Here is a 70,361-nt window from a genome sequence, read left to right on the forward strand (position 1 = left end):
CCTCCTCCTGTACCTGCTATAGAAGATTAAGGCAAGGGGGCATAACATGAACACTCCTGAACAACCTTGGTCAAATGATGTCAGGAAACATTGCTTCACACAACAGGCAGTGTAAATCTGGAATTCTCTCCCTCAAAATGCTGTTGAGGCTGGGGTTGGCGAGGGTCAATTGCAACTGAAATTGACAGATTTTTGTTGGGTAAATGTATTAACAGTTATGGAAACAAGGCAGGTAAATGGAGTTAAGTTACATAACAGCCACGATCTAATTGAATGGCGGAACAGGCTCGAGGGACTGAGTTGCCTCCGACTGTTCTTTTGCCAATGATCTTAAATCTGCATCGTCAGGTGACCGACCCTCCTGCCAATGGAGTTTGTCCTTTGATCGGATATGGATCAAACCCACACTGTCTGCCCACTCCACATCCCATCGCTGCTTATCATTCAAGTCAAGCACATGTGCTGGGTGATCACGCCAGAGGCACTGCACACACAAAAACATCAATTTTGTTGTTTGAACAAGTTTAGTTTGTTGCTGAAATACAAATGGCCATTCACACGAGGAACGTTCTGTTGATAAATGCTGAATTCCCCAAAACGCAAGCCAAAAGTCCGACTAATCCCCGACACAAACAGAATGGCTGGCCGGTTTGCAGGAAAACAGCACAAGCTCTTTCATTCACAACAACCGACCGGTTCAATAACTAGATCCGGGTATCTGTTTAAACATCTCACTACATTCCTCCACCTGGTGACCAAGCAGCTTGTTACTGAAAACAATCCATAATTACCACAGCAACAAATCCAAATGCATCAATGGGGTGGGGAACAACTTGTATTTATATAGCACCTTTAACGTGGTACAGCGTCCCAAGGTGCTTCACAGGAGTGCAAAACAGACAAAGGTTTGACACTAGCCGCATAAGGAGATATTAGGGCAGGTGACAAGAGCTTGGTCAAACAGGGAGGTTTCAAGCAGCGTCTTAAAAAGGAGAGGCGGAGAGGTTTAGGGCCCTGGCAGCTGAAGGCACGGCCAACAATGGTGGAGCGATGGGAGTGGTGCTTGGACAAGAGGCGTGAGGTCGGGGGGGTTCAGCGTGAGGTCGGGGGGGGGGGTTCAGCGTGAGGTCGGGGGGGGGGGGTTCAGCGTGAGGTCGGGGGGGGGGTTCAGCGTGAGGTGGGGGGGGGGGTTCAGCGTGAGGTCGGGGGGGGGGGGGGGTTCAGCGTGAGGTCGGGGGGGGGGGTTCAGCGTGAGGTCGGGGGGGGGGGTTCAGCGTGAGGTCGGGGTTCAGCGGGAGGTATGGGGGGTTCAGCGTGAGGTCGGGGGGGGGGGGGGTTCAACGCGAGGTCGGGGGGGTTCAGCGTGAGGTCGGGGGGGTTCAGTGTGAGGTCGGGGGGGGTTCAGTGTGAGGTCGGGGGGGGGTTCAGTGTGAGGTCGGGGGGGGTTCAGTGTGAGTTCAGTGTGAGGTTGGGGGGGGGGGGGGGGTTCAGTGTGAGGCCAAGGGGGGTTCAGTGTGAAGCGGTTCAGTGTGGGGCCAGGGGGGTTCAGTGTGGGGCCAGTGTGAGGCGGTTCAGTGTGGGGCCAGGGGGGTTCAGTGTGGGGCCAGTGTGAGGCGGTTCAGTGTGGGGCCGGGGGGGGGGGGTTCAGTGTGGGGCCAAGGGGGGGGGTTCAGTGTGGGGTCAGGGGGTTCAGTGTGGGGACAGGGGGGGTTCAGTGTGGGGTCAGAGGGGGTTCAGTGTGGGGTCACGGGGGGGGTTCAGTGTGGGGTCGGGGGAGGCGGGTTCAGTGTGGGGTCGGGGGGCGGGTTCAGTGTGGGGTCGGGTTCAGTGTGGGGTCAGGGGGGCTCAGTGTGGGGTCGGAGTTCAGTGTGGGGTCGGGGGGGTTCAGTGTGGGGTCAGGGGGGGTTTCAGTGTGGGGTCAGAGGGGGTTCAATGTGGGGTCAGGGGGGTTCAGTGTGGGGTCAGGGGGGGGATCAGTGTGGGGTCAGGGGGGGGATCAGTGTGGGGTCAGGGGGGGATCAGTGTGGGTTCAGTGTGGGGTCAGGGGGGTTCAGTGTGGGGCCAGAGGGGGTTCAGTGTGGGATCGGGAGGGGGGGGGGGGAGTTCAGTGTGGGGTCGGGAGGGGGGTTCAGTGTGGGGTCGGGGGAGGGGGGGTTCAGTGTGGGGTCGGGGGAGGGGGGGGTTCAGTGTGGGGTCGGGGGGGTCCAGTGTGGGGTCAGGGGGTGCCTCGACTGTGATGCCCTCTACAGTTGAATAGGCCGGGGCCGGCGACGGGCTTTCCTGGAATTGCCCGCGGCGGGTCAGCCCCTTCAGACGGGCACAAACCGCCGGTCCACCGCCGCCTGCCGAGCATCGCCCACGGACACTGCGCCGGGTCTCCGCCGCTCCGCTCATCCCGCGGCCTAGGCCCCGCTCCCGGCCACCGACTCACCCTGGCCGCCCGGGTGATGCTCAGGTCCTTCATCACCTCCTCGAAGGCCGCCGTCTCCTCCGCCTGTTTCTGGGTGTGGAGCGCGATCTTCTCGCTGAATTTCCGCGGGTTGTTCGAAGCCGCCATTTTCCTGAATCGCCTCCTTCACCCCACGTCAGCACGCACGCACGCAGCGTCAGCACGCACGGAGAGACCAGCTGGAGAGGCTTCACTCCCCAAACCCTCAATAAACCTCAAACCCCCCAAAAACTCAACCCATCAAGAAACCCCAAAACCACAATAAACCCCCCCCCCAAAAAACCCAAAACCTCAACCCATCAAGAAATCCCAAAACCTCAATAAACCCCCCCCCCAAAAAACCCAAAATCTCAACCCTCAATAACCCTCCAAACCTTCAATAAACCCCAAACCCTCAATAAACCCCCCCCCAAAAAACCAAAACCTCAACAAACCCTCAACAACCCTCCAAAAAACCCCAAACCCTCAATAAACCCCAAGCCTCAACAAACCCCAATCCCCTCAATAACCTCCCAAACCCTCAATAAACCTCAAACCCCCAAAACCTCAACCCATCAAGAAACCCCAAAACCTCAATAAACGCCCCCCCCAAAAAACCCAAAACCTCAACCCATCAAGAAACCCCAAAACCTCAATAAACCCCCCCCAAAAAACCCAAAACCTCAACCCATCAAGAAACCCCAAAACCTCAATAAACCCCCCCCCCAAAAAAAACCAAAACCTCAACCCATCAAGAAACCCCAAAACCTCAATAAACCCCCCCCCAAAAAAAACTCAACAAACCCTCAATAACCCTCCAAACCTTCAATAAACCCCAAACCCTCAATAAACCCCAAGCCTCAACAAACCCCAATCCCCTCAATAACCTCCCAAACCCTCAGTAAACCCCAAACCCCCAAAACCTCAATAAACCCCCAAACATCAATAAACTCCCCAACCCCCCCCTCAAAAAACCCAACCCTCCAAAAACCCAACACCAAAATCTCAATAAACCTCCAAACCCTCAATAAACCTCAAACCCCCAAAACCTCAATAAACCCCCAAACCCTCACTAATGCGCCCAAACCCTTATTAAACACCACTTATGCAACACCACTTTTTAAGAAAGGAGAAAGAAAACGGGAAATTATAGACCGGTTATCCTGACATCAGTAGTGGGGAAAATGTTGGAATCAATTATTAAAGATGTCATAGCAGCGCATTTGGAAAGCAGTGACAGGATCGGTCCAAATCAGCATGGATTTATGAAGGGGAAATTATGCTTGGCAAATCTTCTAGAATTTTTTTGAGGATGTAACTAGCAGAATGGACAGGGGAGAACCAGTGGATGTGATGTATTTGGACTTTCAAAAGGCTTTTGACAAGGTCCCACCCAAGTGATTGGTGTGCAAAATTAAAGCACATGGTATTGGGGGTAATGCACTGGCGTGGATAGAGAACTGGTTGGAAGCAGAGAGTCGGGATAAACGGGTCCTTTTCAAAATGGCAGGCAGTGACTAGTGGGGTGCCGCAGGGCTCAGTGCTGGGATCCCAGCTATTTACAATATACATTAATGATTTAGATGAAAGAATTGAGTGTAATATCTCCAAGTTTGCAGATGACACTAAGCTGGGTGGCGGTGTGAGCTGTGAGGAGGATGCTAAGAGGCTGCAGGGTGATTTGGACAGGTTAGGTGAGTGGGCAAATGCATGGCAGATGCAGTATAATGTGGATAAATGAGAGGTTATCCACTTTGGTGGCAAAGACACGAAGGCAGAATATTATCTGAATGGTGGCAGATTAGGAAAAGGGGAGGTGCAATGAGACCTGGGTGTCATGGTACATCAGTCATTGAAAGCTGGCATGCAGGTACAGCAGGCGGTGAAGAAGGCAAATGGTATGTAGTCCTTCATAGCTAGGGGATTTGAGTATGGGAGCAGGGAGGTCTTACTGCAGGGCCTTGGTGAGGCCTCACCTGGAATATTGTGTTCAGTTTTGGTCTCCTAATCTGAGGAAGGACGTTCTTGCTATTGAGGGAGTGCAGCGAAGTTTCACCAGACTGATTCCCGGGATGGCAGGACTGACATATGAAGATAGACTGGACTGTCTGGGTCTGTATTCACTGGAGTTTAGAAGAATGAGAGGGGATCTCATAGAAACATATAAAATACTGACGGGACTGGACAGGTTAGATGCAGGAAGAATGTTCCCGATGTTGGGGAAGTCCAGAACCAGGGGACACAGTCTAAGGATAAGGGTAAGCCATTTAGGACTGAGATGAGGAGAAACTTCTTCACTCAGAGAGTTGTTAACCTGTGGAATTCTCTACTGCAGAGAGTTGTTGATGCCAGTCCGTTGGATATATTCAAAAGGGAGTTAGATGTGGCCCTTACGGCTAAAGGGATCAAGGGGTATGGAGAGAAAGCAGGAAAGGGGTACTGAGGTGATGATCAGCCATGATCTTATTGAATGGTGGTGCAGGCTCAAAGGGCCGAATGGCCTACTCCTGCACCTATTTTCTATGTTTCTAAACCCCCAACCCTCCCAAAAAACTTCAATAAACCCCCAAAGCCCCAACCCCCCAAAAAAACCCACAACCAACCCCTCAGAAAAACACCCCCCCAAAAACCCCAACCCCCCAAAAAATCCAAACCCCCACCCCAATAAAGTCCAAAACCTCAAACCCCCAAACCTCAATAAACCCCCAATAAACCCCAAACACCATCCCAAACCTCAATAAACCCACAATCTCCCAAAACATCAATAAATCCCAAACCTCAATAAACCCCCCAAAAAAACCAACCCCCCTGCACAAACCATAAATCCCACCCCCCCAAAAACATTCCACAAACCTCAATAAACCCGAAAAGCCTCAATAAACCCGAAAAACCTCAATAAACCCCCCAAACCCAAATAAACCACCCAAATCCCTAAATCTCAATAAACCCCAAAATCCCCAACCCCCCAAAAACACACCCTAACCCCCCTCTCACACCCTCCATCCCATTCCCCCAACTCCCCACTCCAACCTCCCCCCATTCCACAAACCCGTCCATGCTCTTCCCCTGCAGTCAACCCCATTCTCCAAACCTCTCAACGCCCCATTTCTCCCCAACCACCACCCCCCCCAACACACACACATGCCCACACACTCCATCCCATTCCCCAAACCCCATCCCACTCCAAACCCCCATTGCCCATCCTTCACACCCCACACCCATCCCACAAACTCCAAAGCCATCCCCCATCCCCTCACAACTCCCTCCCCCAAACCTCCCCTCCCCACACGTACAACCCACTCCCCAAACCCACCCCATCACCACTCTTCTCCTCCACACCCCCACCCACTCTCTTCCCCCATACACCCATTCTCTCCTTCCTCACCCCATTTCTCCCCCACACAGCCACCCCACTCTCCTCCACACAGTCGCTCCTCCCCCCAACACACCCACCCCTCTCCCCCACACACCCACCCCACTCTCCCCCACACACCAACCCCACTCTCCCCATTGCGCCCAGTCCAGGGCCTCTCTCCGATGTTCATTTGAGAAATGGACAAGACGACTTAGAGGAGATAGGTCTTCACAACCAAGAAATTATTTTGAAGTGTTGTAATGTAGGAAATATGTCAGCCAATATACACACAGCAAGATCCCACAAATTACAATGTGATAGCAACCAGATAATGTTTATTGTTTAATATTTAGTGATGTGATTGCGAGATAAATATTGGTCCCAGGACACCAGGGAGAACGCCCCTGCTCGTCTTCGAATATTGTTATGCGATCTTTTGCATCCATCCGAGAGGGCAGATGGGGTTGATCATGCAATTTCAGTACCCCATTCCTGCTTTCTCTCCATACCCCTTGATCCCTTTAGCTGTAAGGGCCACATCTAAATCCCTTTTGAATATATCTAACGAACTGGCCTCAACAACTTTCTATGGTAGAGAATTCCACCGGTTCACAATTCTGAGTGACAAACATTTCTCCTTCCACATTCAAAGGCCGATAATATTCAGGTCCTCAGGAATCGAGTGACTCCGTCAGATCTTGACGTGATGTTTAGTTTGAGTTCCCCGTCTGAAAATCCTCCCTTTCTAATACCTGACAGGCCGACTCAGGATCCATCCCTCAAGCACCACGGCTGGTTGCAGAACATGCTGATCCCTGGGGCCCACCAGCCTCTGAGCTCTCTTCCTATTGGTTCCCAGGGCAATCAATCACCACTCGCCAACATTACGCTACCGATGAAGTTGAGGGGCTCAGTGGGAGAAATAAAAGGAGGCAGTGAATCCGCTGTGGCTCTCCGACCATCCGGGCCGCGAGCGGAACCCGCCGGCAAACTGACAAGGTTGAGGTGCCGTGCAGCAGCAGGAAGCCGGCTCCAGCCTCACCAATCACTTGCACCCGAAGTTTGGGCGGCTGTGTGCTACTTCCTGCAACTGCAAGAGTTTTATTTATTTATTTCAAGGTTCTTTGGTATCAGGGAGTGTTGTGGCAAGTGCAACATTCCATAACTATTTCTGAAATGCTTCAACCTACAACACTTGCTCAAAGTCATGGGGGCTGTCCTGACATTGGGACCTCGCCCTCCAGGATCTACGGTGGAGGGAACGAGACAATCGGCCTTCCGGGCAGGCTGTCTGTGACGGGCTTATCAGACTCCGATTCGCGTGAATGAAACCCCAGATTGCCACAGCTCACCACATCCCCATCGTACCATCCCTGCCTCACGCCACAGCGCTGTATCCTCCTGGGCACAAAGGTGAAAGGAGAGGGACCACAAAATATTCCAATTCAATTAATAAATGTATTTATAAACACACCACGCATAACACATGAATTTTAGTACAGGGTGACCCTCCCTTATCCGGCCCCCTCAGGACCGGGTCTGTGCCGGATTAGAGGATTTGCCGGACGACAGGTGGTCAGCATTTAGGGGCCCAGCTTTGGTCGGCCGGACGCGGCGGGGCGGGGAGATAAGGAGCAGCCGGTCCCAGGACACAGTGCGGGTCACGACCCCCTGCCAGGAACGATGCCGGACAAGGAAGGTAGCCGGATAAAAGAGGTTCAAACTGTAACTAGTGACACTTGTGCCTGTTGAACAGCTGTCATTGTGAGCCAAGGTGTGAGATGTGGGTGCAACTGTTGCTAGGTAGATTGTTGGTGGGTGAGTGCTGGGGGTGTGGTACATTGAGCAGTGTGTGGCACAGATGGTGGTATATAACATTTCACTGACCCTAACCACCCATCCTGCACTGGGTGTGGGTCCTGGGGAGCACAGTGTGGCCTGTGACATGGTGTGCCTCCCCCCCCCCCCCCATGGTGCGGCCCGTGACATGGTGTGGCCCCCCCCCCCCCCACCATGGTGCGGCCCATGACATGGTGTGGCACCGCCCCTCCCCCCATGGTGCAGCCCGTGACGCGGTGTGCCACCCCTCCCCCACCCCCCCCCATGGTGCGGCAGACCTGTGGCAAGGGCCTCCTATCAGTTGCCGGGTACAGGACCGCCCGCCTTCTCTCCACTGCTAAAACCAACGCCTCCAAATCTTCCTCAGAAAACCCCCGTGCTCTCTCCCTGGGGCAGCGATCTGCCCTGGGGATTTGTAAATAAGTGCTCCTTCTCCTTGTCCTTCTGATGGACGTTGGGGCAGCTGCTCAGCCAGCAATGCTGGGGCTGGGAGTGAGGGGCCGCAGCATTAATCAACCTCCCCCATCAGTAGTGACGCAAGCCAGTGGCAATCATTACTTGCGTTCAGACTATCCCCGAATTAGAAACATAGAAAATAGGAGCAGTAGTCGGCCATTCGGCCCTTCGAGTCTGCACCGCCATTCAATATGATCATGGCTGATCCTCTATCTCAGCACCATATTCCCACTTTCTCCCCATACCCCTTGATGCCTTTTGTTTCTAGAAATCTATCTATCTCCCTCTTAAATATATTCAGTGACTTGGCCTCCACATTTCATACATTTCAATGAGATCCCCTCTCATTCTTCTAAACTCTGGTGAATACAGGCCTAGTCGACCCAATCTCTCCTCATACGACAGTCCTGCCATCCCATGAACCTTCGCTGCACTCCCTCTCTGGTAAGTACATCCTTTCTTAGGTAAGGAGACCAAAACTGCACACAATTCTCCAGATGCGGTCTCACCAAGGCCCTGTAAAACATCCTTGCTCCTGTACTCAAATCCTCTTGCAATGAAGGCCAACATACCATTTGCCTTCCTAACTGCTTGCTGCACCGGCACGTTTGCTTTCAATGACTGGTGTACAAGGACACCCAGGTCCCTCTGTACATCGACATTTCCCAAGCCATCACTATCTAAATAATACTTTGTCCTTATGTTTTTCCGACCAAAGTGGATAACTTCACATTTATCCACGTTATACTGCATCTGCCATGTGTTTGTCCACTCACTCAACCTATCTAAATCGCCTTGCAGCATCTTTGCATCCTCCTCACAACTCACAATCCCACCTAGTTTTGTGTCATCATCATACTTGGAAATATTACATTTGGTTCCCTCATCCAAATCATTTATATATATTGTGAATAGCTGGGACCCAAGCCCTGATCCCTGTGGTACCCCACTAGTCACTGCCCACCACCCGAAAAAAACCCATTTATTCCTACTCTGTTTCCTGTCAGTTAACCAATTTTCAATCCATGCCAATACATTACCCCCAATCCTATGTGCTTGAATTTTGCACACTAACCTCTTATGTGGGACTTTATCAAAGGCCTTCTGAAAATCCAAATACACTACATCCACTGGTTCTCCCTTATCTATTCTATCAGTTACATCCTCAAAAAACTCCAGTAGGGTTGTCAAACATGATTTTCCTTTCATAAATCCATGTTGACTTTGTTTAATCCCGTTGATATTATCCAAGTGTGCCGTTATCACATCCTTTATAATAGACTAACATTTTCCCTACTACTGATGTCAGGCTAACCGGTTTGTAGTTCCCCATTTTCTCTCTCCCTGCTTTTTTAAATAGTGGGGTTACATTTGCCACCCTCCAATCTGCAGGAACTGTTCCATAATCTATAGAATTTTGGAAGATGACAACCAATGCATTCACTATTTCCATGGCTACCTCTTTTAGTACTGTGGGATGCAGATCATCAGGCCCTGGGGATTTATCGGCCTTCAATTCCATTAGTTTCTCTATCACTATTTTCTTACTAATAATCATTTCCTTTAGTTCCCCTTGCTCACTAGACCCTTGGTTCCCTAGCATTTCTGGGACATTATTTGTGTCCTCATTCCTGAAGACAGAACCAAAGTATTTATTTAATTGTTCTGCCAGTTCCTTGTTCCCCATTACAAGTTCTCCCCTTTCTGTCTGTAAAGGACCTTCATTTGTTTTCACTAATCTTTTTCTTTTTACGTACTTGTAGAAACTTTTGTAGTCGGTTTTTCTGTTCTTTGCAAGTTTACTCTCATACTCTATTTTTCCCCTCTTATTCAATCTCTTGGTCCTTTTTTGCTGAATTCTAAACTGCTCCCAATCCTCAGGCTTGCTACTTTTTCTGGCAACTTTGTATAACTCCTCTTTGAATCTAATACTATCCTTCATTTCTTTTGTTAGCCATGGTTGTGCCACTATTCCTTGTGTGTTTTTACGCCAGAAAGGAATGTATAACTGTTGTAATTCATGCATTCATTCCTTAAATAGCCATTTCCTATCCACCGTCATGCCTTTTAATGAATCTTCCCAATCTATCATAGCCAATTTATTCCTCATACCTTTGTAGTTTTCTTTGTTTAGATTTAGGACCCTAGTTTCTGATTGGACTACTTCACTTTCCATCTTAATAAAGAATTCTATTCTGCTATGGTCACTCTTCCCTAAAGGACCCCGCACAACAAGATTGTTAATTGACCCCTTCTCATTACACAATACCCAATCTAGGATAGCCTGTTCCCTAGTAGGCTCCTCAACATACTGGTCTAAAAAAACATCTCGTACACACTCTAGGAATTCATATGTCACAGTATTATTACTAATTTGGTTTGGCCAGTCTATGTAGATTAAAGTCACCTATGATTACTGTAGTACCCTTATTACATGCATCTCTAATTTCCCGTTTCATGCCGTCCCCTATACTACCACTACTGTTTGGAGGCCTATGGACAACTCCCACCAATATTTTCTGCCCCTTGGTGCTCCTTAGCTCCACCCAGACTGATTGTACACCTTGATTTTCTGAGCCAATATCCTTTCTCACTATTGCTCTGATTTCATCCTTTACTAACAACGCCACACCACTCCCTCTTCCTTTTTGCCTGTCCTTCCTAACTATCGAATATCCTTGGATATTCAGTTCCCAACCCTGGTCACCCTGCAACTATGTCTCTAATTGCAACAATATCGTATCCGTTTACATCTATTTGCGCTGTTAATTCGTCTACCTTATTACAGATGCTTCGTGCATTCAGATACAATGCTTTTAGATTTGTCTTTTTAACATTGTTAGACATCTTAACATTATTTTGTGCTATAACCCTATTTGTCTTATCGCTATTTTTTCTTACCTGGACTCAATTTGTTAGTGCACTCTTTTGTTTGTATGCTCTGTCCCTTCCTGACATAATCTGGTTATCCTTATCACAATCACTTTCCTGCATTGCTTCCTTTTATTTTCTCTTTAGCATTCTAGATTTCTCTCCACTGGGACCGTCCTCCCCCCCACCCCCCACCCCCCACCCCTCCTTATTTAGTTTCAAGCCCTGTCTACCTCCCTAGTTATTTGATTCACTAGAACTCTGGTCCCAGCATAGTTCAGGTGTAGTCTGTCCCCACGGAACAGCTCTCCCTTTCCCCGAGTATTGGTCCAGTGCCCCACGAATCGAAACCCACTTCTCCCACACCAGCCTCTGAGCCACGCATTCATCTCCCTGATTCTACTGACCCTATGCCAATTTGCTCGTGACTCAGGTAATAATGCAGAGATTATTTATTACCTTTGTGGTTCTGCTTTTCAAGTTAGTCCCTAGCTGTTCAAACTCTCTCAGCAGAACCTCTTTCTTAGTCCTGCCTATGTCATTGGTACCTAGGTGTACCATGACAACTGGATCCTACCCCTTCCCCCACTCCAAGTTCTTCTCCAGCCCGGCGATATCCTTTACCCTGGCATCGGGTAGGCAACACAGCCTTCAGGACGCACTCTCTCGGCTGCAGAGAACCCTATCTATCCCCCTAACTATACTGTCCCCTAATACAAACACCTGCCCCTTTACTCGCCCCACTTGAATGGCTTTCTGCACCATGGTGCCTTGGTCAGTCTGCTCGTCCACCCCGCAGTCTGCACACTTGTCCACAAGGATTGTAAGAACCTCAAATCTATTGGACAAGTGCAGGGACTGAGGCACCAGCAACACTACCTCCTGGATCCCCTTACCTGCTTCACTCGCAGTCACACCCTCCTGTCCCTGACCACGTGTCAATTCTAAAGTATTTAAGCGAGAGGGTGTGGTTGCCTCCTGGGGCAAAAGTTCCAGGTAACTTTCTCCCTCCCTGATGTCTCGCAATGTCTGCAGCTCGGACTCCAGCTCCTCAACGCCAGATCGGGGATGGGTGACCAACAGGAAGAGCAGTGCAAGGAAGGTAGTGCAGGGGTCCCCTGCGGTCATCCCCCTGCAAAACAGATACACCGCTTTGGGTACTGTTGAGGGGGATGACTCATCAGGGGAGAGCAGCAGCAGCCAAGTTCATGGCACCGTGGGTGGCTCTGCTGCACAGGAGGGCAGGAAAAAGAGTGGGAGAGCGATAGTGGTAGGGGATTCTATTGTAAGGGGAATACATAGACGTTTCTGCAGCCGCAATCGAGACTCCAGGATGGTATGTTGCCTCCCTGGTGCAAGGGTGAAGGATGTCTCGGAGCGGCTGCAAGACATTTTGAAGGGGGAGGGTGAACAGCCAGTTGTCGTGGTGCATACAGGTACCAACGATATAGGTAAAAAAATGGGATGAGGTCCGACAAGACGAATTTAGGGAGCTAGGAGCTAAATTTAAAAGTAGGACCTCAAAAGGTAGTAATCTCAGGATTGCTACCAGTGCCACGTGCTAGTCAGAGTAGGAATAGCAGGATAGTTCAGATCAATATGTGGCTTGAGGAGTGGTGCAGAAGGGAGGGATTCAAATTCCTGGGACATTGGAACTGGTTCTGGGGGAGGTGGGACCAGTACAAACCGGACGGTCTGCACCTGGGCAGGACCGGAACCAATGTCCTAGGGGGAGTGTTTGCTAGTGCTGTTGGGGAGGGTTAAACTAGTATGGCAGGGGGATGAGAACCTATGCAGGGAGACAGAGGGAAGTAAAATGGGGGCAGAAGCAAAAGATAGAAAGAAGAAAAGTAAAAGTGGAGGGCAGAGAAACCCAAGGCAAAAAGCAAAAAGGGCCACATTACAGCAAAATTCTAAAGGAGCAAAGTGTGTTAAAAAGACAAACCTGAAGGCTCTGTGCCTCAATGCGAGGAGTATTCGTAATAAGATGGACGAATTAACTGCGCAGGCAGCAAGTAACGAATGTGATATAATTGGCATCACGGAGACATGGCTCCAGGGTGACCAAGGCTGGGAACTCAACATCCAGGGGTATTCAACATTCAGGAAGGATAGACAGAAAGGAAAAGAAGGCGGGGTGGCGTTAAAGAGGAAATTAACGCCAATAGTAAGGAAGGACATTAGCCTGGATGATGTGGAATCGGTATGGATGGAGTTACAGAATACCAAAGGGCAGAAAACGCTAGTGGGAGTTGTGTACAGACCACCAAACAGTAGTAGTGAGGTTGGGGACAGCATCAAACAAGAAATTAGGGATGCATGCAATAAAGGTACAGCAGTTATCATGGACGACTTTAATCTACATATTGATAGGGCTAACCAAACTGGTAGTAATGCGGTGGAGGAGGATTTCCTGGAGTGTATTAGGGATGGTTTTCTAGACCAATATGTCGAGGAACCAACTAGAGGGCTGGCCATCCTAGACTGGGTGATGTGTAATGAGAAAGGACTAATTAGCAATCTTGTTGTGCGAGGCCCCTTGGGGAAGACTGACCATAATATGGTAGAATTATTTATTAAGATGGAGAGTGACACAGTTAATTCAGAGACTAGGGTCCTGAACTTAAGGAAAGGTAACTTCGATGGTATGCGACGTGAATTGGCTAGAATAGACTGGCGAGTGATACTTAAAGAGTTGACGGTGAATAGGCAATGGCAAACATTTAATGATCACATGGATGAACTTCAACAATTGTAGATCCCTGTCTGGAGTATAAATAAAATGGGGAAGGTGGCTCCACCGTGACTAACAAGGGAAATTAAGGATAGTGTTAAATCCAAGGAAGAGGCATATAAATTAGCCAGAAAAAGCAGCAAACCTGAGGACTGGGAGAATTTTATAATTCAGCAGAGGAGGACAAAGGGTTTAATTAGGAGGGGGAAAATAGAGTATGAGAGGACGCTTACTGGGAACATAAAAACTGACTGCAAAAGCTTCTATAGATATGTGAAGAGAAAAAGATTAGTGAAGACAAACGTAGGTCCCTTGCAGTCAGATTCAGGTGAATTTATAATGGGGAACAAAGAAATGGCAGACCAGTTGAACAAATACTTTGGTTCTGTCTTCACAAAGAAAGACACAAATAACCTTCCGAAAATACTAGGGAACCGAGGGTCTAGTGAGAAGGAGGAATTGAAGGAAATCCTTATTAGGCGGGAAATTGTGTTAGGGAAATTGATGGGATTGAAGGCTGATAAATCCCCAGGGCCTGATAGACTGCATCCCAGAGTACTTAAGGAAGTGGCCCTAGAAATAGTGGATGCATTGGTGATCATTTTCCAACAGTCTATCGACTCTGGATCAGTTCCTATGGACTTGAGGGTAGCTAATGTAACACCACTTTTTAAGAAAGGAGGGAGAGAGAAAATGGGTAATTATAGACCGGTTAGCCTGACGTCACTAGTGGGGAAAATGTTGGAATGAATTATTAAAGATGAAATAGCAGCACATTTGGAAAGCAGTGACAGGATCGGTCCAAGTCAGCATGGATTTATGAAAGGGAAATCATGCTTGACAAATCTTCTAGAATTTTTTGAGGATGTAACTGGTAGAATGTACAAGGGAGAACCAGTGGATGTGGTGTATTTGGACTTTCAAAAGGCTTTTGACATGGTCCCACACAAGAGATTGGTGTGCAAAATTAAAGCACATGGTATTGGGGGTAATGTACTGACATGGATAGAGAACTGGTTGGCAGACAGGAAGCAGAGAGTCGGGATAAACGGGTCCTTTTCAGAATGGCAGGCAGTGACTAGTGGGGTGCCGCAGGGCTCAGTGCTGGGACCCTAGCTATTTACAATATACATCAATGATTTGGATGATGGAATTGAGTGTAATATCTCCAAGTTTGCAGATGACACTAAGCTGGGTGGTGGTGTGAGCTGTGAGGAGGACGCTAAGAGGCTGCAGGGTGACTTGCACAGGTTAGGTGAGTGGGCAAACACATGGCAGATGCAGTATAATGTGGATAAATGTGAGGTTATCCACTTTGGGGGCAAAAGCACGAAGGCAGAATATTATCTGAATGGCGGCAGATTAGGAAAAGAGGTGGTACAACGCGATCTGGCAAATGGTATGTTGGCCTTCATAGCTAGGGGATTTGAGTAAAGGAGCAGGGAGGTCTTACTACAGTTGTCCAGGGACTTGGTGAGGCCTCACCTGGAATATTGTGTTCAGTTTTGGTCTCCTAATCTGAGGAAGGACATTCTTGCTATTGAGGGAGTGCAGCGAAGGTTCACCAGACTGATTCCCTTATGGCAGGACTGACATATGAGGAGAGACTGGATCGACTGGGCCGTTATTCACTGGAGTTTAGAAGGATGAGAGGGGATCTCATAGAAACATATAAAATTCTGACGGGATTGAACAGGTTAGGTGCAGGAAGAATGTTCCCGATGTTGGGTAAGTCCAGAACCAGGTGCATAGTCTAAGGGTAAGGGGTAAGCCATTTAGGACTGAGATGAGGAGAAACTTCTTCACTCAGAGAGTTGTTAACCTGTGGAATTCCCCACCGCAGAGAGTTGTTGAGGCCAGTTCATTGGATATATTCAAGAGGGAGTTAGATATGGCCCTTATTGCTAAAGGGATCAAGGGGTATGGAGAGAAAGTAGGAAAGGGGTACTGAGGGAATGATCAGCCATGATCTTATTGAATGGTGGTGCAGGCTCAAAGGGCCGAATGGCCTACTCCTGCACCTATTTTCTGTGTTTCTATGTTTCAACTCTGAGCCGAAGTTCGTTGAGCCGCAGACACTTACCGCAGATGTAGTTGCCCTGGACCAAATCGTCCAGAAGCTCTCACATATTGCAGCAGCAACACACCTCCTGTTTTCCCATTATTTTATTTAATTAGTTTAGCGTTAATCAAGTGTTTACCCTATATAGTTTAAATTAGTTAAACAAATAAAGGTTAGTTTTTAGTATTTAGTTATATGCGATACGGTAATTTAAAAGAAAAACTTAGCCCACAATCATTACCAATCACTTACCTGTCTGTCACACAGCAGAGTTCTCCTCATCCGGAGCCATGCGATCTCCTGGGAGAGGCAAAAAAACAAGATAAAAACCCAGGCCAATTGGAGGAAAATTCCTCTCCAACCCAACCAGGCGATCGAAACTAGTCCAGGAGATTACACTGGTTGTATGCTGTGGCCTGCTGTGGCTTTCATCCCCACTCTCGGGCCTCAGTCTGCTCCCGCTCAGGTACACCACCGCTCTGCAGAAAAAGTTAGGAAAAACAAGGCAAAGCAACACCTCCTGCTCCCACTTGCCCAAACTCTCCCACTTGCCCAAACTCCCCCACTTGCCCAAACTCTGTTTTCCCACTCTGAGCTGCTGCACTCCAGCTTTTCAGTGTAATGACAATGAACTTGGGTTTTTAGATGAGAATCATGACTGTAATCATTTTAGTGAGGAGTGAGGACAAATTTTGTGTGCAGCGAAGACGATTTTCAATTAGAATCATAGAAAGTTACGGCATGGAAGGAGGCCATTTCGACCCATTGTGTCCCTGACAGCCAACCAAGAGGCTATCCAGCCTAATCCCATTTTCTAGCTCTCGGTCCGTAGCCCTGCAGGTTACGGCACTTCAGGTACACATCGAAGTACTTTTTAAATGTGGTGAGGGTTTCTGCCTCTACCACTCTTTCAGGCAGAGTTCCAGACCCCCACCACCCCCAGGTGAAGAAATTTCCCTTCAAATCCCCTCTAAACCTCCTACCAATTACTTTAAATCTATGCCCCCCTGGTTGTTGACCCCTTTGCTAAGGGAAATAGGTCCTTCCTATCCACTCCATCCAGGCCCCTCAGAATTTTATACACCTCAATAAAGTACCTCCTCAGCCGCTTTTGTTCCAAGGAAAACAACTCCAGTCTATCCAATCTTTCATGGCTAAAATTCTCCAGTCCAGGCAACAACCTCGTAAATCTCCTCTGTACCCTCTCTAGTGCAATCACATCTTTCCTGTAATGTGTTCGACCAGAACTGCACGCAGTACTCCAGCTGTGGTCTAACTAGTTGTTTTTTTTTTTTAAAAAACAGTCCAATAATAAACTCCCTGCTCTCGGCTAATAAAGGCAAGTATTCCGTATGTCGTCTTAACCACCTTATCTACCTGGCCTGCTACCTTCAGGGATCTGTGGACCTGCACTCCCAGGTCCCTTTGTTCCTCTACACTTCTGTGTCTGTCCTACCATTTAATGTGTAGTCCCTTGCCTTGTTGGCCCTCCCCAAATACCTCCCACTTCTCCAGATTGAATTCCATTTGCCGCTGTTCTGCCAAGTTCATTGATATCTACAGCTTTCTTCTTCTTCATTATCATTTACAGGTTGGAAAACTGTAGCTAGTGGGGTGCCACAGGGATCAGTGCTGGGGCTTCAACTATTTACAATCAATATTAATGACTTGGATGAAGGGACTGAGTGTAATGTAGCCAAGTTTGCTGAGGATACAAAGATGGGTGGGAAATCAAGCTGTGAGGAGGACACAGAAATTCAGCAAAGGATGTAGACAGGCTAAGTGGGTGGCCAAAAATTTGGCAGATGGAATATAATGTGGGAAAATGTGAGATTATCCACTTTGGTATGAAAAATAAAAAAGCAAATTATTTAAATGGGGAGAGATTACAAAATGCTATGGTACAGAGGGATCTGTGGGTCCTTGTGCATGAAACACAAAAAGTTAGCATGTAGGAACAGCAAGTAATTAGGAAGGCAAATGAAATGTTGGCCTTTCTTGCAAGGGGGATGGAGTATAAAAGTAGGGATGTCCTGCTACAACTGTACAACCGCAAATGTAACTCCCCTATTTCAAAAAGGAGGCAGACAGAAAGCAGGAAACTATAGACCAGTTAGCCTAACATCGGTCATTGGGAAAATGCTGGGGTCCATTATTAAAGAAGCAGTAGTGGGACATTTGGAAAAGCATGATTCAATCAAGCAGAGTCAGCATTGTTTTATGAAAGGGAAATCATGTTTGACAAATTTGCTGGAGTTCTTTGAGGATGTAACGAGCAGGGTGGATAAGGGGGAACCAGTGGATGTGGTGTATTTGGATTTCCAGAAGGCACTTGATAAGGTGCCACATAAAAGGTTACTGCACAAGATAAAAGTTCATGGGATTGGGGGTCATATATTAGCATGGATAGAGGATTGGCTAGCTAACAGAAAAGAGAGTCGAGATAAATGGGTAATTTTCCGGTTGGCAAACAGTAACTAGTGGGCTGCCGCAGGGATCAGTGCTGGGGCCTCAACTATTTACAATAAATCTATATTAATGACTTGGATGAAGGGACCGAGTGTAATGTAGCCAAATTTGCTGATGATACAAAGATGGGTGGGAAAGCCAGCTGTGAGGAGGACACAAAAAATCTGCAAAGGGATATAGTCAGGCTGTGAGTGGGCAAAAATTTGGCATAATGTGGGAAAGTGTGAGGTTATCCACTTTGGCAGAAGAAATAGAACAGCAAATTATAATTTAAATGGAGAAAAATTGAAAAGTGCTGCAGTACTGAGGGACCTGGTGTGCTTGTGCATGAAACACAAAAAGTTAGTATGCAGGTAGAGCAAGTAATCAGGAAGGCAAGGGGGATGGAGTATAAAAGCAGAGAAGTCCTGCTACAACTGTACAGGGTATTGGTGAGGCCACACCTAGAGTACTGCGTACAGTTTTGGTCTCCGTATTTAAGGATGGATATACTTGCATTGGAGGCTGTTCAGAGAAGGTTCACTAGGTTGATTCCGGAGATGAGGGGGTTGACTTATGAAGATAGGTTGAGCCTATACTCATTGGAGTTCAGAAGAATGAGAGGTGATCGTATCGAAACATATAAGATAATGAGGGGGCTCAACAAGGTGGATGCAAAGGGGATATTTCCACTCATAGGGGAAACTAAAACTAGGAGACATAGTGTTATGTATATAATGACTCAAAAGACTTGTTACTGTAAACTCACTCAGGTGTAAACCTGGTCCACTTTATTCGCGCCCAAAGTGACTCCAAGACATGGTACCAGCACTTATATACCAGGGCCCGTGCACATACGCTTACAGCCCGATGACCTCCGACAGTGGCGCCCCCTGGTGTCTAGTGACCCCAAGCATCAATACATGACAACATCCCCCTTCAAGACCTTAGTATCAGTGTCTTTACAAATTAAGACGGTCTGGGGCTTTCCGCTCACGACTTGATCATCTCAGTTCAACTCCAGTTCTGGGCGAGCGTTCTGAGGCAGTTATGACTGGAGGCTGAATAGCCGATCTGATGGGAGTGGTAATGATCATGTCAAAGACTGAAAGTCCAGGTTCGGTAATGACAGCAAAGTCCTCTGATGAATGAACATTGGTCGGTTGCTCACTGACGACATCTTTCCTCAAGCGGTTCCAGTTCATCCGTGTGCCGCAGTTTCACTTGATCAATATGTTTCCTGCATGTTTGCCCATTCTTGAGCACGACAATAAACACTCCGTTACCCTCCTTGGCTGTGACAGTACTGGCGATCCATTTTGGACCTTGACCATAGTTCAATACATAAACTGGATCATTGACAGAAATATCACGTGACACAGCAGGACGATCATGACACCATTGCTGACTCTGACGTCTGTTTTCATCACGATCATTCAAATCGGGAAGGAGAGAGAGCCTGGTCCCTAGACTTCTCTTCATCAGTAGTTCAGCAGGGGAGACCCCGGTAAGCATGTGAGGTCTTGTCCTGTAACTAAGCAATATGCGTGATAAACGAGTCCGCAGTGACCCGAGTCACACGTTTCATGCTCTGCTTGATCGTTTGAACGGCACGCTCTGCTTGACCATTAGAAGCAGGTTTGAATGGGGCTGACCTCACATGTTTAATACCATTGAGTTTCATGAACCCTTGAAACTCCAGACTTGTGAAGCAACAACAATGTCAGGCAAACTGTGAGTAGCAAACATGACACGAAGGCTCTCAATGGTAGCTGTGGACGTACTGGATGACATAATAATACACTCTATCCATTTTGAATATGCATCCACAACAAAAAACATCTTTCCCAGGAAAGGGCCCGCAAAATGGATGTGTATCCTCGACCATGGGTTGGATGGCCACGACCAAAGACTCAGCGGAGATTCCGCTGGTACTTTACTTAGCTGCATGCACTGATGCACACATGATTCCAGATCAGAGTCAATTCCAGGCCACCAAACATAAGCCCTGGCAATGGCTTTCATCATGACAATGCCAGGATGAATGCTATGTAGCTCACGTACAAATTTTTCTCTGCCTTTCTTGGGCATAACAACACGATTGCCCCACAGTAGACAATCTGACTGAATGGACAGTTCATCTTTGCGACAGTTGTAAGGTTTGGTCTCATCACGCATCTCCATAGGTATGGTAGACTAATCACCACAGAGGACATGTTTTACAACCGATAAAATAGGGTCATGGCTGATCCAGATCCTAAATTGTTGAGCAGTGACAGGAGTTCCTTCACTCTCAAAAGCCTCCATTACTAACAGTAGATCTGCAGTTTGAGGCGTCTCCATATCTGGTGTGGACAAAGGCAGACAGCTCAGTGTATCGGCACAATTCTCAGTGCCCGGTCTGTGACAAATAACATAATTATAGGCATACTGTGTCAACGCCCACCTCTGGATACAGGATGATGCATTAGTATTAATACCTTTGTTTTCCGAAAACAACGAAATGAGTGGCTTGTGATCCGTTTCAAGTTCAAAGCGAAGGCCAAACAGGTAGTGATGCATTTTTTAAAATCCCATACACACAGGCCAAAGCTTCTTTTTCTACCATGCTGTAAGCTCGTTCCGCTTTTGACAAACTTCTCGAAGCATACGCAACAGGTTGTAGTTTACCCAACTTATTTGCTTGTTGGAGTACACAGCCAACCCCATATGATGAAGCATCACCGACCAATACAAGACTCTTACACGGTTCATAGTGAACCAGCAGCTTGTTTGAACAGAGCAGATTCTTAGCTTTCTCAAAAGCTCTATCTTGAGATACACCCCAGGCCCAGTTGTTGCCTTTTTTGAGCAGCACGTACAGTGGCTCTAGTAAAGTGCTCAATCCAGGTAAAAAATTACCGAAGTAGTTGAGTAGCCCAAGGAATGAATGCAGCTCTGTCACATTCTGAGGCCTGGGTGCATTTTTTGATGGCCTTGGTTTTCGAATCCGTAGGCCTGATGCCATCAGCAGTAGTCTCCCTCCCCAGGAATTCAACTTCAGGTGCCATGAAGACACACTTTGAACGTTTCAGCCTGAGTCCCACTTTGTCCAGTCGATGTAGAACTTCAAGGTTGTCGAGATGTTTAGCGGTGTCGCGACCTGTGACCAGAATGTCATCTTGAAACACAACAGTTCTAGGGACAAACTTTAGTAGACTTTCCATGTTCCTCTGGAATATGGCTGCAGCCGAACGAATTCCAAAAGGACATCTGTTGTAGACAAACAGTCCTTTATGGGTGTTGATGCAGGTGAGTTTCTTCGAAGTGCTGACAAGCTTCTGTGTCATATAGGCCAACGTCAGATCCAGTTTATTGAACGACTTTCCACCAGCTAGCATGGCGAACAGCTCATCAGCCTTTGGTAACGGGTACTAATCCTGTTTCGAAAATCGGTTAATCGTAACCTTGTAGTCTCCACAAATCCTGGCAGTCCCATCACTCTTCAACACAGGAACAATAGGACTGGCCCACTCGTTAAACTCGACCGGTGATATGACCCCTTCACGTTGGAGTCTGTCAAGCTCAATTTCAACCTTCTCCCTCATCATATAGGGAACAGACCGAGCCTTATGATAGACAGTTCTTGCATCAGAATCCAGATGAATCTGCACTTTGGCTCCCGTAAAATTTCCAATGCCCGGTTCAAACAAAGAAGGAAACTTCTTCAACACTTGAGCACACGAAGTGTCATCCACCGAGGACAACGCTTTGATATCATTCCAATTCCACTTGATTTTCTTGAGCCAATTCCTGCTGAACAGCGTTGGACCATTACCTGGGACGATCCATAATGGTTGATCATGAACCCCACCGTCATATGACACCTTTACGACTGCACTGCCAATCACCAGTATGAGTTCCTTAGAGTAAATACACAACTTGGCATTGACTGGACTCAGCTTACCACCTCAGTGTACCACAGCTTGTCGAATATCCTTTGGCTCATTATTGATTGACTTGCACCCGTGTCCAGCTCCATCGATCACGCCATTCAGTTTCACGTTAACCATTATCGGCTGACTCTTTCCCAAGAACGAATACAGACCATACACTTCCTCCTCGGGTTGTGCATCCGGGCCAGCACTAGACTGGTCATCATCACTAATGGATGAACGGCAGCATGCTTGCTCAATTGTGGGCACATTCTCTGAAGGTGCCCCACTTTGGAACAGCCTTTACAGAAGTTCTGTTTAAACCGACACTGATGAGGCCAATGATTGCCCCCACAACGCCAACAGGGTGAAATAGGATTCGTACCAGTTGGCGGACTTTGAGCAGCTACAGGTTTCACCCAAGCAGTCAAGTAGGCCCTGCCATAAGCAGCTCTGCCAAACGACACAATCTTGTTTGCAGTACTTGCCGTGGAGCTCCGACTTTTCGATGATATCTGCCTCAAATTATCATCAGTTGTCATGCCCGGGCAGTCGCGATGGCCTTGCTCAAATCCAGCATCTCTGCAGCCATTAACTTCCGGAGAATCACATCATGGTTGATGACTATCACGAGGAAATCTCACCGCATGTCTTCCAACAGGGTCCCGAACTTACACGGCTCAGCAAGACGTCGCAGGTTGGCAATGAATTCCAACACATCCTGGCCCTCAACACGAACATGTGTGTAGAAGCGATAGCCTGATGTGATGATCCCCTCATTTGGCTTGAAATGGTCACGTACCAAATTCTTGTATTCTTTGTCCGTTGGACGTGCAGACGAGAGCAGATTCTTCATGAGGCTATATATTCTTGAACCACAAACAGTGAGGAAAACCGCCCGGCGCCTAACTGCGTCATCGTCTCCCGCCATGTTCTGGCCACAAAATACTGATCCAGGCGGTCGATAAAATCCGCCCAATCCTCGCCATCCACGAATCTCTCCAGAATTCCAATAGTGCCCATTGTGCATGCGAAGCTTCTTAAGTGACCTCGTCACCAAATGTTATGTATATAATGACTCAAAAGAATTGTTACTGTAAACTCACTAAGGTCCACTTTATTCACGCCCAAAGTGACTACAAGATATGGTACCAGCACTTATATACCAGGGCCCGCACACACGCACGTACAGCCCAATGACCTCCGACAGTGGCGCCCCCTGGTTGTCTAGTGACCCCAAGCATCAATGCATGACACATAGTTTCAGAATAAGGGACCGCCCATTTAAAACTGAAAGGAGGAGGAATTTCATCTCTCAGAGGGTTGTAAATCTGGAATTCTCTGCCCCAGGGGCTGGGTTATTGAATATATTTAAGGCGGATATAGATTTTTGAGTGATAAGGGAATAAAGGGTTATGGGGAGCTGGCAGGGAAGTGGAGCTGAGTCCATGATCAGATCAGCCATGATCTTATTGAATGGCGGAGCAGGCTCAAGGAGCCAGATGGCCGACTCCTGCTCCTATTTCTTATGTTCTTATGGTGAGACCACATCTGGAGTACTGCGTACAGTTTTGGTCTCCTTATTTAAGGAAGGTTATACTTGCATTGGAGGCTGTTCAGAGGTTCACTAGGTTGATTCCGGAGATGAGGGGGTTGACTTAAGAAAGGTTGAGCAGGTTGGGTCTGTACTCACTGGAGTTTAGCAGAGCTGCGAACACCAAAGGGCAGAAAACGCTAGTGGGAGTTGTGTACAGACCACCAAACAGTAGTCATCATCATAGGCGGTCCCTCGCAATCGAGGAAGACTTGCTTCCACTCCTGAAGGGAGTTCTTTGGTGGCTGAACAGTCCAATATGAGAGCCACAGACTCTGTCACAGGTGGGACAGATAGTCGTTGTGGGAAGGGGTGAGTGGGACTGGTTTGCCACACGCTCTTTCCGCTGTCTGCGCTTGATTTCTGCATGCTCTCGGCGATGAGACTCGAGGTGCTCAGCGCCCTCCCGGATGCACTTCCTCCACTTAAGGCGAGCTTGGGCCAGGGACTCCCAGGTGTCAGTGGGGATGTCGCACTTTACCAGGGAGGCTTTGAGGGTGTCCTTGTAGTGTTTCCGCTGCCCACTTTTGGCTCGTTTGCCGTGAGGACGTTCCGAGTAGAACATTTGCTTTGGGAGTCTCATGTCTGGCACGCGGACTATGTGGCCCGCCCGGCGGAGCTGATCGAGTGTGGTCAGTGCTTCAATGCTGGGGATGTTAGCCTGAATGAGGACGCTGATGTTGGTGCGCCTGTCCTCCCAGGGGATTTGTAGGATCTTGTGGAGACATCGTTGGTGGTATTTCTCCAGCAGGTGTCTAGTGTACATGGCCCATGTCTCTGAGCCATACAGGAAGACAAGTATTACTACAGCCCTGTAGACCATGAGCTTGGTGGCAGTTTTGAGGGCCTGGTCTTCAAACACTTCCTCAGGTGACCGAAGGCTGCACTGGAGGCGGTGTTGGATCTCGTCGTCGATGCCTGCTCTTGTTGATAAGAGGCTCCCGAGATACGGGAAATGGTCCACGGTGTCCAGGGCCGCGCCGTGGATCTTGATGACTGGGGGGCAGTGCTGTGCGGTGAGGACAGGCTGGTGAAGGACCTTTGTCTTACGGATGTTTAGCGTAAGGCCTATGCTTTCATACGTCTCAGTAAATACGTCGACTATGTCCTGGAGTGCAGCCACTATGTGTGCAGACGCAGGCGTCGTCCGTGTACTGTAGCTCGACGACAGAGGTTGGGGTGGTCTTGGACCTGGCCTGGAGACGGTGCAGGTTGAACAGGTTCCCACTGGCTCTGTAGTTTAATTCCACTCCAGCTTAAACAGTAGCAGTGAAGTTGGGGATGGCATCAAACAGGAAATTAGGGATGTGTGCACTAAAGGTACAGCAGTTATCATGGGTGACTTTAATCTACATATAGATTGGGCTAACCTAACTGGAAGCAATATGGTGGAGGAGGATTTCCTGGAGTGTATGAGGGATGGTTTTCTAGACCAATATGTCGAGGAACCAACTAGAGAGCCGGCCATCCGAGACTGGGTGTTGTGTAACGAGAGAGGATTAATTAGCAATCTTGTTGGGGAAGACTGACCATAATATGGTAGAATTCTTCATTAAGATGGAGAGTGACACAGTTAATTCAGAGACTAGGGTCCTGAACTTAAAGAAAGGTAACTTCGATGGTATGAGACGTGAATTGGCTAGGATAGACTGGCGAATGATACTTAAAGGGTTGACGGTGGATAGGCAATTGCAAACATTTAAAGATCACATGGATGGACATCAGCAATTGTACATCCCTGCCTGGCATAAAAATAAAACGGGAAGGTGGCTCAACCGTGGCTAACAAGGGAAATTAAGAATAGTGTTAAATCCACGGAAGAGGCATATAAATTGGCCAGAAAAGGCAGCAAACCTGAGTACTGGGAGAAATTTAGAATTCAGCAGAGGAGGACAAAGGGTTTAATTAGGAGGGGGAAAATATAGTATGAGAGTAAGCTTGCAGGGAACATAAAAACTGACTGCAAAAGCTTCTTTAGATACGTGAAGAGAAAAAGATTAGTGAAGACAAATGTAGGTCCCTTGCAATCAGAATCAGGTGAATTTATAATGGGGAACAAAGAAATGGCAGACCAATTGAACAAATACTGTGGTTCTGTCTTCACTAAGGGAGACACAAATAACCTTCTGGAAATTCTAGAGGACCGAATGACTAGCGAGGAGGAGGAACTGAAGGAAATCCTTATTAGTCAGGAAATTGTGTTAGGGAAATTGATGGGATTGAAGGCCGATAAATCCCCAGGGCCTGATAGTCTGCATCCCAGAGTACTTAAGGAAGTGGCCCTAGAAATAGTGGATGCATTGGTGGTCATTTTCCAACATTCTATAGACTCTGGATCAGTTCCTGTGGATTGGAGGGTAGCTAATGTAACACCACTTTTTTTAAAAAGGGAGAGAAAACAGGGAATTTTGACCGGTTAGCCGGACATCGGTAGTGGGGAAAATGTTGGAGTCAATTATTAAAGATGTAATAGCAGCACATTTGGAAAGCAGTGACAGGATCAGTCCAAGTCAGCATAGATTTATGAAAGGGAAATCATGCTTGACAAATCTTCTAGAATTTTTTTTGAGGATGTAACTAGTCAAGTGGACAAGGGAGAACCAGTGGATGTGGTGTATTTGGAGTTTCAAAAGGCTTTTGACAAGGTCCCACACAAGAGACTCGTGTGCAAAATGAAAGCACATGGTATTGGGGTTAATGTATTGACGTGGATAGAGAACTGGTTGGCAGACAGGAAGCAAAGAGTAGGAATAAACAGGTCCTTTTCAGAATGGCAGGCAGTGACTAGTGGGGTACCGCAAGGTTCACTGCTGGGACCCCAGCTATTTACAATATACATCAATGATTTAGACGAAGAAATTGAATGTAATATCTCCAAGTTTGCAGATGACACTAAGCTGGGTGGCAGTGTGAGCTTTGAGGAGGATGCTAAGAGGCTGCAGGGTGACTTGGATAGGTTAGGTGAGTGGGCAAATGCATGGCAGATGCAGTATAATGTGGATAAATGTGAGGTTATTCACTTTGGTGGCAAAAACAGGAAGGAAGATTATCTGAATGGTGACAGATTAGGAAAGGGGAGGTGCAACGAGATCTGGGTGTCATGGTACATCAGTCAATGAAAGTTGGCATGCAGGTGCAGCAGGCAGTGAAGAAGGCAAATAGCATGTTGGCCTTCATAGCGAGGGGATTTGAGTATAGGAGCAGGGAGATCTTACTGCAGTTGTACAGAGCCTTGGTGAGGCCACACCTTGAATATTGTGTACAGTTTTGGTCTCCTAATCTGAGGAAGGACATTCTTGCTATTGATGGAGTGCAGCAAAGGTTCACCAGACTGATTCCTGGGATGGCAGGACTGACATAGGAAGAAAGACTTGATCATCTAGGCTTATATTCATTGGAATTTAGAAGAATGAGAGGGGATCTCATAGAAACATATAACATTCTGACGGGATTGGACAGGTTAGATGCAGGAAGAATGTTCCCGATGTTGGGGAAGTCCAGAACCAGGGGTCAGAGTGTAAGGATAATGGGTAAGCCATTTAGGACCGAGCTGAGGAGAAACTTCTTCACTCAGAGAACTGTGGAATTCTCAACAGAAAGTTGTTGAGGCCAGTTCGTTAAATATATTCAAAAGGGGGTTAGGTGTGGCCCTTATGGCTAAAAGGATCAAGGGGTATGGAGAGAAAGCAAGAATGGGGTATTGAAGTTGCATGATCAGCCATGATCATCTTGAATGGTGGTGCAGGCTCGAAGGGCCGAATGGCCTGCTCCTGCACCTATTTTCTATGTTTCTAATGCACATGTGCTGAAAACCGGCAATTCCGATCTGTCAAGTTTCTGGCCTCACAGATCCTCCGTATCTCGGGGACACTTCCGATATTTACGAATATCTTGCCCTGTAAATGTCCTTTAAGATCTTGTGCCTGAAAAAGCAGGTGCATAGTCTACTTTTACAGGCGTAAGAATTTAAAAACATAGAAAAAACATTAAAATTATTTTTTTTAAAAAACATGTTAAAACCCTGCCCCCCCCCCCCCTCATTATTTTAAACCCTAACCCTAACTTTTTTTAAAATTCGGGAATTTTTTTTAATTTAAAAAAACGTCACATTTTTAATTTCTATTAGTTTATTGTGTGAGGTGTTTTTTTTATTTAAAATGTTTTGTATAATGTTTGTGCATTTTGGGGTTTTTCTCATTCATAGTACTAGGAGATTTGTAACTTACGAATCTCCTATTACTATGAATGAGAAAATACTTACCTGTGATTGGGTCTCCAGACCCACGTGACTCCTGCGGCCCTCCCGAGGTGCACGCGCTGCGCGTCGTGGGGAGAGGAGGCCCGTGATTGGGTCTCCAGACCCACGTGACTCCTGCGGCCCTCCCGAGGTGCACGCGCTGCGCGTCGTGGGGAGAGGAGGCCCGTGATTGGGTCTCCAGACCCACGTGACTCCTGCGGCCCTCCCGAGGTGCACGCGCTGCGCGTCGTGGGGAGAGGAGGCCCGTGATTGGGTCTCCAGACCCACGTGACTCCTGCGGCCCTCCCGAGGTGCACGCGCTGCGCGTCGTGGGGAGAGGAGGCCCGTGATTGGGTCTCCAGACCCACGTGACTCCTGCGGCCCTCCCGAGGTGCACGCGCTGCGCGTCGTGGGGAGAGGAGGCCCGTGATTGGGTCTCCAGACCCACGTGACTCCTGCGGCCCTCCCGAGGTGCACGCGCTGCGCGTCGTGGGGAGAGGAGGCCCGTGAATCGGAAGTCCCAACATGTGCAGCAGCTCCAATTAAGTGCACAGTTTGATTTCTATTTGTTCAGGATTTACCCGTGGGAAGCCCTCCTCGGAATTTCAGGGCCTACTACTTTAATTTAAATGAATCTTAAATATGTAGTGTATATTTTCTATTTTTTATTGGTGTTTTGGGTGTTGGGGGGTCCTCATTCATTGTAATAGGAGTTTCGGACTTACGAAACTTCTATTACTATGAATGAGAATATACTATACCTGATTGGCTGCCCAGAGCCATGTGACTCCAGCTCCAGGCCTGCGCACGTCCCGACGAGCATGCGCAGGAGAAGAGGCGCAGCCCGCTTCAGGTAGGTGTGCAATTTTTCTTTAAAATCTAGTCGAACGCCGGTGGGAAGGAGAAAGCGGAATTTCTACGCCAGACAGTGGTTGAGGGAAGGGGAGGGTGGGGAGTGTGGTTTGCCGCACGCTCCTTCCTCTGCCTGCGCTTGATTTCTGCACGCTCTCGGCGACGAGACTCGAGGTGCTCAGCGCCCTCCCGGATGCACTCCCTCCATTTAGAACATCAGCCCCAGGAAGTGCATTACTCCCAGTCCCCACCCCAGGGTGAGTTTAATCCGTTTTACATCGATGTTTCCGGAATGGATCCGATGCCTACCCAGTTACAGCAGAGACTTTATTCTGAGATCAAATCCCCACCCACAGTCGGTCCCAAGTCACAAGTCGCAACCAAAATAAACCAAATGGATTGAAAGTTTAGCCTATCCCAGAGGGATAGTTCAAAATCAGTGGCCGGGGGAGGGGGACTTATATTTTGTGCAGAGAGTGTCTGTAACCAATAGCAGAGAATTGAGCAACATTTAGTTTCCACAGAAATTACCGTGGTAAATATTATTTTATTGTTTCACATTCGATGCATTTTCAAATTAATTCCACAAAAGGTTTGAATCAGCGCCTGATTTCTGGAGTCTGCGGTGAGCTCATCGTCAACGTTCCAGATCAGTTCCTATTGCACACTTGGATTAGTCTTTGGAAACTGGTCTCCGTTGGAGGTGAATTCCTTGTGCATCTTGAGAAGCTTTCAGATTTCCAAAGAATTCCAATTGTTCGCTGGTCTGGACAATTTCTGTTTCCAGCCGAGTGAATCGAAGAGATTTACATCAAAACCTGACAATCGTTCAGTGATTTCAATACCAGTCGGCGACACGCGGGACCACGCGGGCTGGAGCGTGCGACACGCGGGACCACGCGGGCTGGAGCGTGCGACACGCGGGACCACGCGGGCTGGAGCGTGCGACACGCGGGACCACGCGGGCTGGAGCGTGCGACACGCGGGCTGGAGCGTGTGACACGCGGGGCCACGCGGGCTGGAGCGTGCGACACGCGGGACCACGCGGGCTGGAGCGTGCGACACGCGGGCTGGAGCGTGCGACACGCGGGACCACGCGGGCTGGAGCGTGCGACACGCGGGACCACACGGGCTGGAGCGTGTGACACGCGGGCTGGAGCGTGTGACACGCGGGTTAGTACAGTGGGCAGCGAAGGGTCCCTCGACCTCTTTCCCTTCCCTGCGAGGGTCCTGGTTGGCTGCCGTTGCCAAGCAGTGTGGGCTCCTGGGTAAAACTCACTCTTTACGGTGTTGGCCGAGTGGATGTGAAGATGCCAGCAGGTTCTCTCTGCTCCTCAGTCCCGTCCCGTCCCGTGGCCATTGTCGCCACTACCTCTGTGCCGTGACCTGTGGGAGCACAAGAAGAGCACAGCCGATTCCTGCGAAGGATTCGGGGTAATGCAGGTCCCTCTCCCACTCATCGGTCCCAATGTTGTAAACCTGCACAAGGCTGCTCACGTTGTTCAGGTGCCAGTTATAACCTCCCACCACGTAAATCTTTCTCTGTAACACGCAGCAGCCGGCCTCCGACTGGCCAGTCCTCATTGGACTCACACTGGTCCATTGGTCAGTCTCGGGGATGTAATACTCAACAGCCAGCACATCGAAGCAATGGTCAACGTGGTCCATGCGGCCACCCAGTGCGTAAATCCTCCCGTACGCCCCCACCATCGAGTGAAGGACCCGTGGCTCATGCATTGGCGCTTTGAACTCCCACAGGTCAGTTTCGGGGCTGTAGCAGTGAAGAGATTTCTTATCCTCGACGGTGATGCCGTAGCCCCCAGAAATGTAGAGCTTGCCCCCGCTGGCTACGCCCGCGTGCCCCCAGGTCCGGCGCTTCAGGCCACACACGTTGGTCCACTCGTTCCTCCGCGGCGAGTAACGCTCCACCGTGGACAGGCTCCCAGACCGGTTGCGCCCTCCAGTGGCGAACAGCATCCCCTGCAGCACGCCCAGCTGGAACTGAATTCGAGCCTCCTGCATGGCCCTGATGCGCAGCCAGTGATTGAGGTGGGGGTCATAGCGGAAACACCAGCTGACTGCCCCCTCGCCGCTCCTGTACTGCAGGTGCTGACCGCCCGCCACGTACACAAAGTTGTCCAACACAGCGACGCAGGCGTGACTGCAGCCCACTTCCATCTCCGTCCGCTCCGCGAACTGACGCACGCTGCCGTCCGCGAGGACAAACACCTTGCGGCTGACTGTCCGGTCGTTGTCGGTGTACGGCGTGCCGCCAAAGGCGACGAGGGAGAGGGCGTCCGAGCGGATTGTGGTGCGGGCGGACTGCATCTCGTGCTGGCGGAACGGCAGGATCTGGTAGTTGAAGGCTTCCAGCAGGTAGTGACGGCACATGGCGTCTTCCACCATCACGGCCTGGGTCTGGACGCTGTCCACCAGCTCGGTGGATTTCATCAGGGGGAAGCGGATGTGGCAGAGCACCAGGCTGGCACTAACTCGGCGAGCCTCGTCGTGCTGCAACCACCTGATGGCAGAGCGGAACAGGTCGACCTCGCTGCAGTTCTTCAGCTTGTTGCTTTTCAGGAAGAAGACCAGCCGCTCCAGGGGAAGGTGCAGGAAATCGTCCTCCTCCGCGATTTGCAGGAAATGGGCAAAGGTGAAGGCGTCCACCGACTCTTTCAGGGAAATGAGGCTGAAGGTGGCGGCCATCTGCCCGATGTTGAGGCAGGTCTCCACGCTCATGGCCGACTTCAGAAACTGCTCGCACAATTCCACCACAGGCACGATCTGCAGGAAGACAGCAGCCGCCAACACATCCTCCACACAGTCGAGGTCCAGTGTCACCTCGGCACTGTACGCAAAATCAATGATGTGCTTCAGGCCCTTGGCAGACACTCCCTTCAACTCAATCACATCCTGGCCTGTTTCCCGCATTCCCCCGGTGAACATTGCCCTAGGGAGAAATACATACATCCAGAAATCAGCCAGACACACGCAGCAGATAGATGATCTGGTCATTGTCACACTGCTCTGCGCAAATTGGCTGCCGCAGTTCCTACACTACGGTAATTCACTGTAAAGCGCTTTGGGGGTGTCCTGAGGTTACGAAAGGCACTATAAACATGTCAGATCATAGAACAGAATCATACAATCCTACAGCATAGAAGGCCATTCAGCCTGTGCCGGCTCTGTGAAAGATCTCTCCAATTAGTCCCACAACACGCTTTTTCCCCATAACCCTGCAAATGAGATCCCTTCAAGTACGTGTCCAATTGCCTTTTGTAAGTTCCTGTAAAATCGGCTTAAAGCTCCCTTTCAGATTTTGCTGGGAGAAAAAATCTCATTTCCCCTCTAGTTCTTTGCCGATGATTTTAAATCTATGACCTCTGGTTATCGACCCACTTGCCAGAGGAAATAGTTTATCCCCACTTGTTCTATCAAAACCCCTCAATTTTAAATACCTCGATTAGGTCTTTCCTTAACCTTCTCGGCTCCAAGGAGAACAATCCCAGCTTCTCCAGTCTCTCCACGTAACTGAACTATTTAATCCCCGGTACCATTCTGGTCAATCGCCTCTGCACCCTCGCCAAGGCCTCTGTATCCTTCCTAAAGTGCGGGGCCCAGAACTGGATACAATCCTCCAAGCTGGGGCCTAACCAGAGATTTGTAAAGGTATAGCCTGACTTCCTGGTTTATGTATTCAACACCCCTATTTACAAAGCCAAGTAACTCATACACTTTCTTAAGCACCTTATCAACTTGCCCTGGCACCTTATGGGATTTGTGACGATGCAAAATAGAACCATTTAGATGATCCTGCCTCTGTGTTGTTTCTCCCAAAGTTCACCACTTCATACTTACCTGCATTAAATTGCATCTGCCATGTGTCTGCCCAGTTCACCAGTCTGTCTGTGTCGTCCTGAAATCTGCTACTATCCTGCTCACTACTTACTACACTGCCAAGTTTTGTACCATCTGCAAATTTCGAAATTGTACTCGCCATACCCAAGTCCAGGTCATTTACATATAAGAAAAGTAATGGTCTTAATACCAACCCCGGGAGACCCCACTGCATACTTCTCTCCAATCAAAAAAACATCTGTTCACTGCTACTCTCTGCCTCTTATCCCTCAGCCAATTATGTGCCCAAGTACCCACTGTCCCTTTAATGCAGTTCTATTTCCAGATAAGTCTTATGCAGAACTTTAATATCTTTTGAAAGTACACAGGTACTGCACTACTCTCATCAACCCTCTCTCTTACTTCATCAAACAACTCAATCAGATTAGTCAGACACAATTTGCCTTTAAAAAAATACACGCTGGCTGTCCTTTATTAACCCATGCTTCTCCAAGGAAGAATTCATTTTGCGCTTGACAATGGTCTCTAGTAGTTTTTCCCAAACGGCGGGAGATCTTGCTTTCTATTCTTTTTAATGCCCTGACCTGCCACCCATCATTCCTTTATGAAGAATTTTCTCCCGCTTTCCCAGCCACCGCCGCAGGACAGCACGGATGTTGAATGGCCATCACTGGCTCCTGTGGCCTCGATTTAAAGGTGTTACATACATGCTGGGGGAGGCGAGACCAGTACAAACCGGACGGTCTACACCTGGGCAGGACCGGAACCAATGTCCGAGAGGGAGTGTTTGCTAGTGCTGTTGGGGAGGAGTTAAACTAATATGGCAGGGGGATGGGAACCTATGCAGGGAGACAGAGGGAAATAAAATGGAGGCAGAAGCAAAAGATAGAAAGGAGAATAGAGAAACCCAAGGCAAAAAACAAAAAGGGCCACATTACAGCAAAATTCTAAAGGGGCAAAGTATGTTAAAAAGACAAGCCTGAAGGCTCTGTGCCTCAATGCGAGGAACATTCGGAATAAGGTGTACGAATTAACTGCACAGATAGCAGTTAACAGTTATGATGTCATTGGCATCACGGAGACATGGCTCCAGGGTAACCAAGGCTGGGAACTCAACATCCAGGGGTATTCAACATTTAGGAAGGATAGACAGAAAGGAAAAGGAGGCAGGGTGGCGTTGCTGGTTAAAGAGGAAATGAATGCAATAGTAAGGAGGGACATTAGCTTGGATGATGTGGAATCGGTATGGGTGGAGTTGCGGAATACCAAAGGGCAGAAAACACTAGTGGGAGTTGTGTACAGACCACCAAACAGTAGCAGTGAAGTTGGGGACAGCATCAAACAAGAAATAAGGGATGCGTGCAATAAAGGTACAGCAATTATCATGGGCGACTTTAATCTACATATTGATTGGGCTAACCTAACTGGTAGCAATGCGGTGGAGGAGGATTTCCTGAAGTGTATTACGGATGGTTTTCTAGACCAATATGTCGAGGAACCAACTAGAGAGCTGGCCATCCTAGACTGGGTGTTGTGTAATGAGAAAGGACTAATTAGCAATCTTGTTGTGCAAGGTCCCTTGGGGAAGAGTGACCATAATATGGTAGAATTCTTTAAGATGGAGAATGACACAGTTAATTCAGAAACTAGGGTCCTGAACTTAAGGAAAAGTAACTTCGACGGTATGAGGTATGAATTGGCTAGAATAGACTGGCAAATGATACTTAAAGGATTGACGGTGGATAGGCAATGGCAAACATTTAAAGATCACATGGATGAACTTCAGCAATTGTACATCCCTGTCTGGTGTAAAAATAAAACGGGGAAGGTGGCTCAACCGTGGCTAATAAGGGAAATTAAGGATAGTGTTAAATCCAAGGAAGAGGCATATAAATTGACCATAAAAAGCAGCAAACTGGAGGATTGGGAGAAATTTAGAATTCAGCAGAGGACTAAGGGTTTAATTAAGAGGGGGAAAATAGAGTACGAGAGGAAGCTTGCTGGGAACATAAAAACTGACTGCAAAAGCTTCTATAGATATGTGAAGAGAAAAAGATTAAAGAAGACAAACGTAGGTCCCTTGCAGTCGGATTCAGGTGAATTTATAATGGAGAACCAATTGAACAAATACTTTGGTTCTGGCTTCACGAAGAAAGACACAAATAACCTTCCAGATGTACTCGGGGACCGAGGGTCTAGTGAGAAGGAGGAACTGAAGGATATCCTTATTAGACGGGAAATTGTGTTAGGGAAATTGATGGGATTGAAGGCTGATAAATCCCCGGGGCCTGATAGTCTGCATCCCAGAGTACTTAAGGATGTGGCCCAAGAAATAGTGGATGCATTGGTGATCATTTTCCAACAGTCTATTGACTCTGGATCAGTTCCTATGGACTGGAGGGTAGTTAATGTAACACCACTTTTTAAAAAAGGAGGGAGAGAAAACGGGTAATTATAGACCGGTTAGCCTGACATCAATAGTAGAGAAAATGTTGGAATCAATCAGTAAGGATGGAATAGCAGCACATTTGGAAAGCAGTGACAGGATTGGTCCAAGTCAGCATAGATTTGTGAAAGGGAAATCATACTTGATGAATCTTCTGGAGTTTTTTGAGCATGTAACTAGCAGAGTGGACAAGGGGGAACCAGTGGATGTGGTGTATTTGGACTTTCAAAAGGCTTTTGACAAGGTCCCACACAAGAGATTGGTGTGCAAAATCAAAGCACGTGGTATTGGGGGGGTAATGTACTGATGTGGATAGAGAACTGGTTGGCAGATAGGAAGCAGAGAGTCAGGATAAACGGGTCCTTTTCAGAATGGCAGGCAGTGACTAGTGGAGTGCCGCAGGGCTCAGTGCTGGGACACCAGCAATTTACAATAAAATTTAAGATTTAGATGAAGGAATTGAGTATAATATCTACAAGTTTGCAGATGACACTAAACTGGGTGGCGATGTGAGATGTGAGGAGGATGCTAAGAGGCTGCAAGGTGACTTGGACAGGTTCGGTGAGTGGGTAAATGCATGGCAGATGCAGTATAATCTGGATAAATGAGAGGTTATCCACTTTGGGGGCGAAAACGAGAAGGCAGATTATCTGAATGGTGGCAGATTAGGAAAAGGGGAGATGCAACGAGACCTGGGTGTCATGGTTCATCAGTCATTGAAAGTTGACATGCAGGTACAGCAGGCGGTGAAGGCGGCAAATGGTATGTTGGCCTTCATAGTTAGGGGATTTGAATATAGGAGCAGGGAGGTCTTACTGCAGTTGTACAGACCTTTGGTGAGGCCTCACCTGGAATATTGTGTTCACTTTTAGTCTCCTAATCTGAGGAAGGACGTTCTTGCTATTGAGGGAGTGCAGCGAAGGTTCACCAGACTGATTCCAGGGATGGCTGGACTGATATATGAGGAGAGACTGGGTCAACTGGGCCTGTATTCACTGGAGTTTAGAAGGATGAGATGGGATCTCATAGAAACGTATAAGATTCTGATGGGACTAGACAAGTTAGATGCGGGAAGAATGTTCCCGATGTTGGGGAAGACCAGAACCAGGGGACAAAGTCTTAAGATAAGGGGTAGGCCATTTAGGACTGAGATGAGGAGAAACTTCTTCACTCAGAGTTGTTAACCTGTGGAATTCCCTGCTGCAGAGAGTTGTTGATGCCAGTTCATTGGATATGTTCAAGAGGGAGTTAAATGTGGCTCTTACGGCTAAGGAGATCAAGGGGTATGGAGAGAAAACGAGAAAGGGGTACTGAGGGAATGATCAGCCATGATCTTATTGAATGGCGGTGCAGGCTCGAAGGGCCTACTTCTGCACCTATTTTCTATGTTTTTATGTTTCTATGCTACAATACTGATACTAACTCGCTCTGTACACGCTGCCTCCACGAATCACATCCAGCACTCCCTCCCTCGACACTCCCACTGGCAAACCGGGCCTCGATTCCTCGCCGCTCCCTTCCTAAAAATCACAACTTCATCTGTTACCAGAAATCTGTTTTTCAGAACCTGCTGACCCTATTACTGCTGAAATTGATCATCTCTCAAACTATTAAAGAAAGCGACTGCGCCAAATAAAAATACCATTTCTCTCCTGCTCTTTAATACAAATGATCAGATACCCCTGCTGGAGGAACGTGACACTGCTCAGTGACGGGGCGAGGTCGGGCACGGGCTCGACGGTGAGAGGTCAGACACGGGTCAAGGGTGAGAGGTCAGACACGGGTCAAGGGTGAGGGGTCAGACACGGGTCAAGGGTGAGGGGTCAGACACGGGTCAAGGGTGAGAGATCAGACACGGGTCAAGGGTGAGAGATCAGACACGGGTCAAGGGTGAGAGATCAGACACGGGTCAAGGGTGAGAGATCAGACACGGGTCAAGGGTGAGAGATCAGACACGGGTCAAGGGTGAGAGATCAGACACGGGTCAAGGGTGAGAGATCAGACACGGGTCAAGGGTGAGAGATCAGACACGGGTCAAGGGTGAGAGATCAGACACGGGTCAAGGGTGAGAGATCAGACACGGGTCAAGGGTGAGAGATCAGACACGGGTCAAGGGTGAGAGATCAGACACGGGTCAAGGGTGAGAGATCAGACACGGGTCAAGGGTGAGAGATCAGACACGGGTCAAGGGTGAGAGATCAGACACGGGTCAAGGGTGAGAGATCAGACACGGGTCAAGGGTGAGAGATCAGACACGGGTCAAGGGTGAGAGATCAGACACGGGTCAAGGGTGAGAGATCAGACACGGGTCAAGGGTGAGAGATCAGACACGGGTCAAGGGTGAGAGATCAGACACGGGTCAAGGGTGAGAGATCAGACACGGCTCGACGGTGAGAGATCAGACACGGCTCGACGGTGAGAGATCAGACACGGCTCGACGGTGAGAGATCAGACACGGCTCGACGGTGAGAGATCAGACACGGCTCGACGGTGAGAGATCAGACACGGCTCGACGGTGAGAGATCAGACACGGCTCGACGGTGAGAGATCAGACACGGGTTCGATGTGCTGGAGGGAAAGAAGGATGTGATTTCACTGGAGAGGGTACAGAAGAGATTTACAGCACTGAAAGAGGTCATTTCGGCCCATCGTGTCCGCACTGGCTGACAAAGAGCTATCCAGCCTAATCCCACTTTCCAGTTCTTGGTCCGTAGCCCTGCAGGTTACGGCACTTCAAGTGCACATCCAAGTACTTTTTAAATGTGGTGAGAGTTTCTGCCTCTACCACCCTTTCAGGCCGTGAGTTCCAGACCACCACCCTCTGGGTGAAACTATTTCCAGTCAAGTCCCCTCTAAACCTCCCCCCAATTACTTTAAACCCATGCCCCCTGGTTGTTGACCCCTCTGCTAAGGGAAATAGGTCCGTCCTATACGCTCTATCTAGGCCCATCATTTTATACACCTCAATAAGGTCTCCCCTCAGCCTCCTCTGTTCCAAAGAAAACAAACCCAGCCTATCCAATCTTTCCTCATGGCTAAAATTCTCCAGTCCAGGCAACATCCTCGTAAATCTCCTCTGTACCCTCTCCAGTGCAATCACATCCTTCCTGTAATGTGGTGACTAGAACTGAACACAATACTCGAGCTGTGGCCTAACTAGTGTTTTTTCAGTTCAAGCATAACTTCCCTGTTCTTATATTCTATGCCTCTGCTAACACAAGAACGTAAGAAATAGGAGCAGGAGTCGGCCATCTGGCCCCTCGAGCCTGCTCCGCCATTCAATAAGATCATGGCTGATCTGATGATCTTGGCCTCAACTCCACTTCCCTGCCTGCTCCCCATAACCCTTTACTCCCTTATCGCTCAAAAATCTGTCTATCTCCACTTTAAATATATTCAATGACCCAGCCTCCATAGCTCTCTGGGGCAGAGAATTCCACAGATTCATAACCCTCAAGAGAAAAAATTCCTCCTCATTTCCGGTTTAAATGGGCGACCCTTTATTCTGAAACTATGCCCCCTAGTTCTAGATTCCCCCATGAGGGAAAACATCCTCTCTATATCTACCCTGTCAAGCCTCCTCAGAATCTTATGTTTCAATAAGATCCCCTCTCATTCTTCAAATAAAGGCAAGTATTGCATCTGACTTCTTAACCACCTTATCTACCTGGCCTGCTACTTTCAAGGATCTGTGGACAAGCACGCCAAGGTCCCTCTGTTCCTCCACATTTCTCAAGTGTCCTACCATTTATTGTGTATTCCCTTTCCTTGTTAACCCTCCCCAAATGCATTACCTCACACTTCTCCGGATTTAATTCCATTGGCACTGTTCGGCCCACCTGACCAGTTCATCGATATCTTCCTGCAGTCTACAGCTTTCTTCATTATCAACCACACGGCCAATTTTTGTATCAGCTGCAAACTTCTTAATCGTACCCCCTACATTCAAGTCTAAATCATTGATATATACCACAAAAAGCAAGGGACCTAGTACTGAGCCCTGTAGAACCCCACTGGAAACATCCTTCCAGTCACAAAAACACCCATCGACCATTACCCTTTGCTTCCTACCTCTGAGCCAACTTTGGATCCAACTTGCCACTTTGCCCTGGATCCCATGGGCTTTTACTTTCGTGGCCAGTCTGCCATGTGGGACCTTACCAACTGGCTGCAGAATACCCAGCCTCTGGCCTGCTCTTGCAGCCACAGTATTTATTTGGCTGGTCCAGTTAAGGTTTCCGGTCAATGGTGACTCCCAGGATGTTGATGATGGGGAATTCGACGATGATAATACCATTGAGACCCAGGGGTGTTTGTGCACAAATCATTGAAGTTGGCAAGGCAGGTTAACAAAGCAATTAATAAAGCACATGGGATCCTGCGCTTTTTAAATAGAGGTATAGAATACAAAAGCCAGGGAGTCATGCTGAAGCTTTATAAAGGCCCCAAATTTGGCCCCAGTTGGTATACTGTGTCCAATTTTGTGAAGGCTTTGGAGAGGGTACAGAAGAGATTTACTGGAATGGTTCCAGGGGAGAGGAAATATAGTTACATGGATACAATCACCCCCAACACCCCCTCCCCTTCCCACGGCACCTTCCCGTACAACACCTGCCCTTTGACCTCCTCCCTTCCCACCATCCAGGGCCCCCAACACTCCTTCCGGGTGAAACAGCGATTTATTTGTACTTCTTCCTCCCCTCCTCCTTTCCCTGCCCCTGCACTTGCTTAAAAACCTGCTACATCTCTAATTTTTTTCCAGTTCTGACGAAGGGTCATCGACCTGAAACGTTAACTCGGTTTCTCTCTCCACAGATGCTGTCTGACCAGCTTGAGTATTTCCAGAGATTTAAGATGATTGGTGAATGAACCAATGGTGACACAAGGGAAAGCTTTTGTTACGCAGCGAGTTGCACTGCCTGAGAGGGTGGTGGAGACAGACTCAGCAGTCGCCTTCAAAGGGCAATTGGCTAAATACCTGAAGCAGGAATAAATCGCAGGGATATGGGGAAAGAGTCGGGGGTTGGGACGAACTGGATGCTCTTCCCAAGAGCCGGCACAGACTCGATGGGCTGAATGGCCTCCTCCTGTCCTGTACTACTCTGATTCTAAGATTCTAACTTGGGGACATGGTCTCATAATAAGGGGTCGGCCAATTAAGACGGAGACAAGGAAGAATTTCTTCACTCAGCGGGTTGTGAGTCTTTGGAATTCTCTACCCCAGAGGGCTGTAGGTTCTCCGTCGTTGAGTATATTCAAGACAGAGATCGATAGATTTTAGGACTCTGGGGCAGAAAAACAGAGTTGAGGTAGAAGTTTAGACAGAAGTTTAGACATGATCTTACTGAATGACTGAGCAGGCTCAAGGGGCCAAATGGCCCACTCCTGCTCCTAATTCTTATAAATCCCAGTAAGTCTACTGGAGAATCTGACGCTGGGTTACATAAAAAATGGGAGCAGGAGTAGGCCAGACGGCCCCTCGAGCCTGCTCCGCCATTTAATACGATCATGGCTGATCCGATCATGGACTCAGCTCCACTTCCCCGCCCGCTCCCCATAACCGCTTATCGGTTAAGAAACTGTCTATTTCTGTCTTAAATATATCCAGTAACCCAGCTTCCACAGCTCTCTGAGGCAGCGAATTAAACAGATTTACAACCCTCTGAGAAGAAATTCCCCCTCATCTCGGTTTTAAATGGGCGGCCCCTTATTCTAAGATAATCTGTGACAGAGACACTGACGGTGGGACAGATCTCACAGGCAGTGGTGAGACAGAACGGAGGCAGGGGTCGCGGGCTGAGGTCTAGCTCAGTGAGCCGCTCTTGGTGGAGGGTTGATCGACTGCGGGTATCTGCTCCAGGTCAGGCTCTGGGTCATGGGCCTGGGGTGGGGGGTCGCCGCTCCGGGTCAGGCTCAGTGAGCCACTTCGGGCAGGGGCAGGGGCGGAGGTTGTGGGTCGCAGGCTGCGGGCTGGCCCTCCGGGTCGGGGACTGAAGTTGGGGGCTGAGGGCGGGGGTCGCAGACTGCGGGGCTGGCCCTCTGGGTCAGAGGCTGATGTCGGGGGTTGGGGGTCGCTGACTGCGGGACTGGCCCTCTGGGTCAGGGGCTGATGTCGGGGGTCGGGGGCTGAGGTCGGGGGTCGCAGACTGTGGGGCTGGCCCTCTGGGTCAGAGGCTGTCGGGGGTTGGGGGTCGCTGACTGCGGGACTGGCCCTCTGGGTCAGGGGGCTGATGTCCGGGGTTGGGGGCTGAGGTCGGGGGTCTCTGACTGCGGGCTGGCCCACTGGGTCAGAGGCTGATGTCGGGGGTTGGGGGATGAGGTCGGGGGTCGCAGACTGCGGGGCTGGCCCTCTGGGTCAGAGGCTGATGTCGGGGGTTGGGGGTCGCTGACTGCGGGACTGGCCCTCTGGGTCAGGGGCTGATGTCGGGGGTCGGGGGCTGAGGTCGGGGGTCGCAGACTGTGGGGCTGGCCCTCTGGGTCAGAGGCTGTCGGGGGTTGGGGGTCGCTGACTGCGGAACTGGCCCTCTGGGTCAGGGGCTGATGTCGGGGGTTGAGGGATGAGGTCGGGGGTCGCAGACTGCGGGGCTGGCCCTCTGGGTCAGAGGCTGTCGGGGGTTGGGGGTCGCTGACTGCGGGACTGGCCCTCTGGGTCAGGGTCAGAGGCTGATGTCGGGGGTCGCAGGCTGCGGGACTGGCCCTCTGGATCAGAGGCTGATGTCGGGGGTCGGGGGCTGAGGTCGGGGGTCGCAGACTGCGGGGCTGGCCCTCTGGGTTGGGCTACCCCCCAGCTCGGTGCCGTGCTGCGGGTGAACACGGAGTTAGTAACTGCGAGTGCAGAGGGGACTCACCGGAAATAGTCGCTGCAGGCGGCCAGCACGGCGCGGTGCACCCGGAACATCACCGCGTTCACCCGCAGACCCACGTCCAGCAGCTGGTGCTTGGCACGCAGCCCCGACAGCCCCAGGAGCAGGCTGGCACTGTGCCCTGGGGCAGCAAAGGTCCGCCGCTCACCGCCAATCAGCTGCGCCATCCTGGGGAGAGAGGCAGAGGCAGTGAGGGGGACTGGCACCGGAGGGGGCGGGGAGAGGGAGGGAGTGAGAAAGGGGGTGGAGGGAGTGAGAGAGAAAGGGGGTAGAGGGCGGGGGAGGGGGCAGGGGAGGGGGTAGGGGAGAGGAGGGGGGAGGGGGTAGGGGAGAGGAGAGGGGAGGGGGTAGGGGAGAGGAGGGGGGAGGGGGTAGGGGAGAGGAGGGGGGAGGGGGTAGGGGAGAGGAGGGGGGAGGGGGTAGGGGAGAGGAGGGGGGAGGGGGTAGGGGAGGGGGGTAGGGGAGAGGGGGTAGGGGAGAGGGGGTAGGGGAGAGGAGGGGGGAGGGGGTGGGAGAGGAGGGGGGAGGGGGTAGGGGAGAGGGGGTAGGGGAGAGGAGGGGGGAGGGGGTAGGGGAGAGGGGGTAGGGGAGAGGAGGGGGGAGGGGGTAGGGGAGAGGAGGGGGGAGGGGGTAGGGGAGAGGAGGGGGGAGGGGGTAGGGGAGTGGAGGGGGGAGGGGGTAGGGGAGAGGAGGGGGGAGGGGAGAGGAGGGGGGAGGAGGGGGGAGGGGAGAGGAGGGGGGAGGGGAGAGGAGGGGGGAGGGGAGAGGGGAGGGGGTAGGGGAGAGGAGGGGGGAGGGGAGAGGGGAGAGGAGGGGGGAGGGGGTAGGGGAGAGGGGGGAGGGGGTAGGGGAGAGGGGGTAGGGGAGAGGAGGGGGGAGGGGGTAGGGGAGAGGAGGGGGGAGGGGGTAGGGGAGAGGAGGGGGGAGGGGGTAGGGGAGAGGAGGGGGGAGGGGGTAGGGGAGAGGAGGGGGGAGGGGGTAGGGGAGAGGAGGGGGGAGGGGGTAGGGGAGAGGAGGGGGGAGGGGGTAGGGGAGAGGAGGGGGGAGGGGGTAGGGGAGAGGAGGGGGGAGGGGGTAGGGGAGAGGAGGGGGAGAGGAGGGGGGAGGGGTAGGGGGAGAGGAGGGGGGAGGGGTAGGGGGAGGGGTAGGGGAGAGAGGAGAGGGGGAGAGGAGGGGGGAGGGGGGAGAGGGGAGAGGAGGGGGGAGGGGGGAGGGGGGAGGGGAGAGAGAGACAGACTGAGGGAGACAGGGGGGAAGCGGCCCAGTGTGAGGGAGCGGCCCGGACTGAGGGAGAGCGGCGCCGCGGGCTCACAGCCCGGGCCCGGGGCGGGCGGGCGGGAGGCGAGGCAGGGCCGGGGAGCCGCAGGGAGGGAGGCCGGACCGGGCCCGCGGGCTCGGGGTTACCTGCTCCGCCGCTCCGCCGGGAACTCTCCGCCGCCCGACTCCGCCATCTTACCCGGGGGGCGGGGCCACTGACCGTGGGCGGGGCCGGAGCTGCGGGGTGGGGCCTGTGAGCGGGGGAGGGGCCACAGAGAGGCGGGGCCTCGGGGGAGGGCGGGGTTACTGAGTGAGTGTCCCTCACGGTCAGTGAGTGTCCCTTACGGTCAGTGTGTCCCTCACGGTCAGTGAGTGTCTCTCTCACCGTCAGTGTGTCCCTCGGTCAGTGTGTCCCTCACGGTCAGTGAGTGTCCCTTGGTCAGTGAGTGTCCCTCGGTCAGTGTGTCCCTCATGGTCAGTGTGTGTCCCTCGGTCAGTGTGTCCCTCATGGTCAGTGAGTGTCCCTCGGTCAGTGTGTCCCTCACGGTCAGTGAATGTCCCTCGCGGTCAGTGAGTGTCCCTCGGTCAGTGAGTGTCACTCACGGTCAGTGAGTGTACCTCGGTCAGTCTGTCACTCATGGTCAGTGTGTCCCTCGGTCAGTGAGTGTCCCTCACAGGCAGTGAGTGTCTTTCGGTCAGTGTGTCCCTCACGGTCAGTGAGCATCCCTCACGGTCAATGAGTGTACCTCGGTCAGTGTGTCCCTCACTGTCAGTGAGTGTCCCTCGGTCAGTGAGTGTCCCTCATGGTCAGTGTGTGTCCCTCGGTCAGTGAGTGTACCTCGGTCAGTGTGTCCTTCACGGTCAGTGTGTCCCTTGGTCAGTGTGTCCCCCTCGGACAGTGTATCCCTCACGGTCAGTGAGTGTCCCTCATGGTCAGTGAGTGTACCTCGGTCAGTGTGTCCCTCACGGTCAGTGTGTCCCTCGGTCAGTGTGTCCCTCACGGTCAGTGAGTGTCCCTCACGGTCAGTGTGTCCCTCGGTCAGTGTGTCCCTCACGATTAGTGTGTCCCTCGGTCAGTGAATGTCCCTCGGTCAATGTGTCCCTCACGGTCAGTGAGTGTCCCTTGGTCAGTGTGTCCCTCACCGTCAGTGAGTGTCCCTCATGGTCAGTGTGTCCCTCGGTCAGTGAGTGTCTCTCACGTTCAGTGTGTCCCTCGGTCAGTGAGTGTCCCTCATGGTCAGTGTGTCCCTCAGTCAGTTGTGTCTCTCACGATCAGTGTGTCCCTTGGTCAGTGAGTGTCCCTCACGGTCAGTGAGTGTCCCTCGGTCAGTGTGTCCCTTACGGTCAGTGAGTGTCTCTCTCACGGTCAGTGTGTCCCTCTCATGGTCAGTGTGTCCCTCACGGTCAGTGTGTCCCTCGGTCAGTGAGTGTCTCTCTCACGGTCAGTGTGTCCCTCACGGTCAGTGAGTGTCTCTCTCACGGTCAGTGTGTCCCTCGGTCAGTGTGTCCCTCACGGTCAGTGAGTGTCTCTCTCACGGTCAGTGTGTCCCTCGGTCAGTGAGTGTCTCTCGCGGTCAGTGTGTCCCTCGGTCAGTGTGTCCCTCGGTCCGTGTGTCCCTCACGGTCAGTGAGTGTCCCTCATGGTCAGTGTGTCCCTCGGTCAGTGAATGTCCCTCGGTCAGTGTGTCCCTCGGTCAGTGAGTGTCCCTCACGGTCAGTGTGTCCCTCGGTCAGTGAGTGTCCCTCATGGTCAGTGTGTCCCTCGGTCAGTGAGTGTCTCTCATGGTCAGTGTGTCCCTCAGTCAGTTGTGTCTCTCACGTTCAGTGTGTCCCTCGGTCAGTGAGTGTCCCTCATGGTCAGTGTGTCCCTCAGTCAGTTGTGTCTCTCACGATCAGTGTGTCCCTTGGTCAGTGAGTGTCCCTCACGGTCAGTGAGTGTCCCTTACGGTCAGTGAGTGTCCCTCGGTCAGTGTGTCCCTTACGGTCAGTGAGTGTCTCTCTCACGGTCAGTGTGTCCCTCGGTCAGTGTGTCCCTCACGGTCGGTGAGTGTCCCTCTCACGGTCAGTGTGTCCCTCACGGTCAGTGAGTGTCTCTCTCACCGTCAGTGTGTCCCTCGGTCAGTGTGTCCCTCACGGTCAGTGAGTGTCCCTTGGTCAGTGAGTGTCCCTCGGTCAGTGTGTCCCTCATGGTCAGTGTGTGTCCCTCGGTCAGTGTGTCCCTCATGGTCAGTGAGTGTCCCTCGGTCAGTGTGTCCCTCACGGTCAGTGAATGTCCCTCGCGGTCAGTGAGTGTCCCTCGGTCAGTGAGTGTCCCTCACGGTCAGTGAGTGTACCTCGGTCAGTCTGTCACTCACGGTCAGTGTGTCCCTCGGTCAGTGAGTGTCCCTCACAGGCAGTGAGTGTCTTTCGGTCAGTGTGTCCCTCACGGTCAGTGAGCATCCCTCACGGTCAATGAGTGTACCTCGGTCAGTGTGTCCCTCACTGTCAGTGAGTGTCCCTCGGTCAGTGAGTGTCCCTCATGGTCAGTGTGTGTCCCTCGGTCAGTGAGTGTACCTCGGTCAGTGTGTCCTTCACGGTCAGTGTGTCCCTTGGTCAGTGTGTCCCCCTCGGACAGTGTATCCCTCACGGTCAGTGAGTGTCCCTCATGGTCAGTGAGTGTACCTCGGTCAGTGTGTCCCTCACGGTCAGTGTGTCCCTCGGTCAGTGTGTCCCTCACGGTCAGTGAGTGTCCCTCACGGTCAGTGTGTCCCTCGGTCAGTGTGTCCCTCACGATTAGTGTGTCCCTCGGTCAGTGAATGTCCCTCGGTCAATGTGTCCCTCACGGTCAGTGAGTGTCCCTTGGTCAGTGTGTCCCTCACCGTCAGTGAGTGTCCCTCATGGTCAGTGTGTCCCTCGGTCAGTGAGTGTCTCTCACGTTCAGTGTGTCCCTCGGTCAGTGAGTGTCCCTCATGGTCAGTGTGTCCCTCAGTCAGTTGTGTCTCTCACGTTCAGTGTGTCCCTCGGTCAGTGAGTGTCCCTCATGGTCAGTGTGTCCCTCAGTCAGTTGTGTCTCTCACGATCAGTGTGTCCCTTGGTCAGTGAGTGTCCCTCACGGTCAGTGAGTGTCCCTCGGTCAGTGTGTCCCTTACGGTCAGTGAGTGTCTCTCTCACGGTCAGTGTGTCCCTCTCACGGTCAGTGTGTCCCTCGGTCCGTGTGTCCCTCGGTCAGTGAGTGTCTCTCACGGTCAGTGTGTCCCTCGGTCAGTGTGTCCCTCGGTCAGTGAGTGTCTCTCATGGTCAGTGTGTCCCTCACGGTCAGTGTGTCCCTCGGTCAGTGAGTGTCTCTCTCACGGTCAGTGTGTCCCTCACGGTCAGTGAGTGTCTCTCTCACGGTCAGTGTGTCCCTCGGTCAGTGTGTCCCTCACGGTCAGTGAGTGTCTCTCTCACGGTCAGTGTGTCCCTCGGTCAGTGAGTGTCTCTCGCGGTCAGTGTGTCCCTCGGTCAGTGTGTCCCTCGGTCAGTGTGTCCCTCGGTCCGTGTGTCCCTCGGTCAGTGAGTGTCTCTCACGGTCAGTGTGTCCCTCGGTCCGTGTGTCCCTCGGTCAGTGAGTGTCTCTCACGGTCAGTGTGTCCCTCGGTCAGTGTGTCCCTCGGTCAGTGAGTGTCTCTCATGGTCAGTGTGTCCCTCACGGTCAGTGTGTCCCTCGGTCAGTGAGTGTCTCTCTCACGGTCAGTGTGTCCCTCGGTCAGTGAGTGTCTCTCACGGTCAATGTGTCCCTCGGTCAGTGTGTCCCTCACGGTCAGTGTGTCCCTCGGTCAGTGTGTCCCTCACGGTCAGTGTGTCCCTCGGTCAGTGAGTGTCTCTCACGGTCAGTGTGTCCCTCGGTCAGTGTGTCCCTCACGGTCAGTGTGTCCCTCGGTCAGTGTGTCCCTCACGGTCAGTGTGTCCCTCACGGTCAGTGAGTGTCCCTCACGGTCAGTGTGTCCCTCACAGTCAGTGTGTCCCTCACGGTCAGTGAATGTCCCTCACGGTCAGTGAATGTCCCTCACAGTCAGTGTGTCCTTCACGGTCAGTGAGTGTCCCTCGGTCAGTGAGTGTCCCTCACGGTCAGTGTGTCCATCACGGTCAGTGTGTCCCTCACGGTCAGTGAGTGTCCCTCACGGTCAGTGTGTCCCTTGGTCAGTGTGTCCCTCACAGTCAGTGTGTCCCTCACGGTCAGTGAATGTCCCTCACAGTCAGTGTGTCCTTCACGGTCAGTGAGTGTCCCTCGGTCAGTGAGTGTCCCTCACGGTCAGTGTGTCCATCACGGTCAGTGAGTGTCCCTCGGTCAGTGAGTGTCCCTCACAGTCAGTGTGTCCCTCACGGTCAGTGAGTATCCCTCACGGTCAGTGTGTCCTTCACGGTCAGTGAGTGTCCCTCGGTCAGTGAGTGTCCCTCACGGTCAGTGAGTGTCTCTCTCACGGTCAGTGTGTCCCTCGGTCAGTGTGTCCCTCATGGTCAGTGTGTCCCTCACGGTCAGTGTGTCCCTCGGTCAGTGAGTGTCTCTCACGGTCAGTGAGTGTCTCTCTCACGGTCAGTGTGTCCCTCGGTCAGTGAGTGTCTCTCACGGTCAGTGTGTCCCTCGGTCAGTGTGTCCCTCACGGTCAGTGTGTCCCTCGGTCAGTGAGTGTCTCTCACGGTCCGTGTGTCCCTCGGTCATTGAGTGTCTCTCACGGTCAGTGTGTCCCTCACGGTCAGTGTGTCCCTCGGTCAGTGAGTGTCCCTCACGGTCAGTGTGTCCCTCGGTCAGTGTGTTCCTCACGGTCAGTGTGTCCTTCGGTCAGTGAGTGTCTCTCACGGTCAGTGTGTCCCTCGGTCAGTGAGTGTCTCTCATGGTCAGTGTGTCCCTCAGTCAGTTGTGTCTCTCACGATCAGTGTGTCCCTTGGTCAGTGAGTGTCCCTCACGGTCAGTGAGTGTCCCTCGGTCAGTGTGTCCCTTACGGTCAGTGAGTGTCTCTCTCACGGTCAGTGTGTCCCTCACGGTCGGTGAGTGTCCCTCTCACGGTCAGTGTGTCCCTCACGGTCAGTGAGTGTCTCTCTCACGGTCAGTGTGTCCCTCGGTCAGTGTGTCCCTCACGGTCAGTGAGTGTCCCTTGGTCAGTGAGTGTCCCTCGGTCAGTGAGTGTCCCTCACGGTCAGTGAGTGTACCTCGGTCAGTCTGTCACTCACGGTCAGTGTGTCCCTCGGTCAGTGAGTGTCCCTCACGGGCAGTGAGTGTCTCTCGGTCAGTGTGTCCCTCACGGTCAGTGAGCATCCCTCACGGTCAGTGAGTGTACCTCGGTCAATGTGTCCCTCACTGTCAGTGAGTGTCCCTCGGTCAGTGAGTGTCCCTCATGGTCAGTGAGTGTCTCTCATGGTCAATGTGTCCCTCGGTCAGTGTGTCCCTCGGTCAGTGTGTCCCTCATGGTCAGTGAATGTCCCTCGCGGTCAGTGAGTGTCCCTCGGTCAGTGAGTGTCCCTCACGGTCAGTGAGTGTACCTCGGTCAGTCTCACTCACGGTCAGTGTGTCCCTCGGTCAGTGAGTGTCCCTCACGGGCAGTGAGTGTCTCTCGGTCAGTGTGTCCCTCACGGTCAGTGAGCATCCCTCACGGTCAGTGAGTGTACCTCGGTCAATGTGTCCCTCACTGTCAGTGAGTGTCCCTCGGTCAGTGAGTGTCCCTCATGGTCAGTGAGTGTCTCTCATGGTCAATGTGTCCCTCGGTCAGTGTGTCCCTCGGACAGTGTGTCCCTCACGGTCATTGAGTGTCTCTCACGGTCAGTGTGTCCCTCGGTCAGTGTGTCCCTCACGGTCAGTGAGTGTCCCTCACGGTCAGTGTGTCCCTCGGTCAGTGAGTGTCTCTCTCACGGTCAGTGTGTCCCTCGGTCAGTGAGTGTCTCTCACGGTCAGTGTGTCCCTCGGTCAGTGTGTCCCTCACGGTCAGTGTGTCCCTCGGTCAGTGAGTGTCTCTCACGGTCAGTGTGTCCCTCACGGTCAGTGTGTCCCTCGGTCAGTGAGTGTCCCTCACGGTCCGTGTGTCCCTCGGTCATTGAGTGTCTCTCACGGTCAGTGTGTCCCTCACGGTCAGTGTGTCCCTCGGTCAGTGAGTGTCCCTCACGGTCAGTGTGTCCCTCGGTCAGTGTGTCCCTCACGGTCAGTGTGTCCCTCGGTCAGTGAGTGTCTCTCACGGTCAGTGTGTCCCTCGGTCAGTGAGTGTCTCTCATGGTCAGTGTGTCCCTCAGTCAGTTGTGTCTCTCACGATCAGTGTGTCCCTTGGTCAGTGAGTGTCCCTCACGGTCAGTGAGTGTCCCTCGGTCAGTGTATCCCTTACGGTCAGTGAGTGTCTCTCTCACGGTCAGTGTGTCCCTCACGGTCGGTGAGTGTCCCTCTCACGGTCAGTGTGTCCCTCACGGTCAGTGAGTGTCTCTCTCACGGTCAGTGTGTCCCTCGGTCAGTGTGTCCCTCACGGTCAGTGAGTGTCCCTTGGTCAGTGAGTGTCCCTCGGTCAGTGTGTCCCTCATGGTCAGTGTGTGTCCCTCGGTCAGTGTGTCCCTCATGGTCAGTGAGTGTCCCTCGGTCAGTGTGTCCCTCACGGTCAGTGAATGTCCCTCGCGGTCAGTGAGTGTCCCTCGGTCAGTGAGTGTCCCTCACGGTCAGTGAGTGTACCTCGGTCAGTCTGTCACTCACGGTCAGTGTGTCCCACGGTCAGTGAGTGTCCCTCACGGGCAGTGAGTGTCTCTCGGTCAGTGTGTCCCTCACGGTCAGTGAGCATCCCTCACGGTCAGTGAGTGTACCTCGGTCAATGTGTCCCTCACTGTCAGTGAGTGTCCCTCGGTCAGTGAGTGTCCCTCATGGTCAGTGAGTGTCTCTCATGGTCAATGTGTCCCTCGGTCAGTGTGTCCCTCGGTCAGTGTGTCCCTCACGGTCAGTGAATGTCCCTCGCGGTCAGTGAGTGTCCCTCGGTCAGTGAGTGTCCCTCACGGTCAGTGAGTGTACCTCGGTCAGTCTGTCACTCACGGTCAGTGTGTCCCTCGGTCAGTGAGTGTCCCTCACGGGCAGTGAGTGTCTCTCGGTCAGTGTGTCCCTCACGGTCAGTGAGCATCCCTCACGGTCAGTGAGTGTACCTCGGTCAATGTGTCCCTCACTGTCAGTGAGTGTTCCTCGGTCAGTGAGTGTCCCTCATGGTCAGTGAGTGTCTCTCATGGTCAATGTGTCCCTCGGTCAGTGTGTCCCTCGGACAGTGTGTCCCTCACGGTCATTGAGTGTCTCTCACGGTCAGTGTGTCCCTCGGTCAGTGTGTGTCCCTCACAGCCAGTGAGTGTCCCTCGGTCAATGTGTCCCTCATGGTCAGTGAGTGTCCCTCACGGTCAGTGTGTCCCTTGGTCAGTGTGTCCCTCACGGTCAGTGTGTCCCTCGGTCAGTGAGTGTCCCTCGGTCTGTGTGTCCCTCGGTCAGTGAGTGTCCCTCACGGTCAGTGTGTCCCTCGGTCAGTGTGTCCCTCACAGTCAGTGTGTCCCTCACGGTCAGTGAATGTCCCTCACAGTCAGTGTGTCCTTCACGGTCAGTGAGTGTCCCTCGGTCAGTGAGTGTCCCTCACGGTCAGTGTGTCCATCACGGTCAGTGAGTGTCCCTCGGTCAGTGAGTGTCCCTCACGGTCAGTGTGTCCCTCACGGTCAGTGAGTATCCCTCACAGTCAGTGTGTTCCTTACGGTCAGTGTGTCCTTCACGGTCAGTGAGTATCCCTCACAGTCAGTGTGTCCCTCACAGTCAGTGTGTCCCTCACGGTCAGTGAGTGTCTCTCTCACGGTCAGTGTGTCCCTCGGTCAGTGTGTCCCTCATGGTCAGTGTGTCCCTCACGGTCAGTGAGTGTCCCTCTCACGGTCAGTGTGTCCCTCGGTCAGTGAGTGTCTCTCACGGTCAGTGAGTGTCTCTCTCACGGTCAGTGTGTCCCTCGGTCAGTGAGTGTCTCTCACAGTCAGTGAGTGTCTCTCTCACGGTCAGTGTGTCCCTCGGTCAGTGAGTGTCTCTCACGGTCCGTGTGTCCCTCGGTCCGTGTGTCCCTCGGTCAGTGAGTGTCTCTCACGGTCAGTGTGTCCCTCGGTCAGTGTGTCCCTCGGTCAGTGAGTGTCCCTCACGGTCAGTGTGTCCCTCGGTCAGTGAATGTCTCTCACGGTCAGTGTGTCCCTCGGTCAGTGAGTGTCTCTCACGGTCAGTGTGTCCCTCACGGTCAGTGTGTCCCTCACGGTCAGTGTGTCCCTCGGTCAGTGTGTCCCTCACGGTCAGTGTGTCCCTCGGTCAGTGAGTGTCTCTCACGGTCAGTGTGTCCCTCGGTCAGTGTGTCCCTCACGGTCAGTGTGTCCCTCGGTCAGTGAGTGTCTCTCACGGTCCGTGTGTCCCTCGGTCAGTGAGTGTCTCTCACGGTCAGTGTGTCCCTCGGTCAGTGTGTCCCTCACGGTCAGTGTGTCCCTCGGTCAGTGAGTGTCCCTCACGGTCAGTGAGTGTCCCTCACGGTCAGTGTGTCTCTCACGGTCAGTGTGTCCCTCGGTCAGTGAGTGTCCCTCACGGTCAGTGAGTGTCCCTCACGGTCAGTGTGTCCCTCACGGTCAGTGTGTCCCTCGGTCAGTGAGTGTCCCTCACGGTCTGTGTGTCCCTCGGTCAGTGAGTGTCCCTCACGGTCAGTGTGTCCCTCGGTCAGTGTGTCCCTCGGTCAGTGAGTGTCCCTCACGGTCAGTGTGTCCCTCGGTCAGTGAGTGTCCCTCACGGTCAGTGTGTCCCTCGGTCAGAGAGTGTCCCTCACGGTCAGTGTGTCCCTCGGTCAGTGTGTCCCTCGGTCAGTGAGTGTCCCTCATGGTCAGTGTGTCCCTTGGTCAGTGTGTCCCTCACGGTCAGTGTGTCCCTCGGTCAGTGTGTCCCTCGGTCATTGAGTGTCTCTCACGGTCAGTGTGTCCCTCACGGTCAGTGTGTCCCTCGGTCAGTGAGTGTCTCTCACGGTCAGTGTGTCCCTCGGTCAGTGAGTGTCTCTCACGGTCAGTGTGTCCCTCGGTCAGTGAGTGTCTCTCACGGTCAGTGTGTCCCTCGGTCAGTGAGTGTCCCTCACGGTCAGTGTGTCCCTCGGTCAGTGTGTCCCTCACGGTCAGTGTGTCCCTCGGTCAGTGTGTCCCTCGGTCAGTGAGTGTCCCTCACGGTCAGTGTGTCCCTCGGTCAGTGAGTGTCTCTCACGGTCAGTGTGCCCTCGGTCAGTGTGTCTCACGGTCAGTGTGTCCCTCGGTCAGTGTGTCCCTCGGTCAGTGTGTCCCTCACGGTCAGTGTGTCCCTCGGTCAGTGAGTGTCCCTCACGGTCAGTGTGTCCCTCGGTCAGAGAGTGTCCCTCACGGTCAGTGTGTCCCTCGGTCAGTGTGTCCCTCGGTCAGTGAGTGTCCCTCATGGTCAGTGTGTCCCTTGGTCAGTGTGTCCCTCACGGTCAGTGTGTCCCTCGGTCAGTGTGTCCCTCGGTCATTGAGTGTCTCTCACGGTCAGTGTGTCCCTCACGGTCAGTGTGTCCCTCGGTCAGTGAGTGTCTCTCACGGTCAGTGTGTCCCTCGGTCAGTGAGTGTCTCTCACGGTCAGTGTGTCCCTCGGTCAGTGAGTGTCTCTCACGGTCAGTGTGTCCCTCGGTCAGTGAGTGTCCCTCACGGTCAGTGTGTCCCTCGGTCAGTGTGTCCCTCACGGTCAGTGTGTCCCTCGGTCAGTGTGTCCCTCGGTCAGTGAGTGTCCCTCACGGTCAGTGTGTCCCTCGGTCAGTGAGTGTCTCTCACGGTCAGTGTGCCCTCGGTCAGTGTGTCCCTTGGTCAGTGAGTGTCCCTCACGGTCAGTGTGTCCCTCGGTCAGTGTGTCCCTCGGTCAGTGTGTCCCTCACGGTCAGTGTGTCCCTCGGTCAGTGAGTGTCCCTCACGGTCAGTGTGTCCCTCGGTCAGTGTGTCCCTCGGTCAGTGAGTGTCCCTCACGGTCAGTGTGTCCCTCGGTCAGTGTGTCCCTCGGTCAGTGAGTGTCACTCACGGTCAGTGTGTCCCTCGGTCAGTGAGTGTCCCTCACGGTCAGTGTGTCCCTCGGTCAGTGAGTGTCCCTCACGGTCAGTGTGTCCCTCGGTCAGTGTGTCCCTCGGTCAGTGTGTCCCTCGGTCAGTGTGTCTGTCAGTCAGTGAGTGTCCCTCGGTCAGTATGTCCCTCGGTCAGTGTGTCCCTTGGTCAGTGTGTGTCCCTCGGTCAGTGTGTCCCTCGGTCAGTGTGTCCCTCAGTCAGTGAGTGTCCCTCGGTCAGTGTGTCCCTCGGTCAGTGTGTCCCTCAGTCAGTGAGTGTCCCTCGGTCAGTGTGTCCCTCGGTCAGTGTGTCCCTCGGTCAGTGTGTCCCTCAGTCAGTGAGTGTCCCTCGGTCAGTGTGTCTCTTGGTCAGTGAGTGTCGCTCACGGTCAGTGTGTCCCTCGGTCAGTGTGTCCCTCGGTCAGTGAGTGTCCCTCACGGTCAGTGTGTCCCTCGGTCAGTGTGTCCCTCGGTCAGTGTGTCGCTCACGGTCAGTGTGTCCCTCGGTCAGTGTGTCCCTCGGTCACTGTGTCCCTCAGTCAGTGAGTGTCCCTCGGTCAGTGTGTCCCTCGGTCAGTGAGTGTCGCTCACGGTCAGTGTGTCCCTCGGTCAGTGTGTCCCTCGGTCGGTGTGTCCCTCATGGACAGTGTGTCCCTCGGTCAGTGAATGTCTCTCACGGTCAGTGTGTCCCTCGGTCAGTGTGTCCCTCGGTCGGTGTGTCCCTCATGGACAGTGTGTCCCTCGGTCCGTGTGTCCCTCGGTCAGTGAGTGTCTCTCACGGTCAGTGTGTCCCTCGGTCAGTGTGTCCCTCGGTCAGTGAGTGTCCCTCACGGTCAGTGTGTCCCTCGGTCAGTGAATGTCTCTCACGGTCAGTGTGTCCCTCGGTCAGTGAGTGTCTCTCACGGTCAGTGTGTCCCTCACGGTCAGTGTGTCCCTCACGGTCAGTGTGTCCCTCACGGTCAGTGTGTCCCTCGGTCAGTGTGTCCCTCACGGTCAGTGTGTCCCTCGGTCAGTGAGTGTCTCTCACGGTCAGTGTGTCCCTCGGTCAGTGTGTCCCTCACGGTCAGTGTGTCCCTCGGTCAGTGAGTGTCTCTCACGGTCCGTGTGTCCCTCGGTCAGTGAGTGTCTCTCACGGTCAGTGTGTCCCTCGGTCAGTGTGTCCCTCACGGTCAGTGTGTCCCTCGGTCAGTGAGTGTCCCTCACGGTCAGTGAGTGTCCCTCACGGTCAGTGTGTCTCTCACGGTCAGTGTGTCCCTCGGTCAGTGAGTGTCCCTCACGGTCAGTGAGTGTCCCTCACGGTCAGTGTGTCCCTCACGGTCAGTGTGTCCCTCGGTCAGTGAGTGTCCCTCACGGTCTGTGTGTCCCTCGGTCAGTGAGTGTCCCTCACGGTCAGTGTGTCCCTCGGTCAGTGTGTCCCTCGGTCAGTGAGTGTCCCTCACGGTCAGTGTGTCCCTCGGTCAGTGAGTGTCCCTCACGGTCAGTGTGTCCCTCGGTCAGAGAGTGTCCCTCACGGTCAGTGTGTCCCTCGGTCAGTGTGTCCCTCGGTCAGTGAGTGTCCCTCATGGTCAGTGTGTCCCTTGGTCAGTGTGTCCCTCACGGTCAGTGTGTCCCTCGGTCAGTGTGTCCCTCGGTCATTGAGTGTCTCTCACGGTCAGTGTGTCCCTCACGGTCAGTGTGTCCCTCGGTCAGTGAGTGTCTCTCACGGTCAGTGTGTCCCTCGGTCAGTGAGTGTCTCTCACGGTCAGTGTGTCCCTCGGTCAGTGAGTGTCTCTCACGGTCAGTGTGTCCCTCGGTCAGTGAGTGTCCCTCACGGTCAGTGTGTCCCTCGGTCAGTGTGTCCCTCACGGTCAGTGTGTCCCTCGGTCAGTGTGTCCCTCGGTCAGTGAGTGTCCCTCACGGTCAGTGTGTCCCTCGGTCAGTGAGTGTCTCTCACGGTCAGTGTGCCCTCGGTCAGTGTGTCTCACGGTCAGTGTGTCCCTCGGTCAGTGTGTCCCTCGGTCAGTGTGTCCCTCACGGTCAGTGTGTCCCTCGGTCAGTGAGTGTCCCTCACGGTCAGTGTGTCCCTCGGTCAGAGAGTGTCCCTCACGGTCAGTGTGTCCCTCGGTCAGTGTGTCCCTCGGTCAGTGAGTGTCCCTCATGGTCAGTGTGTCCCTTGGTCAGTGTGTCCCTCACGGTCAGTGTGTCCCTCGGTCAGTGTGTCCCTCGGTCATTGAGTGTCTCTCACGGTCAGTGTGTCCCTCACGGTCAGTGTGTCCCTCGGTCAGTGAGTGTCTCTCACGGTCAGTGTGTCCCTCGGTCAGTGAGTGTCTCTCACGGTCAGTGTGTCCCTCGGTCAGTGAGTGTCTCTCACGGTCAGTGTGTCCCTCGGTCAGTGAGTGTCCCTCACGGTCAGTGTGTCCCTCGGTCAGTGTGTCCCTCACGGTCAGTGTGTCCCTCGGTCAGTGTGTCCCTCGGTCAGTGAGTGTCCCTCACGGTCAGTGTGTCCCTCGGTCAGTGAGTGTCTCTCACGGTCAGTGTGCCCTCGGTCAGTGTGTCCCTTGGTCAGTGAGTGTCCCTCACGGTCAGTGTGTCCCTCGGTCAGTGTGTCCCTCGGTCAGTGTGTCCCTCACGGTCAGTGTGTCCCTCGGTCAGTGAGTGTCCCTCACGGTCAGTGTGTCCCTCGGTCAGTGTGTCCCTCGGTCAGTGAGTGTCCCTCACGGTCAGTGTGTCCCTCGGTCAGTGTGTCCCTCGGTCAGTGAGTGTCACTCACGGTCAGTGTGTCCCTCGGTCAGTGAGTGTCCCTCACGGTCAGTGTGTCCCTCGGTCAGTGAGTGTCCCTCACGGTCAGTGTGTCCCTCGGTCAGTGTGTCCCTCGGTCAGTGTGTCCCTCGGTCAGTGTGTCTGTCAGTCAGTGAGTGTCCCTCGGTCAGTATGTCCCTCGGTCAGTGTGTCCCTTGGTCAGTGTGTGTCCCTCGGTCAGTGTGTCCCTCGGTCAGTGTGTCCCTCAGTCAGTGAGTGTCCCTCGGTCAGTGTGTCCCTCGGTCAGTGTGTCCCTCAGTCAGTGAGTGTCCCTCGGTCAGTGTGTCCCTCGGTCAGTGTGTCCCTCGGTCAGTGTGTCCCTCAGTCAGTGAGTGTCCCTCGGTCAGTGTGTCTCTTGGTCAGTGAGTGTCGCTCACGGTCAGTGTGTCCCTCGGTCAGTGTGTCCCTCGGTCAGTGAGTGTCCCTCACGGTCAGTGTGTCCCTCGGTCAGTGTGTCCCTCGGTCAGTGTGTCGCTCACGGTCAGTGTGTCCCTCGGTCAGTGTGTCCCTCGGTCACTGTGTCCCTCAGTCAGTGAGTGTCCCTCGGTCAGTGTGTCCCTCGGTCAGTGAGTGTCGCTCACGGTCAGTGTGTCCCTCGGTCAGTGTGTCCCTCGGTCGGTGTGTCCCTCATGGACAGTGTGTCCCTCGGTCAGTGAGTGTCCCTCACGGTCAGTGTGTCCCTCGGTCAGTGTGTCCCTCGGTCAGTGAGTGTCCCTCACGGTCAGTGTGTCCCTCGGTCAGTGTGTCCCTTGGTCAGTGAGTGTCTCTCACGGTCAGTGTGTCCCTCGGTCAGTGAGTGTCTCTCACGGTCAGTGTGTCCCTCAGTCAGTGTGTCCCTCGGTCAGTGTGTCCCTCGGTCAGTGAGTGTCCCTCACGGTCAGTGTGTCCCTCACGGTCAGTGTGTCCCTCGGTCAGTGAGTGTCCCTCACGGTCAGTGTGTCCCTCAGTCAGTGTGTCCCTCGGTCAGTGTGTCCCTCGGTCAGTGTGTCCCTCGGTCAGTGAGTGTCCCTCGGTCAGTGTGTCCCTCGGTCAGTGTGTCCCTCGGTCAGTGAGTGTCCCTCGGTCATTGTGTCCCTCACGGTCCGTGTGTCCCTCGGTCAGTGTGAGAGACGAAGCTATGGCCGGATGCAGCACGTGCCGACTGATCTGTCTCCTTCCCGCTCAGTTCTTCCGTAATGGTCGCTTTTCAGCGGTTTCAGTTCTTTACCCCGAAACGCTCGCTGTTAAATTTAAACATGAAACGCAGCAGTTCTTGAAATTGATGATGGAAGATTCTAGAATTTGCTCAAACTACCACAGCTTCCCTTGTGCAACACTTCCTTCTGCAAATTCCCTTTTTGAGAGATTAAACTTGTGCAAACGCTGAGGCGAGTTGTGCTTGTTGAGGGGAGCCGAGACTGAGGGTGAAATTTGTGTGTGATCAGGTAAGGCAGCGATTCCCCATTCCTCCTCTTACTGAGAGTAATCTCACACTTCTGTGCTCTATTTCATAATTGAAGTATTTGCCATTTCCTCTTGTTCTTCACAAGATTTACAGCCTAACTCAGGACTCCTCCGTCTCTCACTGTGTGTTAACCAGCCAGTCGCAGCTGCTGAATGAGACCATCGCTCCTGGTCACAACCCTCGCTCCCTGGGGTGATGTCTCAGTGTGTGCCACAGGTGAACCTGGAGCTGTCAGATTGGCATAAAAACCGCACAGCTTCACTACTGAGCCGTGCCGCACTGAATGCCACAGCCCGCTCTGTCCAGCCTGACACTGGTACCAATACTGCCGCCCTGTCGGAGGGGCAGTGCTGAGGGAGCGCCGCACTGTCGGAGGGGCAGTGCTGAGGGAGCGCCGCACTGTCGGAGGGGCAGTGCTGAGGGAGCGCCGCACTGTCGGAGGGGCAGTGCTGAGGGAGTGCCACCCTGTCGGAGGGGCAGTGCTGAGGGGAGCGCCGCACTGTCGGAGGGGCAGTGCTGAGGGAGCGCCGCACTGTCGGAGGGGCAGTGCTGAGGGAATGCCGCACTGTCGGCAGTGCTGAGGGAGCGCCGCACTGTCGGAGGGGCAGTGCTGAGGGAGCGCCGCACTGTCGGAGGGGCAGTGCTGAGGGAGCGCCGCACTGTCGGAGGGGCAGTGCTGAGGGAGCGCCGCACTGTCGGAGGGGCAGTGCTGAGGGAGCGCCGCACTGTCGGAGGGGCAGTGCTGAGGGAGCGCCGCACTGTCGGAGGGGCAGTTCTGAGGGAGCGCCGCACTGTCGGAGGTGCAGTGCTGAGGGAGTGCCACACTGTCGGAGGGGCAGTACTGAGGGAGTGCCGCACTGTCGGAGGGGCAGTGCTGAGGGAGCGCCGCACTGTCGGAGGGGCGGTACTGAGGGAGCACCGCACTGTCGGAGGGGCAGTACTGAGGGAGCACCGCACTGTCGGAGGGGCGGTACTGAGGGAGCCCCGCACTGTCGGAGGGGCAGTACTGAGGGAGCGCCGCACTGTCGGAGGGGCAGTTCTGAGGGAGTGCCGCACTGTCGGAGGGGCAGTGCTGAGGGAGTGCCGCACTGTCGGAGGGGCAGTACTGAGGGAGCACCGCACTGTCGGAGGGGCAGTACTGAGGGAGCATTGTTTCTCATCTTCCAAAATTCCATAGAATGGCTCCTGCAGATTGGAAGGTAGCAAATGTAGACCTGCTATTTAAGAAAGGAGGGTGAGAGAAAATGGGGAACTACAGACCAGTTAGCCTGACATCAGTGGTCGGGAAAATGCTAGAATCTATTATTAAGAACATGATAACGGGGCACTGAGAAAAGAAGAATAAGATTGGGCAGAGTCAACATGGATTTATGAAAGAGAAATCATGTTTGACAAAAGTTTTTTGAGATTGTAACTAGCAAAATAGATAAAGGGGGGACCAGTGGATGTGGTTATATTTGGATTTTCATAATGCATTTGATAAGGTGCCACACAAGAGGTTATTAAACAAAATTATTGCTCATGGGATTGAAGGTAATATACGTGCATGGATTGAGGATTGGTTAATGGACAGAAAGCAGAAAGTAGGAATAAATGGGTCATTTTTGGGTTGGCAGGCTGTAACTAGTGGGGTACCGTGAGGATCAGTGCTGGGGCCCCAGCTATTCACAATCTATATCAATGATTTGGATGAGGGGACCCAATGTAATATATCCAAGTTTGCTGATGATACAAAGCTAGGTGGGATTGTAAGTTGTGAGGAGGTTGCAAAGTGGCTTCAAGGGATTAGAGACAGGCTCAGTGAGTGGGCAAGAACGTGGTAAATGCAATATAATGTGGAGAAATGTGAAGTTATCCACTTTGGTATAAAAATAGAAAAGCAGAGTCGGGAGTCGAAATTCGGCACTGAATGTCTGAGGGAGTGTCACCGCCCGAGAGCTGATTTTACCGCCAGGGTGTTCGGTGCAGGCTCCAGCTGCCAACTTCACTTTTTACGCCCAAAGATGAGGGAGCAGCGCTAAAAGTGGCATTGCACACACTCGCCCTCGGGCAGGAGCTCAGGAAGCCGACTGAATTTCCTATCGGGAGGCTGCCGCCACACTCGCTGGGCAACGGGGAGAAAAGGGAAGAAATAAAAAAACCTCAAACTTCCCTGACCCCCACAGACAAACTTCCCCGACCCCCACACACACAAACTTCCCCAACCCCCACACAAACTTCCCCAACCCCCACACAAACTTCCCCAACCCCCACACAAACTTCCCCGACACACACACAAACTTCCCCAACCCCCACACAAACTTCCCCGACCCCCACAGACAAACTTCCCCGACCCCCACACACAAACTTCCCCAACCCCCACACAAACTTCCCCGCCCCCCACAGACAAACTTCCCCGACCCCCACACACAAACTTCCCCGCCCCCCACACAAACTTCCCCGACCCCCACACACAAACTTCCCCGACCCCCACACACACAAACTTCCCCAACCCCCACACAAACTTCCCCGACCCCCACACACACAAACTTCCCCAACCCCCACACAAACTTCCCCGACCCCCACACAAACTTCCCCGACCCCCACACAAACTTCCCCGCCCCCCACACACAAACTTCCCCGACCCCCAGACAAACTTCCCCGACCCCCACACAAACTTCCCCGACCCCCACACAAACTTCCCCGACCCCCACACAAACTTCCCCAACCCCCACACAAACTTCCCCGACCCCCACACAAACTTCCCCGCCCCCCACACAAACTTCCCCGCCCACAGGCAAACTTCCCCGACCCCCACACAAACTTCCCCGCCCCCCACACAAACTTCCCCGCCCCCCACACAAACTTCCCCGCCCCCCACACAAACTTCCCCGCCCCCCACACAAACTTCCCCGACCCCCACACAAACTTCCCCAACCCCCACACACACAAACTTCCCCGCCCCCCACACAAACTTCCCCGCCCCCCACACAAACTTCCCCGCCCCCCACACAAACTTCCCCGACCCCCACACAAACTTCCCCGACCCCCACACAAACTTCCCCAACCCCCACACACACAAACTTCCCCGACCCCCACACACAAACTTCCCCGACCCCCACACAAACTTCCCCGACCCCCACACAAACTTCCCCAACCCCCACACAAACTTCCCCGACCCCCACACAAACTTCCCCGACCCCCACACAAACTTCCCCGACCCCCACACAAACTTCCCCGACCCCCACACAAACTTCCCCGACCCCCACACAAACTTCCCCAACCCACACACAAACTTCCCCGACCCCCACACAAACTTCCCCGACCCCCACACACACAAACTTCCCCAACCCCCACACAAACTTCCCCGACCCCCACACACAAACTTCCCCGCCCCCCACACAAACTTCCCCGCCCCCCACACAAACTTCCCTGACCCCCACACACAAACTTCCCCAACCCCCACACAAACTTCCCCGACCCCCACACAAACTTCCCCGACCCACACACAAACTTCCCCGACCCCCACACAAACTTCCCCGACCCCCACACACAAACTTCCCCGACCCCCACACACAAACTTCCCCGCCCACAGACAAACTTCCCCGACCCCCACACAAACTTCCCCGACCCCCACACAAACTTCCCCGACCCCCACACAAACTTCCCCGACCCCCACACAAACTTCCTCGACCCCCACACAAACTTCCCCGACCCCCACACAAACTTCCCCGCCCCCCACACACAAACTTCCTTGACCCACACACAAACTTCCTTGAACCACACACAAACTTCTGTGACCCACATAAAAACGTCCCCACTGTTACAACTAATGAAAAAAAATGAAGAAATAAATAAAGAAAAAAACGTAGTTTGCTCTCTGGGCGATTCCGCCCAAGTTCCGGTGTTTATCCATCACATTTTTCAGGCTGTTCACCACCTGCCGGTACGGAGCCGTACAAAACAAATATCGCAGCAGAGGTGTCAGCAGGGGTTGCACGTTGGATGACGTCACCACGCCGGTGGTGTTCGCTGGCACAGCGTTGCCTCTTGGCGCCTCTGCCAAAGAGCCAACTCAATTTCAGCCGGGCATGGACGCCGCTTACTGTCGGAGGTTGGCTGTTGCTGCCCAATAGCTGCCGCCCGCACATTTTCACCCCAGTATTTTTTAAATGGTGAGAGATTGGGAAATGTTGGTGTTCAGAGGGACCTGGCTATCCTTGTACACGAATCACCGAAAGTTAACATGCAGGTACAGCAAGCAATCATCATCATCATTGACAGTCCCTCGGGATCGAGGAAGACTTGCTTCCACTCTTAAAATGAGTCCTTAGGTGGCTGAACAGTCCAATACGAGAACCACAGTCCCCGTCACAGGTGGGACAGATAGTCGTTGAGTGTAATGGAGGGTGGGACAGGTTTGCCACACGCTCTTTCCACTGCCTGGCTGGATTTCTGCATGCTCTCATAAGAACATAAAAACATAAGAACTAAGAGCAGAATTAGGCCATAAGGCCCCTCGAGCCTGCTCCGTCATTCAATAAGATCATGGCTGATCTGATCATGGACTCAGGTCCACTTCCCTGCCCGCATAACCCCTTATCCCCTTATTGTTTAAGAAACTGTCTATTTCTGTCTTAAATGTATTTAATCTCCCAGCCTCCACAGCTCTCTGAGGTAGCAAATTCCACAGATTCACAACCCTCTGAGAAAAGAAATTTCTCCTCATCTCAGTTCTAAATGGGCGGCCCCTTATCCTAAGATCGTGCCCCCTAGTTCTAGTCTCCCCACCAGTGGAAACATCCTCTCTGCATCCACCTTGTCAAGCCCCCTCATAATCTTACACATTTCTATAAGATCACCTCTCATTCTTCTGAATTCCAATGAGTAGAGGCCCGACCTACTCAACCTTTCCTCATAAGTCAACCCAGGATCAACCGAGTGAACCTTCTCTGAACTGCCTCCAAAGCAAGTATTTCCTTTCGTAAATATGGAAACCAAAACTGCACGCAGTATTCCAGGTGTGGCCTCACCGATACCCTGTACAGCTGTAACAAGACTGTCCCTTTGCAATAAAGGCCAAGATTCCATTTGCCTTCCTGATCACTTGCTGTACCTGCATACTATCATTTTGTGTTTCATGCACAAGTACCCCCAGGTCCCGCTGCACTGCAGCACTTTGCAATCTTTCTCTATTTAAACAATAACTTGCTCTTTGATTTTTTTCTGCCAAAGTGCATGACCTCACATGTTCCAACATTATACTCCATCTGCCAAATTCTTGCCCACTCACTTAGCCTGTCTACGTCCTCCTGCAGCCTCTTTATGTCCTCCTCACACATTACCCTTCCTCCCATCTTTGTATCGTCAGCAAACTTGGCTACGTTACACTCAGTCCCCTCTTCCAAGTCGTTAATATAGATTGTAAATAGTTGGGGTCCCAGCACTGAACCCTGCGGCATCCCATTCGTTACTGATTGCCAACCAGAGAATGAGCCATTTATCCCGACTCTCTGTTTTCTGTTTGTCAGCCAATCTTCTATCCATGCTAATATATTACTCCCAACCCCATGAACTTTTATCTTGTGCAATAATCTTTTGTTCTCGGCGACGAGACTCGAGGTGCTCAGCGCCCTCCCGGATGCACTTCCTCCACTTAGGGCGGTCTTTGGCCAGGGACTCCCAGGTGTCAATGGGGATATTGCACTTTATCAAGGCGGCTTTGAGAGTGTCCTTGTAACATTTCCTCTGCCCACCTTTGGCTTGTTTGCCGTGAAGGAGTTCCGAGTAGCGCGCTTGCTTTGGGAGTCTCGTGTCTGGCATGTGAACTATGTGGCCTGCCCAGCGGAGCTGATCAAGTGTGGTCAGTGCTTCAATGCTGGAGATGTTGGCCTGGTCGAGGACGCTAATGTTGGTGCGTCTGTCCTCCCAGGGGATTTGTAGGATCTTGCGGAGACATCGTTGGTGGTATTTCTCCAGCGACTTGAAGTGTCTACTGTACATGGTCCAATTAAGAAAGCAAATGATATGTGGCCTTTATTACAAGAGGATTTGAGTATAAGAGTAAAGATGTCTTACTGCAATTACATAGGGCCCTGGTGAGACCACACCTGGAGTATTGTGTAATTTTGGTCTCCTTACCTAAGGAAGGATATACTTGCCAGAAAGGGAGTGCAACGAAGGTTCACCAGACTGATTCCTGGGATGGGGGGATTGTCCAATGAGGAGAGATCGAGTAGACTAGGCCTATATTCTCTAGAGTTTAGAAGAATGAGAGGTGAACTCATTGAAACATACAAAATTCTTACAGGGCTTGACAGGGTAGATGCAGGGAGGATGTTTCCCCCGGGCTGGGGAGTCTCGAACCAGGGTGTCACAGTCTCACAATAAGGGGTCAACCATTTAGGACTGAGATGAGGAGAAACTTCTTCACTCAGAGGGTGGTGAATCTTTGGCATTCTCTACCCCAGAGGGCTGTGGAGGCTCAGTCTTTGAGTATATTCAAGGCTGAGGTCGATAGATTTTTGGATATTCAGTGAATCAAGGGCTATGGGGACAGTGCAGGAAAGTGGAGTTGAGGTAGAAGATCAGCCATGATATTGAATGGCGGAGCAGGCTCGAAGGGCTGAATGGCCTGCTCCTGCTCCTAATTCTTATGTTCTTATGAGTCTCACAATCATTTGACAAGATATTATACAGTAAAAGTATATTCCTGATTGTACATGAGGCGAGGGCCTCTCACAGGAGAGATTGAGCCCTGCGAGAACATGTGGTGCAGAACGGAGATTTCTAACAGAAAGCTTCTCCTCTCTTCATTCCCGCAGGATGAAGATATTGGCAGTGGTTGTGATCTTGCTTCACGTCAAGTCGACTGTGGGTGCAGAATGTAGAAGTACATGGATAGACAAGCATGAGGGCAGAGGCGTCGCCAGTAACTGCTCCATCCACTGCCTGGATTGGGCCAAGTTAGACCTTGACGGTGTAAGGTTCCTGTCACTGGCAAACTGCGGAATATCCAACATTGTGAACATTTTGATGCCTTTAGAGCTGACGGAAGTGAATCTTATGAATAACAGACTTCAGGAGCTACCATCCGGCCTCCTCCAACACGTCACAGGCTTAACTCGACTGAATCTAAATGGGAACCCTATAACAGCCATTCCCCTCAGCCTCATTCGGTCAATAGATGTTACCTTTGATTGTTCCTGCGGGGTTTTGCGAGACTTGATTGACAATTGCAGAGACGCAGTGAATTGCACAGAGAATTCCTTCGACAGTTTGGGTTGCGACGTGCCGAATGAAGGCAGAGTGTTGAATGTGAGTGATTTCTACCGCAGTGAGTGTCAGGGTCAGAGCCTTGTCATTGTCTACGTCCTCGTGCCGCTGGCCATTGTCGCCATCCTTGGAGTTTCTCTTCTGGTCCTGATGAAACTCTGCTCCAAACGCAGCCAGTCCGCTTCCCCAAACAAACGGCAGTCCATTTCTTCAGCCGATCAGGGGCAGCAACGATACGTGAGCGCAGCAAACTTGAAAGATGCAGCAGCAGTATTGGCCAGCCCAGGGCGTTCGGGACAAGGTATACAGCAGCAGCAGCCAGCCCACAAGGATTATGAGAACATGCTGATGGGCGAGTCAGGCGGGGCACAGGGAATTTGCAACAGGTAAAGGTGCCCCAGTCACTCAGTGTGTAAATACACCAACACAACGTCACTGTGAGGGGAACTGGAGCCTGCACGGGGTGGGGGGTGGCAGTGTGGGGGGGAATGTGGGGGGGGGGGTCAGGGTGGGGGGGGGGCAGAGTGGGGGGCACAGGGTGGGGGGGCAGCATGGGGGGGAAGGGTGGGGGCAGAGTGGGGGGGGGGAAGGGTGGGGGGGGCAGCATGGGGGGGAAGGGTGGGGGCAGAGTAGTGGGCAGAGTGGGGGGGGAACAGGGTGGGGGGGGGTAGAGTAGGGGGAAGGGTGGGGGAGCAGAGTGGGGAAACCGAGCGATTCTGCTAGCCCCTCACCTCTGAGGTGTGGCCAAAGCCCCATCATGTGGAGATGGTGAACATTGTCCGTGAGATGAGTCCGGGTGGTTTCAAGCATCCGCCAGAAAGTGAGGCCCGAGAGGAATCGCCTCTCCTCCGGCCCATCCAGCGAGGACAATGAGCGGTTCAGACCAGACACTGGAAGAGGAAGATCCTGCACATAACCCGGGGGAGCAGCAATGGTCACTGTCTCATCCATGGGGTGTCAGGAAGCAGAATTGAGGTTCTGTGGGGAGGGGTTAGCGAAACAAGATGCAGACTATGTAACAGTATTTTTTGCACCTTATCTCCCAGGAAGCAGCAGAGCCCCGACGATACTTACTACCTGGAGAGCGACCCAGCCAGCAACATCTACTTAAACGAGCAGCCGATATATTGTAACTACACCGGCTCGGAAGCCAACCCAGAGGATGATGTATATATTATCCCCGACAAGTAATTACAACACTGCGTCTCCCAGTGTCCCGAGCACCAAAACATTTGACCGCTAAGAACCTGGACTGATGCCAAGGACAACCCAGCAGAACATCTGGGACTTGATGAGGAAAGCAACTGGGACTTGATGAGGACAGTAACTGGGACTTGATGAGGACAATATCTGGGACTTGATGAGGACAGTAACTGGGACTTGATGAGGACAGTAACTGGGACTTGATGAGGACAATATCTGGGACTTGATGAGGACAGTAACTGGGACTTGATGAGGAAAGTAACTGGGACTTGATGAGGACAATATCTGGGACTTGATGAGGACAATATCTGGGACTTGATGAGGACAATATCTGGGACTTGATGAGGACAGTAACTGGGACTTGATGAGGACAGTAACTGGGACTTGATGAGGACAATATCTGGGACTTGATGAGGACAGTAACTGGGACTTGATGAGAAAAGTAACTGGGACTTGATGAGGACAATATCTGGGACTTGATGAGGACAATATCTGGGACTTGATGAGGACAATATCTGGGACTTGATGAGGACAGTAACTGGGACTTGATGAGGAAAGTAACTGGGACTTGATGAGGAAAGTAACTGGGACTCGATGAGGACAATATCTGGGACTTGATGAGGACAGTGTCTGGGACTTGATGAGGACAATATCTGGGACTTGATGAGGAAAGTAACTGGGACTTGATGAGGACAATATCTGGGACTTGATGAGGACAGTGTCTGGGACTTGATGAGGACAATATCTGGGACTTGATGAGGACAGTAACTGGGACTTGATGAGGACAATATCTGGGACTTGATGAGGACAATATCTGGGACTTGATGAGGACAGTAACTGGGACTTGATGAGGAAAGTAACTGGGACTTGATGAGGACAATATCTGGGACTTGATGAGGACAGTGTCTGGGACTTGATGAGGACAATATCTGGGACTTGATGAGGACAGTAATTGGGACTTGATGAGGAAAGTATCTGGGACTTGATGAGGACAATATCTGGGACTTGATGAGGAAAGTAACTGGGACTTGATGAGGACAATATCTGGGACTTGATGAGGAAAGTAACTGGGACTTGATGAGGACAATATCTGGGACTTGATGAGGACAGTAACTGGGACTTGATGAGGAAAGTATCTGGGACTTGATGAGGACAATATCTGGGACTTGATGAGGAAAGTAACTGGGACTTGATGAGGACAATATCTGGGACTTGATGAGGAAAGTAACTGGGACTTGATGAGGACAATATCTGGGACTTGATGAGGACAGTAACTGGGACTTGATGAGGACAATATCTGGGACTTGATGAGGACAGTAACGGGGACTTGATGAGGAAAGTAACTGGGACTTGATGAGGACAATATCTGGGACTTGATGAGGAAAGTAACTGGGACTTGATGAGGACAATATCTGGGACTTGATGAGGACAATATCTGGGACTTGATGAGGAAATATCTGGGACTTGATGAGGACAGTAACTGGGACTTGATGAGGACAATATCTGGGACTTGATGAGGACAGTAACGGGGACTTGATGAGGAAAGTAACTGGGACTTGATGAGGACAATATCTGGGACTTGATGAGGAAAGTAACTGGGACTTGATGAGGACAATATCTGGGACTTGATGAGGACAGTAACTGGGACTTGATGAGGACAATATCTGGGACTTGATGAGGACAATATCTGGGACTTGATGAGGACAGTAACTGGGACTTGATGAGGACAATATCTGGGACTTGATGAGGACAATATCTGGGACTTGATGAGGACAATATCTGGGACTTGATGAGGAAAGTAACTGGGACTTGATGAGGACAATATCTGGGACTTGATGAGGAAAGTAACTGGGACTTGATGAGGACAATATCTGGGACTTGATGAGGACAATATCTGGGACTTGATGAGGAAATATCTGGGACTTGATGAGGACAGTAACTGGGACTTGATGAGGACAATATCTGGGACTTGATGAGGACAATATCTGGGACTTGATGAGGACAGTAACTGGGACTTGATGAGGACAATATCTGGGACTTGATGAGGACAATATCTGGGACTTGATGAGGACAGTGTCTGGGACTTGATGAGGACAATATCTGGGACTTGATGAGGACAATATCTGGGACTTGATGAGGACAGTAACTGGGACTTGATGAGGAAAGTAACTGGGACTTGATGAGGACAGTGTCTGGGACTTGATGAGGACAATATCTGGGACTTGATGAGGACAATATCTGGGACTTGATGTGGACAGTGTCTGGGACTTGATGTGGACAGTAACTGGGACTTGATGAGGACAATATCTGGGACTTGATGAGGACAATATCTGGGACTTGATGAGGACAATATCTGGGACTTGATGAGGACAATATCTGGGACTTGATGAGGACAATATCTGGGACTTGATGAGGACAGTGTCTGGGACTTGATGAGGACAGTGTCTGGAACGATATCGAAAGCAGTTGGCTGCACATTTTGATATTTTGTAAAGAGGACTCATTCCCCTGGTGAATTTAGCACCAGGACGAGAGTGTAACATTGTGCTTCAAAAGGCGATGCTGAAATTTGACACCATCAGAACTGCAGGGCTGTTGTATGCCAAAATGGGATGGAGGAGAGGCTTTGGGATCCTGGGGAATTCAGCCAGTGGTAAACAGGGATATGAGGAACTATCAATGGGATCAGACCAAGAGTTGGTCAGCGAGCATGTGGTCTTCAGGGTCAGGGGGAGCAGGTTAGTGAGGTCAGGAGGAACTGGTCAGTGGTTTGGGAAGAGCTAGTCAGTATGTTCACTAGTCGCGGGTCAGAGAGGTCAGGAGAACCTGGGACACACAGAGACACATTGGGACACACGGGGACACACAGAGACACACAGAGATACACAGAGACACACGGGGACACATTGGGACACACAGAGACACATTGGGACACACGGGACACATTGGGACACACGGGGACACATTGGGACACATTGGGACACATTGGGATACACGGGGACACATTGGGATACACGGGGACATATTGGGACGCACAGAGACACACAGAGACACATTGGGACACACAGAGACACACAGAGACACACGGGGACACATTGGGACACACGGGGGTACATTGGGACAAACAGAGACAAACAGAGACAAACAGAGACACATTGGGACACATTGGGACACATTGGGACACATTGGGACACATTGGGACACATTGGAACACATTGGGACATACGGGGACACATTGGGACACACAGGGATACATTGGGACACATTGGGATACACGGGGACACATTGGGACACATGGGGACACATTGGGATACACGGCGACACATGGGGACACATTGGGATACACGGGGACACATTGGGATACATGGGGACACATTGAGACACATTGGAACACAAAGGGACACATTGGGACACATTGGGATACACAGGGACACATTGGGATACACGGGGACACATTGGGACACATTGGGATACACGGCGACACATTGGGATACACGGGGATACATTGGGATATATTGGGAAACATTGGGATACACGGGGACACATGGCAACACATTGGGACATATTGGGATACACGGGGACACATTGGGACACATTGGGACACATTGGGATACACGGGGACACATTGGGACACACGGGGACACACTGGGACACACTGGGACACATTGGGACACATTGGGACACATTGGGACACACGGGGACACACTGGGACACATGGGGACACATGGAGACACACAGGGACTATGGGTCCACAGGGCACATTTGATAAGCTGCCTCAAATGGATAGTTTGTGATCTCAGCTGCGTAATATATCAACATCATTTTATTTTTAACCACTGGGGAGCAGCTTTGAACTTGAGCTATAATGGCAGTATCATCGAGTGACCCTTACCCTGAATAAACTGTGACTCTGTACAGTTACACAGCGAGTGACCCTTACCCTGAATAAACAGTGACTCTGCACAGTTACAGTGAGTGACCCTTACCCTGAATAAACAGCAACTCTGTACAGTTAGTGAGTGACCCTTACCCTGAATAAACAATGACTTTGCCATCATCATAGGTAGTCCCTCAGAATCGAGGAAGACTTGCTTGCACTCTTAGCATGAGTTCTCAGGTGGCTGTACAGTCCAATATGAAAACTACAGGCCCTGTCACAGGTGGGACAGACAGTCGCTGGAGGAAAGGGAGGGTGGGACTGGTTTGCCGCACGCTCCTTCCGCTGCCTGCACTGGATTTCTGCATGCTCTCGGCAACGAGACTCGAGGTGCTCAGCGCCCTCCCGGATGCTCTTCCTCCACTTAGGGCGGTCTTTGGCCAGCGACTCCCAGATGTCGGTGGGGATGTTACACTTTATCAGGGAGGCTTTGAGGGTGTCCTTGTAACGTTTCCTCTGCCCACCTGGGGCTCGCTTGCCGT

At 51.9% G+C, this 70,361-nt stretch overlaps 3 protein-coding genes across 5 annotated transcripts in view; 1 reads left to right on the top strand and 2 right to left on the bottom strand.

Moving 5' to 3' along the window:
- Window positions 1-2,569, bottom strand: part of LOC139229124 (CREB-regulated transcription coactivator 1-like) — an 84,592-nt gene extending 82,023 nt beyond the window's left edge. Inside the window, exon 1 of the mRNA XM_070860785.1 lies at window positions 2,432-2,569. Within this exon, the coding sequence (XP_070716886.1) occupies window positions 2,432-2,557 (126 nt within the window). The 5' untranslated portion in view covers window positions 2,558-2,569. The remainder of the gene's footprint in view (window positions 1-2,431) is intronic.
- A 26,731-nt stretch (window positions 2,570-29,300) lies between these two features.
- klhl26 (kelch-like family member 26) lies at window positions 29,301-43,423 on the bottom strand. Of its 3 annotated transcripts, XM_070859604.1 has the most exons (3): window positions 43,362-43,417; window positions 41,943-42,125; window positions 29,301-31,740 (listed from the first exon to the last, which is right to left on the bottom strand). In XM_070859604.1, the coding sequence occupies exons 1-3, from the start codon at window positions 43,406-43,408 to the stop codon at window positions 30,159-30,161; spliced, it is 1,812 nt and encodes a 603-aa protein (XP_070715705.1). In that variant the 5' UTR covers window positions 43,409-43,417; the 3' UTR covers window positions 29,301-30,158. The 3 variants fall into 3 exon arrangements, with proteins under 3 accessions (XP_070715705.1, XP_070715706.1, XP_070715707.1); XM_070859605.1 differs by lacking the exon at window positions 41,943-42,125 and having other exon boundaries at window positions 43,362-43,423; XM_070859606.1 differs by lacking the exons at window positions 41,943-42,125; window positions 43,362-43,417 and adding an exon at window positions 36,518-36,583.
- A 13,979-nt stretch (window positions 43,424-57,402) lies between these two features.
- On the top strand, window positions 57,403-66,204 carry LOC139229125 (uncharacterized). Its single transcript, XM_070860786.1, has 3 exons — window positions 57,403-57,465; window positions 64,289-65,125; window positions 65,786-66,204. The coding sequence occupies exons 2-3, from the start codon at window positions 64,290-64,292 to the stop codon at window positions 65,928-65,930; spliced, it is 981 nt and encodes a 326-aa protein (XP_070716887.1). The 5' UTR covers window positions 57,403-57,465; window position 64,289; the 3' UTR covers window positions 65,931-66,204.
- The last annotated feature ends 4,157 nt before the right edge of the window (window positions 66,205-70,361 follow it).

This window comes from Pristiophorus japonicus, chromosome 18 (genome assembly GCF_044704955.1).
Source record: "Pristiophorus japonicus isolate sPriJap1 chromosome 18, sPriJap1.hap1, whole genome shotgun sequence".
NCBI lineage: Eukaryota > Metazoa > Chordata > Chondrichthyes > Pristiophoridae > Pristiophorus > Pristiophorus japonicus.

Excerpts from the sequence above, each read along its gene's own strand:
- klhl26 (XM_070859604.1), bottom strand. The coding sequence starts at position 43,408 with ATGGCGGAGTCGGGCGGCGGAGAGTTCCCGGCGGAGCGGCGGAGCAG. Across the intron at positions 42,126-43,361 it reads CCGGCGGAGCGGCGGAGCAG|GATGGCGCAGCTGATTGGCG; the intron begins GTAACCCCGAGC and ends CTCTCTCCCCAG. Across the intron at positions 31,741-41,942 it reads GCCTGCAGCGACTATTTCCG|GGCAATGTTCACCGGGGGAA; the intron begins GTGAGTCCCCTC and ends ATTTCTCCCTAG.
- LOC139229125 (XM_070860786.1), top strand. The coding sequence starts at position 64,290 with ATGAAGATATTGGCAGTGGTTGTGATCTTGCTTCACGTCAAGTCGACT. Across the intron at positions 65,126-65,785 it reads GCACAGGGAATTTGCAACAG|GAAGCAGCAGAGCCCCGACG; the intron begins GTAAAGGTGCCC and ends CTTATCTCCCAG.